Source organism: Pseudophryne corroboree, chromosome 6 (genome assembly GCF_028390025.1).
Source record: "Pseudophryne corroboree isolate aPseCor3 chromosome 6, aPseCor3.hap2, whole genome shotgun sequence".
NCBI classification, from domain to species: Eukaryota; Metazoa; Chordata; class Amphibia; order Anura; family Myobatrachidae; genus Pseudophryne; species Pseudophryne corroboree.
In genome coordinates, this window is record NC_086449.1 from 5,861,718 (window position 1) to 5,933,806 (window position 72,089).

The 72,089-nt window shown below is 47.2% G+C and overlaps 1 protein-coding gene across 1 annotated transcript; it reads right to left on the minus strand.

The window, feature by feature from the left end:
• Positions 1–2,820: 2,820 nt before the first annotated feature.
• On the minus strand, positions 2,821–44,011 carry TSC22D4 (TSC22 domain family member 4). The gene is made up of 4 exons (XM_063929471.1): positions 43,873–44,011; positions 7,044–7,472; positions 4,004–4,149; positions 2,821–2,869 (listed from the first exon to the last, which is right to left on the minus strand). Exons 1-4 carry the CDS (start codon positions 43,978–43,980, stop codon positions 2,821–2,823), a joined length of 732 nt encoding a protein of 243 aa, XP_063785541.1. The 5' UTR covers positions 43,981–44,011.
• Positions 44,012–72,089: the final 28,078 nt, after the last annotated feature.

Consider the following 72,089-nt stretch of genomic DNA (forward strand, 5'->3'; position numbering starts at 1 on the left):
TACAGGACAGGATGGAGGTGTAGCGACAGAGCTGTGTGTGTGAGGTCAGTACAGGAATAGTAGAGAGATATAGGACAGGATGGAGGTGTAGTGACAGAGCTGTGTGTGTGAGGTCAGTACAGGAATAGTAGAGAGATACAGGATAGGATGGAGGTGTAGTGACAGCTGTGTGTGAGGGGTCAGTACAGGAATAGTAGAGAGATATAGGACAGGATGGAGGTGTAGTGACAGAGCTGTGTGTCTGTGGGGTCAGTACAGGAATAGTAGAGAGATACAGGACAGGATGGAGGTGTAGTGACAGAGCTGTGTGTGTGTGGTCAGTACAGGAATAGTAGAGAGATATAGGACAGGATGGAGGTGTAGTGACAGAGCTGTGTGTGTGAGGTCAGTACAGGAATAGTAGAGAGATACAGGATAGGATGGAGGTGTAGTGACAGCTGTGTGTGAGGGGTCAGTACAGGAATAGTAGAGAGATATAGGACAGGATGGAGGTGTAGTGACAGACTGTGTGTGTGTGTGTGTGTGTGTGTGTGTGTGTGTGTGTGTGTGTGTGTGTGTGTGTGTGGGGTCAGTACAGGAATAGTAGAGAGATACAGGACAGGATGGAAGTGTAGTGACAGAGCTGTGTGTGGGGTCAGTGCAGGAATAGCAGAGAGATACAGGACAGGAAGGAGGTGTAATGACAGAGCTGTGTGTGTGGGGTCAGTACAGGAATAGTAGAGAGATACAGGACAGGATGGAGGTGTAGTGACAGCTGTGTGTGTAGGGTCAGTACAGGAATAGTAGAAAGATACAGGACAAGATGGAGGTGTAGTGACAGAGCTGTGTCTGTGTGGGGTCAGTACAGGAATAGTAGAGAGATACAGGACAGGATGGAGGTGTAGTGACAGCTGTGTGTGTGGGGTCAGTACAGGAATAGTAGAGAGATACAGGACAGGATGGAGGTGTAGTGACAACTGTGTGTGTGGGGTCAGTACAGGAATAGTAGAAAGATACAGGACAAGATGGAGGTGTAGTGACAGAGCTGTGTGTGTGAGAGGTCAGTACAGGAATAGTAGAGAGATACAGGACTGGATGGAGTTGTAGTAACAGAGCTGTGTGTGTGTGTGTGTGTGTGTGTGTGTGTGTGTGTGTGTGTGTGTGTGTGTGTGTGTGTGTGTGTGTGTGTATGTGGGGTTAGTACAGGAATAGTAGAGAGATACAGGACAGGATGGAGGTGTAGGGACAGAGCTGTGTGTGTGTGTGTGTGTGTGTGTGTGTGTGTGTGTGTGTGTGTGTGTGTGTGTGTGTGAGGTCAGTGCAGGAATAGAGAGATACAGGACAGGATGGAGGTGTAGTGACAGAGCTGTGTGTGTGTGGTCAGTACAGGAATAGTAGAGAGATACAGGACAGGATGGAGGTGTAGTGACAGAGCTGTGTGTGTGTGAGGTGTCAGTACAGGAATAGTAGAGAGATACAGGACAGGATGGAGGTGTAGTGACAGAGCGCTGTGTGAGGGGTCAGTAGAGGAATAGTAGAGAGATACAGGACAGGATGGAGGTGTAGTGACAGAGCTGTGTGTGTGTAAGGTCAGTACAGGAATAGTAGAGAGATACAGAGCAGGATGGAGGTGTAGTGACAGCTGTGTGTTTGTGGTCAGTACAGGAATAGTAGGGAGATACAGGACAGGATGGAGGTGTAGTGACAGCTGTGTGTGTGGGGTCAGTACAGGAATAGTAGAGAGATACAGGACAGGATGAAGGTGTAGTGACAGACTGTGTGTGTGTGGGGTCAGTACAGGAATAGTAGAGAGATACAGGACAGGATGGAGGTGTAGTGACAGAGCTGTGTTTGTGAGGTCAGTACAGGAATAGTAGAGAGATACAGGACAGGATGGAGGTGTAGTGACAGAGCTGTGTGTGTGTGTGGTCAGTGCAGGAATAGAGAGATACAGGACAGGATGGAGGTGTAGTGACAGAGCTGTGTGTGTGTGAGGTCAGTGCAGGAATAGAGAGATACAGGACAGGATGGAGGTGTAGTGACAGGACTGTGTGTGTGTGAGGTCAGTACAGGAATAGTAGAGAGATACAGGACAGGATGGAGGTGTAGTGACAGCTGTGTGTGTGGGGTCAGTACAGGAATAGAGAGATACAGGACAGGATGGAGGTGTAGTGACAGCTGTGTGTGTGGGGTCAGTACAGGAATAGTAGAGAGATACAGGACAGGATGGAGGTGTAGTGACAGAGCTGTGTGTGTGGGGTCAGTACAGGAAAAGTAGAGAGATACAGGACAGGATGGAGGTGTAGTGACAGAGCTGTGTGTGTGTGTGTGTGAGGTTAGTACAGGAATAGTAGAGAGATACAGGACAGGATGGAGGTGTAGTGACAGAGCTGTGTGTGTGAGGTCAGTACAGGAATAGTAGAGAGATACAGGACAGGATGGAGGTGTAGTGACAGCTGTGTGTGTAGGGTCAGTACAGGAATAGCAGAGAGATACAGGACAGGATGGAGGTGTAGTGACAGAGCTGTGTGTGTGGGGTCAGTACAGGAATAGTAGAGAGACACAGGACACGATGGAGGTGTAGTGACAGAGCTGTGTGTGTGTGTGGGGTCAGTACAGGAATAGTAGAGAGATACAGGACAGGATGGAGGTGTAGTGACAGAGCTGTGTTTGTGTGAGGAGAGTACAGGAGTAGCAGAGAGATACAGGACAGGATGGAGGTGTAGTGACAGATCTGTGTGTGTGTGGGGTCAGTACAGGAATAGCAGGGAGATACAGGACAGGATGGAGGTGTAGTGACAGAGCTGTGTGTGGGGGGTCAGTACAGGAATAGCAGAGAGACTAGTTACTCACCATAGCCTGTTCTATCTTGTTGTCTATGGCCTCCATACTGTTACACAGGAGCCAGTGAGGTTGGGGAGACAGAGAGATCAGAATGAGTGCCAGTAGTAATATAATTATTATTACTCTTTATATATAGCCCTGCCTTAGTAAGGAGATTATTACACGCAGTGTACAATTACATGATGCCCCTAGACACATGAGCTTACAGTCTCATCGATGTGGGGGAGGTTACTACATAGATGTTTCTGATGGGGGCAGGGCTCTCTTCTCTCTGTGTGTTTGGCAATACTCAGTCCTGTTTTATTGCTGCAAGTTTCCTGTTGCCCACTGTGGGGTGTGCTGGTGCTATATACATAGAAGTGCTGTGTACGGTGTTTCTATGAGCCTCAGGGTTTAGTGTCTGCCTGTGAAATTCCCACCTCACATTCCACAGGAACATTCCAGCGAGGAGCTTGTCTGAGAGCCGTCTCTTGTCCTGCACTGCACCCCTACCATCGCGTTTCACTGTGCTAAGGCGCATTTCACTGTGCTAAGGCGCGTTTCACTGTGCTAAGGCGCGTTTCACTGTACTAAGGCGTGTTTCACTGTGCTAAGGCGCGTTTCACTGTGATAAGGCGCATTTCACTGTGATAAGGCGCATTTCACTGTGTTAAGACGCGTATCACTGGGCCAAGGTGTATTTCACTGTGCTAAGGCGCATTTCACTGTGCTAAGTCGCATTTCACTGTACTAAGGTGCGTTTCACTGTGCTACGGTGTATTTCACTGTGCTAAGGCGCGTTTCACTGTGCTAAGGGTATGTTTGGTGGCAGTGACTGGTCTATTGCTTATATCTCTTTATTACAGCGGCCTTTGTACAGATAAAATTGCCCTTTCCCATTATGTATCCTATACGGCCCATCTCCACCACCTATAGAACGTGTAAAATTCACATTATCTTTAACGGGTTATAACCAAGTACTGGGAACAGCGTCCTAAATGCCCAGTCTACCCCATGGGCTCAGAGTGTGGCCCTTTATTTTCGTACCTACCCACCCAGGCCGTCCAATCAGTGGAGAGTATTACTGGTATGTGCTGAGCCAGCAGTTACCGCTATAAACAGGAACAATTGTGCAGAAGCCCTCCTGAGGTTAGAGGGATCTGGATTCATGGTTGTGACTGCGCGGCCCCCGGCCCCATACCTGCACTGTTCCATCTCGTCTCCCATGTTGAAAACCGTCTGAGCCAGCAAAAGTCGTTCATTGAATACATCGGAAACCGGGCGTCCGGGACGCGCGCCGCTCTGCGTAGTGTTGGGCGGTGACGCTGGAAGAGGCAGAGGAGATCGCTGCCAAGGAAAAAATACCAAAATACAATCATCAGAAGTGTATAATTTCCATTCAGACCCCGCACTGCTCTATTATTACTATTATTATGTGTAAATGTAATCCGGAACGTTATTGCCTTATCAACGGCAGTAGCTATTGGGGTTTACCCTTATCTATGCCCACTGAGCCTGCCCCTCCCCCTGCAGGGTGACACAGACAGAAGGGAGCTATGAGCCTGTCCCTCCCCCTGCAGGGTGACACAGACAGAAGGGAGATATGAGCCTGCCCCTCCCCCTGCAGGGTGACAGACAGAAGGGAGATATGAGCCTGCCCCTCCCCCTGCAGGGTGACACAGACAGAAGGGAGCTATGAGCCTGTCCCTCCCCCTGCAGGGTGACACAGACAGAAGGGAGCTGTGAGCCTGCCCTCCCCCCCCCCCCCCCCTGCAAGGTGACACAGACAGAAGGGAGATATGAGCCTGTCCCTCCTCCTGCAGGGTGACACAGACAGAAGGGAGATATGAGCCTGCCCCTCCCCGTGCAGGGTGACAGACAGAAGGGAGATATGAGCCTGCCCCTCCCCCTGCAGGGTGACACAGACAGAAGGGAGCTATGAGCCTGCCCCTCCCCCCGCAGGGTGACACAGACAGAAGAGAGCTATGAGCCTGCCCCTCCCCCTGCAGGGTGACACAGACAGAAGGGAGATATGAGCCTGTCCCTCCCCCTGCAGGGTGACACAGACAGAAGGGAGCTGTGAGCCTGCCCCCCCCCCCCCCCCCCCCTGCAGGGTGACACAGACAGAAGGGAGATATGAGCCTGTCCCTCCTTCTGCAGGGTGACACAGACAGAAGGGAGATATGAGCCTGTCCCTCCTCCTGCAGGGTGACACAGACAGAAGAGAGCTATGAGCCTGCCCCTCCCCCTGCAGGGTGACACAGACAGAAGGGAGCTGTGAGCCTGCCCCCCCCCCCCCCCCCCCTGCAGGGTGACACAGACAGGAGGGAGATATGAGCCTGTCCCTCCTCCTGCAGGGTGACACAGACAGAAGGGAGATATGAGCCTGTCCCTCCCCCTGCAGGGTGACACAGACAGAAGGGAGCTGTGAGCCTGCCCCCCCCCCCCCTGCAGGGTGACACAGACAGAAGGGAGATATGAGCCTGTCCCTCCTCCTGCAGGGTGACACAGACAGAAGAGAGCTATGAGCCTGCCCCTCCCCCTGCAGGGTGACACAGACAGAAGGGAGCTGTGAGCCTGCCCCCCCCCCCTGCAGGGTGACACAGACAGAAGGGAGATATGAGCCTGTCCCTGCTCCTGCAGGGTGACACAGACAGAAGGGAGATATGAGCCTGTCCCTCCCCCTGCAGGGTGACACAGACAGAAGGGAGCTATGAGCCTGCCCCTCCCCCTGCAGGGTGACACAGACAGAAGAGAGCTATGAGCCTGCCCCTCCCCCTGCAGGGTGACACAGACAGAAGGGAGATATGAGCCTGTCCCTCCTCCTGCAGGGTGACACAGACAGAAGGGAGATATGAGCCTGTCCCTCCCCCTGCAGGGTGACACAGACAGAAGGGAGCTGTGAGCCTGCCCCCCCCCCCCCCCCTGCAGGGTGACACAGACAGAAGGGAGCTATGAGCCTGCCCCTCCCCCTGCAGGGTGACACAGACAGAAGGGAGATATGAGCCTGTCCCTCCTCCTGCAGGGTGACACAGACAGAAGAGAGCTATGAGCCTGCCCCTCCCCCTGCAGGGTGACACAGACAGAAGGGAGATATGAGCCTGTCCCTCCCCCTGCAGGGTGACACAGACAGAAGGGAGCTGTGAGCCTGCCCCCCCCCCCCCCCCCCCTGCAGGGTGACACAGACAGAAGGGAGATATGAGCCTATCCCTCCTCCTGCAGGGTGACACAGACAGAAGGGAGATATGAGCCTGCCCCTCCTCCTGCAGGGTGACACAGACAGAAGGGAGATATGAGCCTGCCCCTCCCCCTGCAGGGTGACACAGACAGAAGGGAGATATGAGCCTGTCCCTCCCCCTGCAGGGTGACACAGACAGAAGGGAGATATGAGCCTGCCCCTCCTCCTGCAGGGTGACACAGACAGAAGGGAGATATGAGCCTGCCCCTCCCCCTGCAGGGTGACACAGACAGAAGGGAGATATGAGCCTGCCCCTCCCCCTGCAGGGTGACACAGACAGAAGGGAGATATGAGCCTGTCCCTCCCCCTGCAGGGTGACACAGACAGAAGGGAGCTGTGAGCCTGCCCCTCCCCCTGCAGGGTGACACAGACAGAAGGGAGATATGAGCCTATCCCTCCTCCTGCAGGGTGACACAGACAGAAGAGAGCTATGAGCCTGCCCCTCCCCCTGCAGGGTGACACAGACAGAAGGGAGCTGTGAGCCTGCCCCCCCCCCTCCCCCCCCCCCCCTGCAGGGTGACACAGACAGAAGGGAGATATGAGCCTGTCCCTCCTCCTGCAGGGTGACACAGACAGAAGGGAGATATGAGCCTGTCCCTCCCCCTGCAGGGTGACACAGACAGAAGGGAGCTGTGAGCCTGCCCCCCCCCCCCCCCCCCCTGCAGGGTGACACAGACAGAAGGGAGATATGAGCCTGTCCCTCCTCCTGCAGGGTGACACAGACAGAAGAGAGCTATGAGCCTGCCCCTCCCCCTGCAGGGTGACACAGACAGAAGGGAGCTGTGAGCCTGCCCCCCCCCCCCCTCCACCCCCCTGCAGGGTGACACAGACAGAAGGGAGATATGAGCCTGTCCCTCCTCCTGCAGGGTGACACAGACAGAAGGGAGCTATGAGCCTGTCCCTCCTCATGCAGGGTGACACAGACAGAAGGGAGATATGAGCCTGCCCCTCCCCCTGCAGGGTGACACTGAGGGACCACAGTATTATGTACATGAGGACTCACCAGAGCTGCGGCCTCTCTCTCTGTGGCGGTGCCCAGTAGAGGGACCCCTATGGACCTGGGGATGAGCTGGCCCTTTGCCCCGGCACCGGGTGAGAGCAGTAAGGGTGAGGTTGGGGTAGCTCGGGGGAGACCGGAATCCAGGGAGTGTCCTGCTCCAGCCCTGTGCTGGGCGCCCACCTCCTGGTGGTAAAACTCTACACATGTCCATCGCCCCTTCTGATACCTCCGTCCTCCCCCCAGCGGAGCCTGATCCAGTCGCACCAGCCGGAAGCGGGAAGTGGGGGGTGAACGAGGGCCATTGGGGGGTGTTGGGGATGGAGAGCGCTCCACAGAGATAGGGGACAGTGGTGAGGAAGGCTGGTAGTCAGTGGTCACACTGGTGATCTGGAATCCACTGCGCTTCTTCCCCAAGCTCATGGTAGAGTCTTCCTGCTGGGAGAGAGAGAGGATGTCACTACACCGCCATACCGCACCTCTATTCCTGTACACACAGCATGTCACTACACCGCCATACCGCACCTCTATTCCTGTACACACAGCACGTCACTACACCGCCATACCGCACCTCTATTCCTGTACACACAGCACGTCACTACACCGCCATACCGCACCTCTATTCCTGTACACACAGCATGTCACTACACCGCTATACCACACCTCTATTCCTGTACACACAGCATGTCACTACACCGCTATACCACACCTCTATTCCTGTACACACTCCATGTCTCTACACCGCCATACCGCACCTCTATTCCTGTACACACAGCATGTCACTACACCGCTATACCACACCTCTATTCCTGTACACACAGCATGTCACTACACCGCTATACAACACCTCTATTCCTGTACACACAGCATGTCACTACACCGCCATACCGCACCTCTATTCCTGTACACACAGCATGTCACTACACCGCCATACCGCACCTCTATTCCTGTACACACAGCACGTCACTACACCGCCATACCGCACCTCTATTCCTGTACACACAGCACGTCACTACACCGCCATACCGCACCTCTATTCCTGTACACACAGCATGTCACTACACCGCTATACCACACCTCTATTCCTGTACACACAGCATGTCACTACACCGCTATACCACACCTCTATTCCTGTACACACTCCATGTCTCTACACCGCCATACCGCACCTCTATTCCTGTACACACAGCATGTCACTACACCGCTATACCACACCTCTATTCCTGTACACACAGCATGTCACTACACCGCTATACAACACCTCTATTCCTGTACACACAGCATGTCACTACACCGCTATACCACACCTCTATTCCTGTACACACTCCATGTCACTACACCGCCATACCGCACCTCTATTCCTGTACACACAGCATGTCACTACACCGCTATACCACACCTCTATTCCTGTACACACAGCATGTCTCTACACCGCTATACCTCACCTCTATTCCTGTACACACAGCATGTCACTACACCGCACCTCTATTCCTGTACACACAGCATGTCACTACACCGCCATACCGCACCTCTATTACTGTACACACATGTCACTACACCGCTATACCCCACCTCTATTCCTGTACACACAGCGATGTCACTACACCGCTATACCCCACCTCTATTCCTGTACACACAGCATGTCACTACACCGCTATACCACACCTCTATTCCTTTACACACTCCATGTCAATACACCGCTATACCCCACCTCTATTCCTGTACACACAGCATGTCACTACACCGCTATACCACACCTCTATTCATGTACACACAGCATGTCACTACACCGCTATACCACACCTCTATTCCTGTACACACAGCATGTCACTACACCGCCATACCACACCTCTATTCATGTACACACAGCATATCACTACACCGCCATACCGCACCTCTATTCCTGTACACACAGCATGTCACTACACCGCCATACCGCACCTCTATTCCTGTACACACAGCATGTCACTACACCGCCATACCGCACCCCTATTCCTGTACACACAGCATGTCACTACACCGCTATACCGCACCTCTATTCCTGTACACACAGCATGTCACTACACCGCTATACACCACCTCTATTCCTGTACACACAGCACGTCACTACACCGCTATACCACACCTCTATTCCTGTACACACAGCATGTCACTACACCGCCATACCGCACCTCTATTCCTGTACACACAGTATGTCACTACACCGCCATACCGTACCTCTATTCCTGTACACACAGCATGTCACTACACCGCTATACCACACCTCTATTCCTGTACACACAGCATGTCACTACACCGCTATACCACACCTCTATTCCTGTACACACAGCATGTCACTACACCGCTATACCACACCTCTATTCCTGTACACACAGCATGTCACTACACCGCTATACCCCACCTCTATTCCTGTACACACAGCATGTCACTACACCGCTATACCACACCTCTATTCCTGTACATACAGCATATCACTACACCGCTATACCCCACCTCTATTCCTGTACACACAGCATATCACTACACCGCTATACCACACCTCTATTCCTGTACACTCAGCATTTCACTACACCGTTATACCCCACCTCTATTCCAGTACACACAGCACGTCGCTACACCGCTATACCTCACCTATATTCCTGTACACACAGCATGTCACTACACCGCTATACCACACCTCTATTCATGTACACACAGCGTGTCACTACACCGCTATACCGCACCTCTATTCCTGTACATACAGCATATCACTACACCGCTATACCACACCTCTATTCATGTACACACAGCGTGTCACTACACCGCTATACCACACCTCTATTCCTGTACATACAGCATATCACTACAACGCTATACCCCACCTCTATTCCTGTACACACAGCATGTCACTACACCGCTATACCACACCTCTATTCCTGTACACACAGCGATGTCTCTACACCGCCATACCGCACCTATATTCCTGTACACACAGCACGTCACTACACCGCTATACCACACCTCTATTCATGTACACACAGCGTGTCACTACACCGCTATACCGCACCTCTATTCCTGTACATACAGCATATCACTACACCGCTATAACGCACCTCTATTCCTGTACACACAGCATATCACTACACCGCTATACCCCACCTCTATTCCTGTACACACAGCGATGTCACTACACCGCTATACCGCACCTCTATTCCTGTACACACAGCATGACACTACACCGCCTTACCACACCTCTATTCCTGTACACACATGTCACTACACCGCTATACCGCACCTCTATTCATGTACACACAGCATATCACTACACCGCTATACCGCACCTCTATTCATGTACACACAGCGTGTCACTACACCGCTATACCACACCTCTATTCCTGTACATACAGCATATCACTACAACGCTATACCCCACCTCTATTCCTGTACACACAGCATGTCACTACACCGCTATACCACACCTCTATTCCTGTACACACAGCATGTCACTACACCGCTATACAACACCTCTATTCCTGTACACACAGCATGTCACTACACCGCTATACCACACCTCTATTCCTGTACACACTCCATGTCAAGACACCGCCATACCGCACCTCTATTCCTGTACACACAGCATGTCACTACACCGCTATACCACACCTCTATTCCTGTACACACAGCATGTCTCTACACCGCTATACCTCACCTCTATTCCTGTACACACAGCATGTCACTACACCGCACCTCTATTCCTGTACACACAGCATGTCACTACACCGCCATACCGCACCTCTATTACTGTACACACATGTCACTACACCGCTATACCCCACCTCTATTCCTGTACACACAGCGATGTCACTACACCGCTATACCCCACCTCTATTCCTGTACACACAGCATGTCACTACACCGCTATACCACACCTCTATTCCTTTACACACTCCATGTCAATACACCGCTATACCCCACCTCTATTCCTGTACACACAGCATGTCACTACACCGCTATACCACACCTCTATTCATGTACACACAGCATGTCACTACACCGCTATACCACACCTCTATTCCTGTACACACAGCATGTCACTACACCGCCATACCACACCTCTATTCATGTACACACAGCATATCACTACACCGCCATACCGCACCTCTATTCCTGTACACACAGCATGTCACTACACCGCCATACCGCACCTCTATTCCTGTACACACAGCATGTCACTACACCGCCATACCGCACCCCTATTCCTGTACACACAGCATGTCACTACACCGCTATACCGCACCTCTATTCCTGTACACACAGCATGTCACTACACCGCTATACACCACCTCTATTCCTGTACACACAGCACGTCACTACACCGCTATACCACACCTCTATTCCTGTACACACAGCATGTCACTACACCGCCATACCGCACCTCTATTCCTGTACACACAGTATGTCACTACACCGCCATACCGTACCTCTATTCCTGTACACACAGCATGTCACTACACCGCTATACCACACCTCTATTCCTGTACACACAGCATGTCACTACACCGCTATACCACACCTCTATTCCTGTACACACAGCATGTCACTACACCGCTATACCACACCTCTATTCCTGTACACACAGCATGTCACTACACCGCTATACCCCACCTCTATTCCTGTACACACAGCATGTCACTACACCGCTATACCACACCTCTATTCCTGTACATACAGCATATCACTACACCGCTATACCCCACCTCTATTCCTGTACACACAGCATATCACTACACCGCTATACCACACCTCTATTCCTGTACACTCAGCATTTCACTACACCGTTATACCCCACCTCTATTCCAGTACACACAGCACGTCGCTACACCGCTATACCTCACCTCTATTCCTGTACACACAGCATGTCACTACACCGCTATACCACACCTCTATTCATGTACACACAGCGTGTCACTACACCGCTATACCGCACCTCTATTCCTGTACATACAGCATATCACTACACCGCTATACCACACCTCTATTCATGTACACACAGCGTGTCACTACACCGCTATACCACACCTCTATTCCTGTACATACAGCATATCACTACAACGCTATACCCCACCTCTATTCCTGTACACACAGCATGTCACTACACCGCTATACCACACCTCTATTCCTGTACACACAGCGATGTCTCTACACCGCCATACCGCACCTATATTCCTGTACACACAGCACGTCACTACACCGCTATACCACACCTCTATTCATGTACACACAGCGTGTCACTACACCGCTATACCGCACCTCTATTCCTGTACATACAGCATATCACTACACCGCTATAACGCACCTCTATTCCTGTACACACAGCATATCACTACACCGCTATACCCCACCTCTATTCCTGTACACACAGCGATGTCACTACACCGCTATACCGCACCTCTATTCCTGTACACACAGCATGACACTACACCGCCTTACCACACCTCTATTCCTGTACACACATGTCACTACACCGCTATACCGCACCTCTATTCATGTACACACAGCATATCACTACACCGCTATACCGCACCTCTATTCATGTACACACAGCGTGTCACTACACCGCTATACCACACCTCTATTCCTGTACATACAGCATATCACTACAACGCTATACCCCACCTCTATTCCTGTACACACAGCATGTCACTACACCGCTATACCACACCTCTATTCCTGTACACACAGCGATGTCACTACACCGCCATACCGCACCTCTATTCCTGTACACACAGCATATCACTACACCGCTATACCACACCTCTATTCATGTACACACAGCGTGTCACTACACCGCTATACCGTACCTCTATTCCTGTACATACAGCATATCACTACACCGCTATAACGCACCTCTATTCCTGTACACACAGCATATCACTACACCGCTATACCCCACCTCTATTCCTGTACACACAGCGATGTCACTACACCGCTATACCCCACCTCTATTCCTGTACACACAGCGATGTCAGTACACCGCTATACCGCACCTCTATTCCTGTACACACAGCATGACACTACACCGCCTTACCACACCTCTATTCCTGTACACACATGTCACTACACCGCTATACCGCACCTCTATTCATGTACACACAGCATATCACTACACCGCTATACCGCACCTCTATTCATGTACACACAGCGTGTCACTACACCGCTATACCACACCTCTATTCCTGTACATACAGCATATCACTACAACGCTATACCCCACCTCTATTCCTGTACACACAGCATGTCACTACACCGCTATACCACACCTCTATTCCTGTACACACAGCGATGTCACTACACCGCCATACCGCACCTCTATTCCTGTACACACAGCATATCACTACACCGCTATACCACACCTCTATTCATGTACACACAGCGTGTCACTACACCGCTATACCGTACCTCTATTCCTGTACATACAGCATATCACTACACCGCTATAACGCACCTCTATTCCTGTACACACAGCATATCACTACACCGCTATACCCCACCTCTATTCCTGTACACACAGCGATGTCACTACACCGCTATACCCCACCTCTATTCCTGTACACACAGCGATGTCAGTACACCGCTATACCGCACCTCTATTCCTGTACACACAGCATGACACTACACCGCCTTACCACACCTCTATTCCTGTACACACATGTCACTACACCGCTATACCGCACCTCTATTCATGTACACACAGCATATCATTACACCGCTGTCCGCTATACCGCACCTCTATTCCTGTACACCCAGCATGTCACTACACCGCTATACCACACCTCTGCTCCTATACATCCAGCTCACACACACCTATGTCACTACACCACATCCTACACTTCTACTCCTGTACATCCAGCTCACACAGATGCTATGTCATTACACCGCCATCCTACACTACTACTCCTGTACATCCAGCTCACACACAGCTATGTCACTACTCCGCCATCCTACACTACTACTCCTGTACATCCAGCTCACACACAGCTATGTCACTACACCGCCATCCTACAATACTACTCCTGTACATCCAGCTGACTCCCAGCTATGTCACTACTCCGCCATCCTACACTACTACTCCTTTACACACAGCTCACACACAGCTATGTCACTACACCACCATCCTACACCGCCATCCTACACTACTACTCCTGTACATCCAGCTCACACACAGCTATGTCACTATACCGCCATCCTACACTATTACTCCTGTACATCCAGCTCACTCCCAGCTATGGCTCTCATTCCGAGTTGTTCGCTCGCTAGCTGCTTTTAGCAGCAGTGCAAACGCTAAGCCGCCGCCCTCTGGGAGTGTATCTTAGCATAGCAGAATAGCAAACGAAAGGATCGTAGTGCTGCTACAAAAAAAGATTGTGCAGTTTCTGAGCAGCTATGTCACTACACCGCATTCTACACTACTACTCCTCTACATCCAGCTCACACACAGCTATGTCTCTACACCGCCACCCTACACTACTACTCCTGTACACACAGCTCACACACAGCTATGTCACTACACCGCATCCTTCACTACTACTCCTGTACACACAGGTCACACACAACTATGTCACTACACCACCATCCTACACTACTACTCCTGTACATCCAGCTCACACACAGCTATGTCACTACACCGCCATCCTACACTACTACTCCTGTACACACAGCTCACACACAGCTATGTCACTACACTGCCATCCTACACTACTACTCCTGTACATCCAGCTCACACATAGCTATGTCACTGCACCACCATCCTACACTACTACTCCTGTAGACCCGGATCACACACTACTATGTCACTACACCGCCATCATACACTACTACTCCTGTACATCCAGCTCATACACAACTATGTTACTACACCACCGTCCTACACTACTACTCCAGTACATCCAGCTCACAAAATGTTACTACACCGCATTCTACACTGCTACTCCTGTACATCCAGCTCACACACAGCTATGTCACTACACCGCATCCTACACTACTACTCCTGTACACACAGGTCACACACAGCTATGTCACTACACCGCCATCCTACACTACTACTCCTGTACATCCAGCTCACACACAGCTATGTCACTACACCGCATTCTACACTGCTACTTCTCTACATCCAGCTCACACACAGCTATGTCACTACACTGCCACCCTACACTACTACTCCTGTACACACAGCTCACACACAGCTATGTCAGTACACCGCATCCTACTGTAATACTCCAGTACATCCAGCTCACACACAGCTATGTCACTACACCGCATCCTTCACTACTACTCCTGTACACACAGGTCACACACAACTATGTCTCTACACCACCACTTTACACTACTACTCCTGTACATCCAGCTCACACACAGCTATGTCACTACACCGCATTCTACACTGCTACTCCTGCACATTCAGCTCACACACAGCTATGTCACTACACTGCCACCCTACACTACTACTCCTGTACACACAGCTCACACACAGCTATGTCACTACACCGCATCCTACAGTACTACTCCTGTACATCCAGCTCACACACAGCTATGTCACTACACCGCCACCCTACACTACTACTCCTGTACATCCAGCTCACACACAGCTATGTCACTACACCGCATCCTACACTACTACTCCTGTACATCCAGCTCACACACAGCTATGTCACTACACCACCACACTACACTACTACTCCTGTACATCCAGTTCACACACAGCTATGTCACTACACCACCATCCTACGCTACTACTCCTACACATCCAGCTCACACACAGCTATGTCACTAAACCACCATCCTACGCTACTACTCCTATACATCCAGCTCAGACACAGCTATGTCACTACACCACCATCCTACATTACTACTCCTGTACATCCAGCTCACACACAGCTACAGTATGTCACTACACCACCATCCTACACTACTACTCCTGTACATCCAGCTCACACACAGCTATGTCACTACACCGCCAACCTACACTACTACTCCTGTACATCCAGCTCACACGCAGCTATGTCACTACACCACCATCCTACACTACTACTCCTGTACATCCAGCTCACACACAGCTATGTCACTACACCACCATCCTACACTACTACTCCTGTACATCCAGCTCACACACAGCTATGTCACTACACCACCATCCTACACTACTACTCCTGTACATCCAGCTCACACAAAGTATGTCACTACACCACCATCCTACACTACTACTCCTGTACATCCAGCTCACACACAGCTATGTCACTACACCGCCATCCTACACTACTACTCCTGTACATCCAGCTCACACACAGCTATGTCACTACACCGCCATCCTACACTACTACTCCTGTACATCCAGCTCACACACAGCTATGTCACTACACCGCCATCATACACTACTACTCCTGTGCATCCAGCTCACACACAGCTATGTCACTACACCGCCATCCTACACTACTACTCCTGTACATCCAGCTCACACACAGCTATGTCACTACACCACCATCCTACACTACTACTCCTGTACATCCAGCTCACACACAGCTATGTCACTACACCGCCATCCTACACTACTACTCCTGTACATCCAGCTCACACACAGCTATGTCACTACACCACATCCTACACTACTACTCCTGTACATCCAGCTCACACACAGCTATGTCACTACACCACCATCCTACACTACTACTCCTGTACATCCAGCTCACACACAGCTATGTCACTACACCGCCATCCTACACTACTACTCCTGTACATCCAGCTCACACACAGCTATTATTTATTATTATTTATTAGCAGTTTCTTATCAGTAGCGGATCTTGCCACGGACAAGCAGGACTTTTGCCCGGGGCGCCGCCTTCCGGAGGGCGTCGCACCATGGCAAGATCCGCTACTGCTGTGCCCCCCGCTGCCCGCTGTGTCGCCTTCGTGGAGAGGACCTTTGCTGTGCGGTGCACGATGACATCATCGCGCACCGCACAGCATTTCAGCGGCGCTACTGTACTGTACAGGGGGCGTAACTGACCACGCCCCCTGTATGAAGCCACGCCCCTACTTCCCGCCCGGGGCGCAAAAAGGGCTAGAACCGGCCCTGTTTCTTATATAGCGCAGCAAATTCCATTGCGCTTTACAATTGGAAATAACAATGATATAAGAATACTGGGTAATAACAGTCATAGAGGTAGGAAGGCCCTCCATACACAGGGATAGGTGCTATCTATTGCATAGTTGTCAGCCAGATTGTAAAGGTTCTTGGTGGGCTGTATGATATCACATCACAGCAATGATCAACCAGGTTAGAGAGGAAGGGAGAGTGAAGAATGAGAAGACATGTGAGGATATGTGTGGACTGTTCTGAGTGGATGCAATTTGATAGGAAGGTTTATGAAAGTTATGTGAGCGGTTCTGGAATTTGGTACGCTTGCTTTAAGAGGTGAGTTTTCAGGGAACGCTTGAAGGTTTGGAGACTAGAGGAAAGTCTTATTGTGCGTGGGAGGGCATTCCACAGAGTGGGTGCAGCCCAATGAAAGTCCTGTAATCGTGCATGGGAGCGAGTAATGAGTGTGGCATACTTGCCTACTCTCCCGGAATGGCCGTGAGGCTCCCGAAAATAGGGTGGCGCTCCCGCCTCCCCGGAAGAGTGGGCAAGTCTCCCAGCCGAGCGCCCACCATCTGCATCTCCTAACAAACCCTCAGCGGCGTAGGTCAAAGTGGGTGGTCTGGGGGTCAGCTGATGCGATTTGCGTCATCCCCGCCCCCTGCCTTGCAATGCCAATATTATAGGCGTTGCTAGATAGGGGGTGGGGCCATGATGATGTGATCATGCGGCCTCTCCCCCCAATCCCGCCCCTAATCATCATCCACTTCGCCACGCCCCTGCTGCTCCGGCCTGGTTGCCTCCTCCCGGAGGGGGCAGCCAGATTGTCGGTAAGTAATGAGTGTGGATGAGAGACGCAGATCTTGTGCAGAGCGGAGAGGTCGGGTAGGGAGATATTATGAGATAAGAGAAGTGATGTACGTTGGTGTAGTTTGGTTAATAGCCTTGTGTGTGAGTAACAGTATTTTATATTGAATGCGGTAGAGTACAGGTAACCAATGGAGGGACTGACAGAGCGGATCTGCAGACGATGAACGTCTAGCGAGGAAGATTAGCCTCGCAGCTGCATTCAGAATGGATTATAGTGGTGAGAGTCTCTTCTTAGTAAGACCAGTCAGGAGACTATTGCAATAATCAATGCGGGAGATAATGGGGGTCATTCCGAGTTGATCGCTCGCTAGCAGTTTTTAGCAGCCATGCAAACGTATAGTCGCCGCCCACGGGGGAGTGTATTTTCGCTTTGCAGAAGTGCGAACGCCTGTGCAGCCGAGCGCCTGCAAAAACATTTTGTGCAACACAAGACCAGCCCTGATGTTACTCTTTGTGTGCGATGATTCTAACGTTGGAGGGATGGCTTTTGACATCACACACCCGCCCAGCGTTCACCCAGCCACGCCTGCGTTTTCTCCGGCACGCCTGCGTTTTTCCAAACACTCCGTGAAAACGGTCAGTTGACACCCACAAACACCCTCATTCTGTCAATCACCTTGCGGCCGGCTGTGCGATTGGAATCGTCGCTAGAACCAGTGCAAAACCACAATGGACTTTGTACCTGTACGACGCGCGTGTGCATTGCGGTGCATACGATGCGCAGACTAGCCATTTTTTCCACCATCCTACACTACTACTCCTGTACATCCATCTCACACACAGCTATGTCACTACACCACCACACTACACTACTACTCCTGTACATCCAGCTTACACACAGCTATGTCACTACACCGCATCCTACACTGCTACTCCTGTACATCCATCTCACACACAGCTATGTCACTACACCACCACACTACACTACTACTCCTGTACATCCAGCTCACACACAGCTATGTCACTACACCGCATCCTACACTGCTACTCCTGTACATCCATCTCACACACAACTATGTCACTACACCACCACACTACACTACTACTCCTGTACATCCAGCTCACACACAGCTATGTCACTACACCGCATCCTACACTGCTACTCCTGTACATCCAGCTCACACACAGCTATGTCACTACACCACCATCATACACTACTACTCCTGTACATCCAGCTCACACACAGCTATGTCACTACACAGACATCCTACACTACTACTCCTGTACATCCAGCTCACACACAGCTATGTCACTACACAGACATCCTACACTACTACTCCTGTACATCCAGCTCACACACAGCTATGTCACTACACCACCACACTACACTACTACTCCTGTACATCCAGCTCACACACAGCTATGTCACTACACCACCACACTACACTACTACTCCTGTACATCCAGCTTACACACAGCTATGTTACTACACCGCCATCCTACACTACTACTCCTGTACATCCAGCTCACACACAGCTATGTCACTACACCACCACACTACACTACTACTCCTGTACATCCAGCTTACACACAGTATGTCACTACACCACCACACTACACTACTACTCCTGTACATCCAGCTCACACACAGCTATGTCACTACACCACCACACTACACTACTACTCCTGTACATCCAGCTTACACACAGCTATGTCACTACACCGCATCCTACACTACTACTCCTGTACATCCAGCTCACACACAGCTATGTCACTACACCACCACACTACACTACTACTCCTGTACATCCATCTCACACACAGCTATGTCACTACACCACCACACTACACTACTACTCCTGTACATCCAGCTTACACACAGCTATGTCACTACACCGCATCCTACACTACTACTCCTGTACATCCAGCTCACACACAGCTATGTCACTACTCCGCCATCATACACTACTACTCCTGTACATCCAGCTTACACACAGCTATGTCACTACACCGCATCCTACACTACTACTCCTGTACATCCAGCTCACACACAGCTATGTCACTACTCCGCCATCATACACTACTACTCCTGTACATCCAGCTTACACACAGCTATGTCACTACACCGCATCCTACACTACTACTCCTGTACATCCAGCTCACACACAGCTATGTCACTACTCCGCCATCATACACTACTACTCCTGTACATCCAGCTCACACACAGCTATGTCACTACACCACCATCATACACTACTACTCCTGTACATCCAGCTCACACACAGCTATGTAACTACACCGCCATCCTACACTACTACTCCTGTACATCCAGCTCACACACAGCTATGTCACTACACCACCACACTACACTACTACTCCTGTACATCCATCTCACACACAGCTATGTCACTACACCACCACACTACACTACTACTCCTGTACATCCAGCTTACACACAGCTATGTCACTACACCGCATCCTACACTACTACTCCTGTACATCCAGCTCACACACAGCTATGTCACTACTCCGCCATCATACACTACTACTCCTGTACATCCAGCTTACACACAGCTATGTCACTACACCGCATCCTACACTACTACTCCTGTACATCCAGCTCACACACAGCTATGTCACTACACAGACATCCTACACTACTACTCCTGTACACACAGCTCACACACAGCTATGTTACTACACCGCCATCCTACACTACTACTCCTGTACATCCAGCTCACACACAGCTATGTCACTACACCACCACACTACTACTCCTGTACATCCAGCTTACACACAGCTATGTCACTACACCGCATCCTACACTACTACTCCTGTACATCCAGCTCACACACAGCTATGTCACTACACCACCACACTACACTACTACTCCTGTACATCCATCTCACACACAGCTATGTCACTACACCACCACACTACACTACTACTCCTGTACATCCAGCTTACACACAGCTATGTCACTACACCGCATCCTACACTACTACTCCTGTACATCCAGCTCACACACAGCTATGTCACTACTCCGCCATCATACACTACTACTCCTGTACATCCAGCTTACACACAGCTATGTCACTACACCGCATCCTACACTACTACTCCTGTACATCCAGCTCACACACAGCTATGTCACTACTCCGCCATCATACACTACTACTCCTGTACATCCAGCTTACACACAGCTATGTCACTACACCGCATCCTACACTACTACTCCTGTACATCCAGCTCACACACAGCTATGTCACTACTCCGCCATCATACACTACTACTCCTGTACATCCAGCTCACACACAGCTATGTCACTACACCACCATCATACACTACTACTCCTGTACATCCAGCTCACACACAGCTATGTAACTACACCGCCACCCTACACTACTACTCCTGTACATCCAGCTCACACACAGCTATGTCACTACACCACCACACTACACTACTACTCCTGTACATCCAGCTTACACACAGCTATGTCACTACACCGCCACCCTACACTACTACTCCTGTACATCCAGCTCACACACAGCTATGTCACTACTCCGCCATCATACACTACTACTCCTGTACATCCAGCTCACACACAGCTATGTCACTACACCACCATCATACACTACTACTCCTGTACATCCAGCTCACACACAGCTATGTTACTACACCGCCATCCTACACTACTACTCCTGTACATCCAGCTCACACACAGCTATGTCACTACACAGTCATCCTACACTACTACTCCTGTACACACAGCTCACACACAGCTATGTCACTACACCGCCATCCTACACTACTACTCCTGTACACACAGCTCACACACAACTATGTCACTACACAGACATCCTACAGTACTACTCCTGTACATCCAGCTCACACACAGCTATGTCACTACACCGCCATCCTACACTACTACTCCTGTACATCCAGCTCACACACACCTGTGTCACTACACAGACATCCTACACTACTACTCCTGTACATCCAGCTCACACACAGCTATGTCACTACACAGACATCCTACACTACTACTCCTGTACACACAGCTCACACACATCTATGTCACTACACCACCATCCTACTATACTACTCCTGTACATCCAGCTCACACACAGCTATGTCATTACACCGCCATCCTACACTACTACTCCTGTACACACAGCTCACACACAGCTATGTCACTACACCGCCATCCTACACTACTACTCCTGTACACACAGCTCACACACAGCTATGTCACTACACCGCCACCCTACACTACTACTCCTGTACACACAGCACACACACATCTATGTCACTACACCACCATCCTACTATACTACTCCTGTACATCCAGCTCACACACAGCTATGTCACTACACAGACATCCTACACTACTACTCCTGTACATCCAGCTCACACACAGCTATGTCACTACACAGACATGCTACACTACTACTCCTGTACATCCAGCTCACACACAGCTATGTCACTACACCACCATCCTACTATACTACTCCTGTACATCCAGCTCACACACAGCTATGTCACTACACAGACATCCTACACTACTACTCCTATACACCCAGCGCACACACAGCTATGTCACTACACCGCCATCCTACACTACTACTCCTGTACATCCAGCTCACACACAGCTATGTCACTACACCGCCATCCTACACTACTACTCCTGTACATCCAGCTCACACACAGCTATGTCACTACACCGCCATCCTACACTACTACTCCTGTACATCCAGCTCACACACATCTATGTCACTACACCGCCATCCTACACTACTACTCTTGTACACACAGCTCACACACAGCTATGTCACTACACCGCCATCCTACACTACTACTCCTGTACACACAGCTCACACACATCTATGTCACTACACCACCATCCTACTATACTACTCCTGTACATCCAGCTCACACACAGCTATGTCACTACACAGACATCCTACACTACTACTCCTGTACATCCAGCTCACACACAGCTATGTCACTACACCGCCATCCTACACTACTACTCCTGTACACACAGCTCACACACATCTATGTCACTACACCACCATCCTACTATACTACTCCTGTACATCCAGCTCACACACAGCTATGTCACTACACAGACATCCTACACTACTACTCCTGTACATCCAGCTCACACACAGCTATGTCACTACACCGCATCCTACACTACTACTCCTGTGCACACAGCTCACACACAGCTATGTCACTACACCACATCCTACACTACTACTCCTGTGCACACAGCTCACACACAGCTATGTCACTACACCCCATCCTACACTACTACTCCTGTACACACAGCTCACACACATCTATGTCACTACACCACCATCCTGCACTACTACTCCTGTACATCCAGCTCACACACAGCTATGTCACTACACCACCATCCTACACTACTACTCCTGTACATCCAGCTCACACACAGCTATGTCACTACACCGCCACCACATCCTACACTACTACTCCTGTGCATGCAGCTCACACACAGCTATGTCGCTACACCACCATCCTACACTACTACTCCTGTACATCCAGCTCACACACAGCTATGTCACTACACCACCATCCTACACTACTACTCCTGTACATCCATCTCACACACAGCTATGTCACTACACCACCACACTACACTACTACTCCTGTACATCCAGCTTACACACAGCTATGTCACTACACCGCATCCTACACTACTACTCCTGTACATCCAGCTCACACACAGCTATGTCACTACTCCGCCATCATACACTACTACTCCTGTACATCCAGCTCACACACAGCTATGTCACTACACCACCATCATACACTACTACTCCTGTACATCCAGCTCACACACAGCTATGTAACTACACCGCCACCCTACACTACTACTCCTGTACATCCAGCTCACACACAGCTATGTCACTACACCACCACACTACACTACTACTCCTGTACATCCAGCTCACACACAGCTATGTCACTACACAGTCATCCTACACTACTACTCCTGTACACACAGCTCACACACAGCTATGTCACTACACAGTCATCCTACACTACTACTCCTGTACACACAGCTCACACACAGCTATGTCACTACACCGCCATCCTACACTACTACTCCTTTACACACAGCTCACACACAACTATGTCACTACACAGACATCCTACAGTACTACTCCTGTACATCCAGCTCACACACAGCTATGTCACTACACCGCCATCCTACACTACTACTCTTGTACACACAGCTCACACACAGCTATGTCACTACACCGCCATCCTACACTACTACTCCTGTACACACAGCTCACACACATCTATGTCACTACACCACCATCCTACTATACTACTCCTGTACATCCAGCTCACACACAGCTATGTCACTACACAGACATCCTACACTACTACTCCTGTACATCCAGCTCACACACAGCTATGTCACTACACCGCCATCCTACACTACTACTCCTGTACACACAGCTCACACACATCTATGTCACTACACCACCATCCTACTATCCTACTCCTGTACATCCAGCTCACACACAGCTATGTCACAACACAGACATCCTACACTACTACTCCTGTACATCCAGCTCACACACAGCTATGTCACTACACCGCATCCTACACTACTACTCCTGTGCACACAGCTCACACACAGCTATGTCACTACACCGCATCCTACACTACTACTCCTGTGCACACAGCTCACACACAGCTATGTCACTACACCCCATCCTACACTACTACTCCTGTACACACAGCTCACACACATCTATGTCACTACACCACCATCCTGCACTACTACTCCTGTACATCCAGCTCACACACAGCTATTTCACTACACCACCATCCTACACTACTACTCCTGTACATCCAGCTCACACACAGCTATGTCACTACACCGCCACCACATCCTACACTACTACTCCTGTGCATGCAGCTCACACACAGCTATGTCGCTACACCACCATCCTACACTACTACTCCTGTACATCCAGCTCACACACAGCTATGTCACTACACCACCATCCTGCACTACTACTCCTGTACATCCATCTCACACACAGCTATGTCACTACACCACCACACTACACTACTACTCCTGTACATCCAGCTTACACACAGCTATGTCACTACACCGCATCCTACACTACTACTCCTGTACATCCAGCTCACACACAGCTATGTCACTACTCCGCCATCATACACTACTACTCCTGTACATCCAGCTCACACACAGCTATGTCACTACACCCCCATCATACACTACTACTCCTGTACATCCAGCTCACACACAGCTATGTAACTACACCGCCACCCTACACTACTACTCCTGTACATCCAGCTCACACACAGCTATGTCACTACACCACCACACTACACTACTACTCCTGTACATCCAGCTTACACACAGCTATGTCACTACACCGCCACCCTACACTACTACTCCTGTACATCCAGCTCACACACAGCTATGTCACTACTCCGCCATCATACACTACTACTCCTGTACATCCAGCTCACACACAGCTATGTCACTACACCACCATCATACACTACTACTCCTGTACATCCAGCTCACACACAGCTATGTTACTACACCGCCATCCTACACTACTACTCCTGTACATCCAGCTCACACACAGCTATGTCACTACACAGTCATCCTACACTACTACTCCTGTACACACAGCTCACACACAGCTATGTCACTACACCGCCATCCTACACTACTACTCCTGTACACACAGCTCACACACAACTATGTCACTACACAGACATCCTACAGTACTACTCCTGTACATCCAGCTCACACACAGCTATGTCACTACACCGCCATCCTACACTACTACTCCTGTACATCCAGCTCACACACAGCTATGTCACTACACAGACATCCTACACTACTACTCCTGTACACACAGCTCACACACAGCTATGTCATTACACCGCCATCCTACACTACTACTCCTGTACACACAGCTCACACACAGCTATGTCACTACACCGCCACCCTACACTACTACTCCTGTACACACAGCACACACACATCTATGTCACTACACCACCATCCTACTATACTACTCCTGTACATCCAGCTCACACACAGCTATGTCACTACACAGATATCCTACACTACTACTCCTGTACATCCAGCTCACACACAGCTATGTCACTACACAGACATGCTACACTACTACTCCTGTACATCCAGCTCACACACAGCTATGTCACTACACCACCATCCTACTATACTACTCCTGTACATCCAGCTCACACACAGCTATGTCACTACACAGACATCCTACACTACTACTCCTATACATCCAGCTCACACACAGCTATGTCACTACACCGCCATCCTACACTACTACTCCTGTACATCCAGCTCACACACAGCTATGTCACTACACCGCCATCCTACACTACTACTCCTGTACATCCAGCTCACACACAGCTATGTCACTACACCGCCATCCTACACTACTACTCCTGTACATCCAGCTCACACACATCTATGTCACTACACCGCCATCCTACACTACTACTCTTGTACACACAGCTCACACACAGCTATGTCACTACACCGCCATCCTACACTACTACTCCTGTACACACAGCTCACACACATCTATGTCACTACACCACCATCCTACTATACTACTCCTGTACATCCAGCTCACACACAGCTATGTCACTACACAGACATCCTACACTACTACTCCTGTACATCCAGCTCACACACAGCTATGTCGCTACACCGCCATCCTACACTACTACTCCTGTACACACAGCTCACACACATCTATGTCACTACACCACCATCCTACTATACTACTCCTGTACATCCAGCTCACACACAGCTATGTCACTACACAGACATCCTACACTACTACTCCTGTACATCCAGCTCACACACAGCTATGTCACTACACCGCATCCTACACTACTACTCCTGTGCACACAGCTCACACACAGCTATGTCACTACACCGCATCCTACACTACTACTCCTGTGCACACAGCTCACACACAGCTATGTCACTACACCCCATCCTACACTACTACTCCTGTACACACAGCTCACACACATCTATGTCACTACACCACCATCCTGCACTACTACTTCTGTACATCCAGCTCACACACAGCTATGTCACTACACCACCATCCTACACTACTACTCCTGTACATCCAGCTCACACACAGCTATGTCACTACACCGCCACCACATCCTACACTACTACTCCTGTGCATGCAGCTCACACACAGCTATGTCGCTACACCACCATCCTACACTACTACTCCTGTACATCCATCTCACACACAGCTATGTCACTACACCACCACACTACACTACTACTTCTGTACATCCAGCTTACACACAGCTATGTCACTACACCGCCACCCTACACTACTACTCCTGTACATCCATCTCACACACAGCTATGTCACTACACCACCATCATACACTACTACTCCTGTACATCCAGCTCACACACAGCTATGTCACTACTCAGCCATCCTACACTACTACTCCTGTACATCCAGTTCACACACAGCTATGTCACTACACCACATCATACACTACTACTCCTGTACATCCAGCTCACACACACCTATGTCACTACACCACCATCCTACACTACTACTCCTGTACATCCAGCTCACACACAGCTATGTCACTACACCGCCATCATACAATACTACTCCTGTACATCCAGCTCACACACAGCTATGTCAACACACCGCCATCATACACTACTACTCCTGTACATCCAGCTCACACACAGCTATGTCACTACACCGCCATCATACACTCTTACTCCTGTACATCCAGCTCACACACACCTATGTCAATACACCACCATCCTACACTACTACTCCTGTACACTCAGCTAACACACAGCTATGCCACTACACCACAATCCTACACTACTACTCCTGTACATCTAGCACACACACACCTAATTCACTACTCCGCTATCCTACACTGTACTCCTGTACATCCAGCTCACACACAGCTATGTCACTACACCGCCATCCTACACTACTACTCCTGTACACACAGCTCACACACATCTATGTCACTACACCACCATCCTGCTATACTACTCCTGTACATCCAGCTCACACACAGCTATGTCACTACACAGACATCCTACACTACTACTCCTGTACATCCAGCTCACACACATCTATGTCACTACACCGCATCCTACACTACTACTCCTGTGCACACAGCTCACACACAGCTATGTCACTACACCGCATCCTACACTACTACTCCTGTGCACACAGCTCACACACAGCTATGTCACTACACCCCATCCTACACTACTACTCCTGTACACACAGCTCACACACATCTATGTCACTACACCACCATCCTGCACTACTACTCCTGTACATCCAGCTCACACACAGCTATGTCACTACACCACCATCCTACACTACTACTCCTGTACATCCAGCTCACACACAGCTATGTCACTACACCGCCACCACATCCTACACTACTACTCCTGTGCATGCAGCTCACACACAGCTATGTCGCTACACCACCATCCTACACTACTACTCCTGTACATCCAGCTCACACACAGCTATGTCACTACACCACCATCCTACACTACTACTCCTGTACATCCATCTCACACACAGCTATGTCACTACACCACCACACTACACTACTACTCCTGTACATCCAGCTTACACACAGCTATGTCACTACACCGCATCCTACACTACTACTCCTGTACATCCAGCTCACACACAGCTATGTCACTACTCCGCCATCATACACTACTACTCCTGTACATCCAGCTCACACACAGCTATGTCACTACACCACCATCATACACTACTACTCCTGTACATCCAGCTCACACACAGCTATGTAACTACACCGCCACCCTACACTACTACTCCTGTACATCCAGCTCACACACAGCTATGTCACTACACCACCACACTACACTACTACTCCTGTACATACAGCTTACACACAGCTATGTCACTACACCGCCACCCTACACTACTACTCCTGTACATCCAGCTCACACACAGCTATGTCACTACTCCGCCATCATACACTACTACTCCTGTACATCCAGCTCACACACAGCTATGTCACTACACCACCATCATACACTACTACTCCTGTACATCCAGCTCACACACAGCTATGTTACTACACCGCCATCCTACACTACTACTCCTGTACATCCAGCTCACACACAGCTATGTCACTACACAGTCATCCTACACTACTACTCCTGTACACACAGCTCACACACAGCTATGTCACTACACCGCCATCCTACACTACTACTCCTGTACACACAGCTCACACACAACTATGTCACTACACAGACATCCTACAGTACTACTCCTGTACATCCAGCTCACACACAGCTATGTCACTACACCGCCATCCTACACTACTACTCCTGTACATCCAGCTCACACACAGCTATGTCACTACACAGACATCCTACACTACTACTCCTGTACACACAGCTATGTCATTACACCGCCATCCTACACTACTACTCCTGTACACACAGCTCACACACAGCTATGTCACTACACCGCCACCCTACACTACTACTCCTGTACACACAGCACACACACATCTATGTCACTACACCACCATCCTACTATACTACTCCTGTACATCCAGCTCACACACAGCTATGTCACTACACAGACATCCTACACTACTACTCCTGTACATCCAGCTCACACACAGCTATGTCACTACACAGACATGCTACACTACTACTCCTGTACATCCAGCTCACACACAGCTATGTCACTACACCACCATCCTACTATACTACTCCTGTACATCCAGCTCACACACAGCTATGTCACTACACAGACATCCTACACTACTACTCCTATACATCCAGCTCACACACAGCTATGTCACTACACCGCCATCCTACACTACTACTCCTGTACATCCAGCTCACACACAGCTATGTCACTACACCGCCATCCTACACTACTACTCCTGTACATCCAGCTCACACACAGCTATGTCACTACACCGCCATCCTACACTACTACTCCTGTACATCCAGCTCACACACATCTATGTCACTACACCGCCATCCTACACTACTACTCTTGTACACACAGCTCACACACAGCTATGTCACTACACCGCCATCCTACACTACTACTCCTGTACACACAGCTCACACACATCTATGTCACTACACCACCATCCTACTATACTACTCCTGTACATCCAGCTCACACACAGCTATGTCACTACACAGACATCCTACACTACTACTCCTGTACATCCAGCTCACACACAGCTATGTCACTACACCGCATCCTACACTACTACTCCTGTACACACAGCTCACACACATCTATGTCACTACACCACCATCCTACTATACTACTCCTGTACATCCAGCTCACACACAGCTATGTCACTACACAGACATCCTACACTACTACTCCTGTACATCCAGCTCACACACAGCTATGTCACTACACCGCATCCTACACTACTACTCCTGTGCACACAGCTCACACACAGCTATGTCACTACACCGCATCCTACACTACTACTCCTGTGCACACAGCTCACACACAGCTATGTCACTACACCCCATCCTACACTACTACTCCTGTACACACAGCTCACACACATCTATGTCACTACACCACCATCCTGCACTACTACTCCTGTACATCCAGCTCACACACAGCTATGTCACTACACCACCATCCTACACTACTACTCCTGTACATCCAGCTCACACACAGCTATGTCACTACTCCGCCATCATACACTACTACTCCTGTACATCCAGCTCACACACAGCTATGTCACTACACCACCATCATACACTACTACTCCTGTACATCCAGCTCACACACAGCTATGTTACTACACCGCCATCCTACACTACTACTCCTGTACATCCAGCTCACACACAGCTATGTCACTACACAGTCATCCTACACTACTACTCCTGTACACACAGCTCACACACAGCTATGTCACTACACCGCCATCCTACACTACTACTCCTGTACACACAGCTCACACACAACTATGTCACTACACAGACATCCTACAGTACTACTCCTGTACATCCAGCTCACACACAGCTATGTCACTACACCGCCATCCTACACTACTACTCCTGTACATCCAGCTCACACACACCTGTGTCACTACACAGACATCCTACACTACTACTCCTGTACATCCAGCTCACACACAGCTATGTCACTACACAGACATCCTACACTACTACTCCTGTACACACAGCTCACACACATCTATGTCACTACACCACCATCCTACTATACTACTCCTGTACATCCAGCTCACACACAGCTATGTCATTACACCGCCATCCTACACTACTACTCCTGTACACACAGCTCACACACAGCTATGTCACTACACCGCCATCCTACACTACTACTCCTGTACACACAGCTCACACACAGCTATGTCACTACACCGCCACCCTACACTACTACTCCTGTACACACAGCACACACACATCTATGTCACTACACCACCATCCTACTATACTACTCCTGTACATCCAGCTCACACACAGCTATGTCACTACACAGACATCCTACACTACTACTCCTATACACCCAGCGCACACACAGCTATGTCACTACACCGCCATCCTACACTACTACTCCTGTACATCCAGCTCACACACAGCTATGTCACTACACCGCCATCCTACACTACTACTCCTGTACATCCAGCTCACACACAGCTATGTCACTACACCGCCATCCTACACTACTACTCCTGTACATCCAGCTCACACACATCTATGTCACTACACCGCCATCCTACACTACTACTCTTGTACACACAGCTCACACACAGCTATGTCACTACACCGCCATCCTACACTACTACTCCTGTACACACAGCTCACACACATCTATGTCACTACACCACCATCCTACTATACTACTCCTGTACATCCAGCTCACACACAGCTATGTCACTACACAGACATCCTACACTACTACTCCTGTACATCCAGCTCACACACAGCTATGTCACTACACCGCCATCCTACACTACTACTCCTGTACACACAGCTCACACACATCTATGTCACTACACCACCATCCTACTATACTACTCCTGTACATCCAGCTCACACACAGCTATGTCACTACACAGACATCCTACACTACTACTCCTGTACATCCAGCTCACACACAGCTATGTCACTACACCGCATCCTACACTACTACTCCTGTGCACACAGCTCACACACAGCTATGTCACTACACCACATCCTACACTACTACTCCTGTGCACACAGCTCACACACAGCTATGTCACTACACCCCATCCTACACTACTACTCCTGTACACACAGCTCACACACATCTATGTCACTACACCACCATCCTGCACTACTACTCCTGTACATCCAGCTCACACACAGCTATGTCACTACACCACCATCCTACACTACTACTCCTGTACATCCAGCTCACACACAGCTATGTCACTACACCGCCACCACATCCTACACTACTACTCCTGTGCATGCAGCTCACACACAGCTATGTCGCTACACCACCATCCTACACTACTACTCCTGTACATCCAGCTCACACACAGCTATGTCACTACACCACCATCCTACACTACTACTCCTGTACATCCATCTCACACACAGCTATGTCACTACACCACCACACTACACTACTACTCCTGTACATCCAGCTTACACACAGCTATGTCACTACACCGCATCCTACACTACTACTCCTGTACATCCAGCTCACACACAGCTATGTCACTACTCCGCCATCATACACTACTACTCCTGTACATCCAGCTCACACACAGCTATGTCACTACACCACCATCATACACTACTACTCCTGTACATCCAGCTCACACACAGCTATGTAACTACACCGCCACCCTACACTACTACTCCTGTACATCCAGCTCACACACAGCTATGTCACTACACCACCACACTACACTACTACTCCTGTACATCCAGCTTACACACAGCTATGTCACTACACCGCCACCCTACACTACTACTCCTGTACATCCAGCTCACACACAGCTATGTCACTACTCCGCCATCATACACTACTACTCCTGTACATCCAGCTCACACACAGCTATGTCACTACACCACCATCATACACTACTACTCCTGTACATCCAGCTCACACACAGCTATGTTACTACACCGCCATCCTACACTACTACTCCTGTACATCCAGCTCACACACAGCTATGTCACTACACAGTCATCCTACACTACTACTCCTGTACACACAGCTCACACACAGCTATGTCACTACACCGCCATCCTACACTACTACTCCTGTACACACAGCTCACACACAACTATGTCACTACACAGACATCCTACAGTACTACTCCTGTACATCCAGCTCACACACAGCTATGTCACTACACCGCCATCCTACACTACTACTCTTGTACACACAGCTCACACACAGCTATGTCACTACACCGCCACCCTACACTACTACTCCTGTACACACAGCTCACACACATCTATGTCACTACACCACCATCCTACTATACTACTCCTGTACATCCAGCTCACACACAGCTATGTCACTACACAGACATCCTACACTACTACTCCTGTACATCCAGCTCACACACAGCTATGTCACTACACCGCCATCCTACACTACTACTCCTGTACACACAGCTCACACACATCTATGTCACTACACCACCATCCTACTATCCTACTCCTGTACATCCAGCTCACACACAGCTATGTCACTACACAGACATCCTACACTACTACTCCTGTACATCCAGCTCACACACAGCTATGTCACTACACCGCATCCTACACTACTACTCCTGTGCACACAGCTCACACACAGCTATGTCACTACACCGCATCCTACACTACTACTCCTGTGCACACAGCTCACACACAGCTATGTCACTACACCCCATCCTACACTACTACTCCTGTACACACAGCTCACACACATCTATGTCACTACACCACCATCCTGCACTACTACTCCTGTACATCCAGCTCACACACAGCTATTTCACTACACCACCATCCTACACTACTACTCCTGTACATCCAGCTCACACACAGCTATGTCACTACACCGCCACCACATCCTACACTACTACTCCTGTGCATGCAGCTCACACACAGCTATGTCGCTACACCACCATCCTACACTACTACTCCTGTACATCCAGCTCACACACAGCTATGTCACTACACCACCATCCTACACTACTACTCCTGTACATCCATCTCACACACAGCTATGTCACTACACCACCACACTACACTACTACTCCTGTACATCCAGCTTACACACAGCTATGTCACTACACCGCATCCTACACTACTACTCCTGTACATCCAGCTCACACACAGCTATGTCACTACTCCGCCATCATACACTACTACTCCTGTACATCCAGCTCACACACAGCTATGTCACTACACCACCATCATACACTACTACTCCTGTACATCCAGCTCACACACAGCTATGTAACTACACCGCCACCCTACACTACTACTCCTGTACATCCAGCTCACACACAGCTATGTCACTACACCACCACACTACACTACTACTCCTGTACATCCAGCTCACACACAGCTATGTCACTACACAGACATCCTACACTACTACTCCTGTACACACAGCTCACACACAGCTATGTCATTACACCGCCATCCTACACTACTACTCCTGTACACACAGCTCACACACAGCTATGTCACTACACCGCCACCCTACACTACTACTCCTGTACACACAGCACACACACATCTATGTCACTACACCACCATCCTACTATACTACTCCTGTACATCCAGCTCACACACAGCTATGTCACTACACAGATATCCTACACTACTACTCCTGTACATCCAGCTCACACACAGCTATGTCACTACACAGACATGCTACACTACTACTCCTGTACATCCAGCTCACACACAGCTATGTCACTACACCACCATCCTACTATACTACTCCTGTACATCCAGCTCACACACAGCTATGTCACTACACAGACATCCTACACTACTACTCCTATACATCCAGCTCACACACAGCTATGTCACTACACCGCCATCCTACACTACTACTCCTGTACATCCAGCTCACACACAGCTATGTCACTACACCGCCATCCTACACTACTACTCCTGTACATCCAGCTCACACACAGCTATGTCACTACACCGCCATCCTACACTACTACTCCTGTACATCCAGCTCACACACATCTATGTCACTACACCGCCATCCTACACTACTACTCTTGTACACACAGCTCACACACAGCTATGTCACTACACCGCCATCCTACACTACTACTCCTGTACACACAGCTCACACACATCTATGTCACTACACCACCAGCCTACTATACTACTCCTGTACATCCAGCTCACACACAGCTATGTCACTACACAGACATCCTACACTACTACTCCTGTACATCCAGCTCACACACAGCTATGTCGCTACACCGCCATCCTACACTACTACTCCTGTACACACAGCTCACACACATCTATGTCACTACACCACCATCCTACTATACTACTCCTGTACATCCAGCTCACACACAGCTATGTCACTACACAGACATCCTACACTACTACTCCTGTACATCCAGCTCACACACAGCTATGTCACTACACCGCATCCTACACTACTACTCCTGTGCACACAGCTCACACACAGCTATGTCACTACACCGCATCCTACACTACTACTCCTGTGCACACAGCTCACACACAGCTATGTCACTACACCCCATCCTACACTACTACTCCTGTACACACAGCTCACACACATCTATGTCACTACACCACCATCCTGCACTACTACTTCTGTACATCCAGCTCACACACAGCTATGTCACTACACCACCATCCTACACTACTACTCCTGTACATCCAGCTCACACACAGCTATGTCACTACACCGCCACCACATCCTACACTACTACTCCTGTGCATGCAGCTCACACACAGCTATGTCGCTACACCACCATCCTACACTACTACTCCTGTACATCCATCTCACACACAGCTATGTCACTACACCACCACACTACACTACTACTTCTGTACATCCAGCTTACACACAGCTATGTCACTACACCGCCACCCTACACTACTACTCCTGTACATCCATCTCACACACAGCTATGTCACTACACCACCATCATACACTACTACTCCTGTACATCCAGCTCACACACAGCTATGTCACTACTCAGCCATCCTACACTACTACTCCTGTACATCCAGTTCACACACAGCTATGTCACTACACCACATCATACACTACTACTCCTGTACATCCAGCTCACACACACCTATGTCACTACACCACCATCCTACACTACTACTCCTGTACATCCAGCTCACACACAGCTATGTCACTACACCGCCATCATACAATACTACTCCTGTACATCCAGCTCACACACAGCTATGTCTACACAGCTATGTCACTACACCGCCATCATACACCGCTACTCCTGTACATTCAGCTCACACACAGCTATGTCACTACACCGCCATCATACACTACTACTCCTGTACATCCAGCTCACACACAGCTATGTCAACACACCGCCATCATACACTACTACTCCTGTACATCCAGCTCACACACAGCTATGTCACTACACCGCCATCATACACTCTTACTCCTGTACATCCAGCTCACACACACCTATGTCACTACACCACCATCCTACACTACTACTCCTGTACACTCAGCTAACACACAGCTATGCCACTACACCACAATCCTACACTACTACTCCTGTACATCCAGCACACACACACCTAATTCACTACTCCGCTATCCTACACTGTACTCCTGTACATCCAGCTCACACACAGCTATGTCACTACACCGCCATCCTACACTACTACTCCTGTACACACAGCTCACACACATCTATGTCACTACACCACCATCCTACTATACTACTCCTGTACATCCAGCTCACACACAGCTATGTCACTACACAGACATCCTACACTACTACTCCTGTACATCCAGCTCACACACATCTATGTCACTACACCGCATCCTACACTACTACTCCTGTGCACACAGCTCACACACAGCTATGTCACTACACCGCATCCTACACTACTACTCCTGTGCACACAGCTCACACACAGCTATGTCACTACACCCCATCCTACACTACTACTCCTGTACACACAGCTCACACACATCTATGTCACTACACCACCATCCTGCACTACTACTCCTGTACATCCAGCTCACACACAGCTATGTCACTACACCACCATCCTACACTACTACTCCTGTACATCCAGCTCACACACAGCTATGTCACTACACCGCCACCACATCCTACACTACTACTCCTGTGCATGCAGCTCACACACAGCTATGTCGCTACACCACCATCCTACACTACTACTCCTGTACATCCAGCTCACACACAGCTATGTCACTACACCATCCTACACTACTACTCCTGTACATCCATCTCACACACAGCTATGTCACTACACCACCACACTACACTACTACTCCTGTACATCCAGCTTACACACAGCTATGTCACTACACCGCATCCTACACTACTACTCCTGTACATCCAGCTCACACACAGCTATGTCACTACTCCGCCATCATACACTACTACTCCTGTACATCCAGCTCACACACAGCTATGTCACTACACCACCATCATACACTACTACTCCTGTACATCCAGCTCACACACAGCTATGTTACTACACCGCCATCCTACACTACTACTCCTGTACATCCAGCTCACACACAGCTATGTCACTACACAGTCATCCTACACTACTACTCCTGTACATCCAGCTCACACACAGCTATGTCACTACTCCGCCATCATACACTACTACTCCTGTACATCCAGCTCACACACAGCTATGTCACTACACCACCACACTACACTACTACTCCTGTACATCCAGCTCACACACAGCTATGTCACTACACCACCATCATACACTACTACTCCTGTACATCCAGCTCACACACAGCTATGTAACTACACCGCCACCCTACACTACTACTCCTGTACATCCAGCTCACACACAGCTATGTCACTACACCACCACACTACACTACTACTCCTGTACATACAGCTTACACACAGCTATGTCACTACACCGCCACCCTACACTACTACTCCTGTACATCCAGCTCACACACAGCTATGTCACTACTCCGCCATCATACACTACTACTCCTGTACATCCAGCTCACACACAGCTATGTCACTACACCACCATCATACACTACTACTCCTGTACATCCAGCTCACACACAGCTATGTTACTACACCGCCATCCTACACTACTACTCCTGTACATCCAGCTCACACACAGCTATGTCACTACACAGTCATCCTACACTACTACTCCTGTACACACAGCTCACACACAGCTATGTCACTACACCGCCATCCTACACTACTACTCCTGTACACACAGCTCACACACAACTATGTCACTACACAGACATCCTACAGTACTACTCCTGTACATCCAGCTCACACACAGCTATGTCACTACACCGCCATCCTACACTACTACTCCTGTACATCCAGCTCACACACAGCTATGTCACTACACAGACATCCTACACTACTACTCCTGTACACACAGCTATGTCATTACACCGCCATCCTACACTACTACTCCTGTACACACAGCTCACACACAGCTATGTCACTACACCGCCACCCTACACTACTACTCCTGTACACACAGCACACACACATCTATGTCACTACACCACCATCCTACTATACTACTCCTGTACATCCAGCTCACACACAGCTATGTCACTACACAGACATCCTACACTACTACTCCTGTACATCCAGCTCACACACAGCTATGTCACTACACAGACATGCTACACTACTACTCCTGTACATCCAGCTCACACACAGCTATGTCACTACACCACCATCCTACTATACTACTCCTGTACATCCAGCTCACACACAGCTATGTCACTACACAGACATCCTACACTACTACTCCTATACATCCAGCTCACACACAGCTATGTCACTACACCGCCATCCTACACTACTACTCCTGTACATCCAGCTCACACACAGCTATGTCACTACACCGCCATCCTACACTACTACTCCTGTACATCCAGCTCACACACAGCTATGTCACTACACCGCCATCCTACACTACTACTCCTGTACATCCAGCTCACACACATCTATGTCACTACACCGCCATCCTACACTACTACTCTTGTACACACAGCTCACACACAGCTATGTCACTACACCGCCATCCTACACTACTACTCCTGTACACACAGCTCACACACATCTATGTCACTACACCACCATCCTACTATACTACTCCTGTACATCCAGCTCACACACAGCTATGTCACTACACAGACATCCTACACTACTACTCCTGTACATCCAGCTCACACACAGCTATGTCGCTACACCGCCATCCTACACTACTACTCCTGTACACACAGCTCACACACATCTATGTCACTACACCACCATCCTACTATACTACTCCTGTACATCCAGCTCACACACAGCTATGTCACTACACAGACATCCTACACTACTACTCCTGTACATCCAGCTCACACACAGCTATGTCACTACACCGCATCCTACACTACTACTCCTGTGCACACAGCTCACACACAGCTATGTCACTACACCGCATCCTACACTACTACTCCTGTGCACACAGCTCACACACAGCTATGTCACTACACCCCATCCTACACTACTACTCCTGTACACACAGCTCACACACATCTATGTCACTACACCACCATCCTGCACTACTACTCCTGTACATCCAGCTCACACACAGCTATGTCACTACACCACCATCCTACACTACTACTCCTGTACATCCAGCTCACACACAGCTATGTCACTACACCGCCACCACATCCTACACTACTACTCCTGTGCATGCAGCTCACACACAGCTATGTCGCTACACCACCATCCTACACTACTACTCCTGTACATCCATCTCACACACAGCTATGTCACTACACCACCACACTACACTACTACTTCTGTACATCCAGCTTACACACAGCTATGTCACTACACCGCCACCCTACACTACTACTCCTGTACATCCATCTCACACACAGCTATGTCACTACACCACCATCATACACTACTACTCCTGTACATCCAGCTCACACACAGCTATGTCACTACTCAGCCATCCTACACTACTACTCCTGTACATCCAGTTCACACACAGCTATGTCACTACACCACATCATACACTACTACTCCTGTACATCCAGCTCACACACAGCTATGTCACTACACCACCATCCTACACTACTACTCCTGTACATCCAGCTCACACACAGCTATGTCACTACACCGCCATCATACAATACTACTCCTGTACATCCAGCTCACACACAGCTATGTCTACACAGCTATGTCACTACACCGCCATCATACACCGCTACTCCTGTACATTCAGCTCACACACAGCTATGTCACTACACCGCCATCATACACTACTACTCCTGTACATCCAGCTCACACACAGCTATGTCAACACACCGCCATCATACACTACTACTCCTGTACATCCAGCTCACACACAGCTATGTCACTACACCGCCATCATACACTCTTACTCCTGTACATCCAGCTCACACACACCTATGTCACTACACCACCATCCTACACTACTACTCCTGTACACTCAGCTAACACACAGCTATGCCACTACACCACAATCCTACACTACTACTCCTGTACATCCAGCACACACACACCTAATTCACTACTCCGCTATCCTACACTGTACTCCTGTACATCCAGCTCACACACACACCTATGTCACTACACCGCCATCCTACACTACTACTCCTGTACATCCAGCTCACACACAGCTATGTCACTACACCACCACACTACACTACTACTCCTGTACATCCAGCTCACACACAACTATGTCACTATACCACCATCCTACACTACTACTCCTGTACATTGATCTCCCACAGCTATGTCGCTACACCACCACACTACACTACTACTCTTGTACATCCATCTCACACACAGCTATGTCACTACACCACCACACTACACTACTACTCCTGTACATCCATCTCACACACAGCTATGTCACTACACCACCACATCCTACACTACTACTCCTGTACATCCAGCTCACACACAGCTATGTCACTACACCGCCATCATACACTACTACTCCTGTACATCCAGCTCACACACAGCTATGTCACTACACCGCCATCATACACTACTACTCCTACACATCCAGCTCACACACAGCTATGTCACTACACGGCCATCCTACACTACTACTCCTGTACATCCAGCTCACACACAGCTATGTCACTACACCGCATCCTACACTAATACTCCTGTACATCCAGCTCACACACAGCTATGTCACTACACCGCCACACTACACTACTACTCCTGTACATCCAGCTCACACACAGCTATGTCACTACACCACATCATACACTACTACTCCTTTACATCCAGCTCACACACAGCTATGTCACTACACCGCCACACTACACTACTACTCCTGTACATCCAGCTCACACACAGCTATGTCACTACACCACATCATACACTACTACTCCTTTACATCCAGCTCACACACAGTTATGTCACTACACCACATCCTACACTACTACTCCTGTACATCCAGCTCACACACAGCTATGTCACTACACCGCCATCTTACACTGCTACTCCTGTACATCCAGCTCACACACAGCTATGTCACTACACCGCCACACTACACTACTACTCCTGTACATCCAGCTCACACACAGCTATGTCACTACACCACCATCCTACACTACTACTCCTGTACATCCAGCTCACACACAGCTATGTCACTACACGACCATCATACACTACTACTCCTGTACATCCAGCTCACACACAGCTATTTCACTACACCGCCACACTACACTACTACTCCTGTACATCCAGCTCACACACAGCTATGTCACTACACCACATCATACACTACTACTCCTGTACATCCATCTCACACACAGCTATGTCTCTACACCGCCACCCTACACTACTACTCCTGTACATCCAGCTCACACACAGCTATGTCACTACACCACATCCTACACTACTACTCCTGTACATCCAGCTCACACACAGCTATGTCACTACACCACATCATACACTACTACTCCTTTACATCCAGCTCACACACAGCTATGTCACTACACCGCCACACTACACTACTACTCCTGTACATCCAGCTCACACACAGCTATGTCACTACACCGCCATCATACACTACTACTCCTGTACACACAGCTCACACACATCTATGTCACTACACCACCATCCTACTATACTACTCCTGTACATCCAGCTCACACACAGCTATGTCACTACACCGCCATCCTACACTACTACTCCTGTACACACAGCACACACACATCTATGTCACTACACCACCATCCTACTATACTACTCCTGTACATCCAGCTCACACACAGCTATGTCACTACACCACATCATACACTACTACTCCTGTACATCCAGCTCACACACAGCTATGTCACTACACTGCCATCATACACTACTACTCCTGTACATCCAGCTCACACACAGCTATGTCACTACACCACCATCATACACTACTACTCCTGTGCATCCAGCTCACACACAGCTATGTCACTACACCACCATCATACACTACTACTCCTGTACATCCATCTCACACATAGCTATGTCACTACACCGCCATCATACACTACTACTCCTGTACATCCAGCTCACACACAGCTATGTCACTACACCACCATCCTACACTACTACTCATGTACATCTAGATCACACACAGCTATGTCACTACACTGCCATCATACACTACTACTCCTGTACATCCAGCTCACACACAGCTATGTCACTACACCACCACCACACTACACTACTACTCCTACACATCCAGCTCACACACAGCTATGTCACTACACTGCCATCATACACTACTACTCCTGTACATCCAGCTCACACACAGCTATGTCACTACACCACCATCCTACACTACTACTCATGTACATCTAGATCACACACAGCTATGTCACTACACTGCCATCATACACTACTACTCCTGTACATCCAGCTCACACACAGCTATGTCACTACACCACCACCACACTACACTACTACTCCTGTACATCCAGCTCACACACAGCTATGTCACTACACCGCCATCATACAATACTACTCCTGTACACACAGCTATGTCACTACACCACCACACTACACTACTACTCCTGTACATCCAGCTCACACACAGCTATGTCACTACACTGCCATCATACACTACTACTCCTGTACATCCAGCTCACACACAGCTATGTCACTACACCGCCATCATACAATACTACTCCTGTACACACAGCTATGTCACTACACCACCACACTACACTACTACTCCTGTACATCTACAACATTATCATGCACTGCTACTCCAGTACATATGTCCCGTGTAAGGGACACCTCATTCCCAGGTGACACCTGCTGGCCTGGGAACAGAATCAGGGTACGTTGCCAGTCTGACAGTCCCGTACCTACAGGGTGACCTGCATGACGCACAGTGCAGGAAAAGTTACCCCTGTTTTGCAGCAATATCCCTCCTTTCTGTATGGTGCGTGCAGTCCTTTTATTGCTGCAGAAACACTGTATCTGTGCCGTATGGATCCCACAGGAGAGATAGAGAGGAGAGACAGACGTAGCACTTACCTGCTGTGCAGGAGAACTACAAGTGACAGGGAGCCAATTACATGCTCTGGTCCTGCCAGGCTCTCCCCAGGAAACTTCTGTCCTGTCAGATGATACTTTGTATCTCATGCCCCCTCATCCTCCTGCTGGGACTTCTCCCCCCCTTACTCACCCTGTTGACATGTCCGTGTCAGGAAGTCCTTCCTCTTCTGTCTCTCTCTCCCCCCAGCAGTGCTTCCTTCTCCTCTCTCCTCCCCTTTGCTGTGTCTTACCCCCTCCTTTCTGGCTGTCTCTATCACACACTTCTCTCTCCAGCCTGCTCGCTGTCTCTTCCTCACTCATCTCCCCGTCTTACTGTACACTCTCCCTTCCCAGCTCTCTCCATGTCCCTCTTCCCCCCTCTGACTCTCTCTTTCTTCCTTTCTCCACTTATTTGTCTGTCTCTGTCTTTCTTTCTTCCTGTATCTCTCTCTTTCTCTTCTCAGCTCTTTATCCCTTATTCCTATCTCTCTCTCTCTCTCTCTCTCTCTCTCTCTCTCTCTCTCTCTCTCTCTCTCTTTCTTTTTCTTTTTCTTTCTGCCTGTATCTCTCTCTCTTTCTTTCTTTCTTTCTTTCTTTCTTTCTTTCTTTCTTTCTTTCTTTCTTTCTTTCTTTCTTTCTTCCTTCCTGTATCTCTCTCTCTTTCTCAGCTCTTTATCCCTTATTCCTATCACCTCTCTCTCTTTCCATTGTCTGTCTCTTTCTTTCTTTCTTTCTTTCTTTCTTTCTTTCTTTCTTTCTTTCTTTCTTTCTTTCTTTCTTTCTTTATCTCTCCCTTTCTCTTCTCAGCTCTTTATCCCTTATTCCTATCTCCTCTCTCTCTCTCTCTCTCACTCTCTCTTTCTTTCTTTTTCTTTTTCTTTCTGCCTGTATCTCTCTCTCTCTCTTTCTTTCTGCCTGTATCTCTCTCTATCTCTCTTCTCAGCTCTTTATCCCTTATTCCTATCACCTCTCTCTCTCTTTCCATTGTCTGTCTCTTTCTTTCTTTCTTTCTTTCTTTATTTATTTATTTATTTATTAACAGTTTCTTATATAGCGCAGCAAATTCCGTTGCGCTTTACAATTTGAAATAACAATAACAAACTGGGTGATAACAGTCATAGAGGTAGGAAGGCCCTGCTCGCAAGCTTACAATCTATAGGGAAATAGGCATATGTACACAAGGAAAGGTGCTATCTATTGCATAGAATGAGAAGACATGTGAGGATATGTGTGGACTGTACAGAGTGGATGTCATTTGATAGGAAGGTTTATGAAAGTTATGTGGGCGGTTCAGGAATGTGATATGCTTGCCTGAAGAGGTGAGTTTTGAGGGAACGCTTAAAGGTTTGGAGACTAGAGGAGAGTCTTATTGTGCGTGGTAGGGCATTCCACAGGGTGGGTGCAGCCCGATGAAAGTCCTGCAGTCGTGAGTGGGAGCGAGTAATGAGTGTGGATTAGAGACACAGGTCTTGTGAAGAGCGCAGAGGTCGGGTTGGGAGATATTTTGTGATAAGCAAAGTGATGTACATTGGTGTAGTTTGGTTAATGGCCTTGTGTGTGAGTAAAAGTATTTTATATTGAATGCGGTAGAGTACAGGTAACCAATGGAGGGACTGACAGAGTGGATCTGCAGACGATGAACGTCTAGCGAGGAAGATTAGCCTCGCCGCTGCATTCAGAATGGATTGTAGTGGTGAGAGTCTCGTTTTGGGAAGACCAGTTAGGAGACTATTGCAATAATCAATGCGGGAGATAATGAGAGCGTGGATTAGAGTGTTAGCAGTGTCTTGTGTAAGGTATGGTCGTATTTTGGATATGTTTTTTAGATGCATGTAACATGATCTTGAGACAGATTGAATGTGGGGAACAAAGGACAGATCAGTCGAGGGTGACACCTAGGCAGCGAGCTTGTGGGGTAGGGTAGATAGTCGAGTTTTCAACAGTGATAGAGATATCAGGTTGGTACCTACTATTGGCCGGTGGAAATATAATTAACTCTGTCTTTGAAATATTAAGTTTGAGGTGGCGAGATGTCATCCAGGATGAGATGGCAGAAAGGCATTCAGTGACACGGTCCAGTACAGATAGGGACAAGTCAGGGGAGGATAGGTAGATTTGAGTATCATCTGCGTACAGATGATACTGAAAACCAAAAGAGCTGATTAGTTTACCAAGAGATGAGGTATAGATAGAGAAAAGCAGAGGACCCAAGACTGAGCCTTGCGGTACTCCAACTGAAAGAGGTAGAGAAGAGGAGGTAGATTCAGAGAAGCGAACACTTTCTTTTTATCTTTCTTTCTTTCTTTCTTTCTTTCTTTCTTTCTGTATGTATCTCTCTCTTTCTCTTCTCAGCTCTTTATCCCTTATTCCTATCTCTCTCTCTCTCTCTCTCTCTCTCTCTCTCTCTCTCTCTCTTTCTTTTTCTTTCTTCCTGCCTGTAACTCTCTCTCTCTCTCTCTCTCTCTCTCTCTCTCTCTCTCTCTCTCTCTCTCTCTTTCTCTTTCTTTCTTTCTGCCTGTATCTCTCTCTCTCTCTCTCTCTCTTTCTCTTTCTTTCTTTCTGCCTGTATCTCTCTCTCTCTCTCTCTCTCTCTCTCTCTCTCTCTCTCTCTCTCTTTCTTTCTGCCTGTATCTCTCTTTCTCTCTCTTTCTTTCTTTCTTTCTTTCTTTCTTTCTTTCTGTATGTATCTCTCTCTTTCTCTTCTCAGCTCTTTATCCCTTATTCCTATCTCTCTCTCTCTCTCTCTTTCTTTTTCTTTCTTCCTGCCTGTAACTCTCTCTCTCTCTCTCTCTCTCTCTCTCTCTCTCTCTCTCTCTCTCTCTTCTCTTTCTTTCTTTCTGCCTGTCTCTCTCTCTCTCTCTCTCTCTCTCTCTCTCTCTCTCTCTCTCTTTCTCTTTCTTTCTTTCTGCCTGTATCTCTCTCTCTCTCTCTCTCTCTCTCTCTCTCTCTCTCTCTCTTTCTTTCTTTCTGCCTGTATCTCTCTTTCTCTCTCTTTCTTTCTTTCTTTCTTTCTTTCTTTCTTTCTTTCTTTCTGTATGTATGTATCTCTCTCTTTCTCTTCTCAGCTCTTTATCCCTTATTCCTATCTCTCTCTCTCTCTCTCTCTCTCTCTCTCTCTCTCTCTCTTTCTTTTTCTTTCTTCCTGCCTGTAACTCTCTCTCTCTCTCTCTTTCTTTTTCTTTCTTTCTGCCTGTATCTCTCTCTCTCTCTCTCTCTCTCTCTCTCTCTCTCTCTCTTTCTTTCTGCCTGTATCTCTCTTTCTCTCTCTCTCTTTCTTTCTTTCTTTCTTTCTTTCTTCCTGTATCTCTCTCTTTCTCTTCTCAGCTCTTTATCCCTTATTCCTATCACCTCTCTCTCTCTCTTTCCATTGTCTGTCTCTCTCTCGCCTCTCCATTGCCTGCCTAGGTGTCACATGTGGTCTGTCTCTCCTCGTCAGTGTCCCCCTGATGCTGTCACTCTTCCTCTTCTTCCCTGTAAATCTGCTCTCTCTGTCCCTCTCTCCCCTCTGTTTTCTGTCTGGGTTCACTACGGGTGGCCGGCGGTCGGGCTCCCGGCGACCAGCATCCCGGCGCCGGGAGCCCGACCGCCGGCTTACCGACAGCTTGGCGAGCGCAAATGAGCCCCTTGCGGGCTCGCTGCGCTCGCCACGCTACGGGCACGGTGGCGCGCTACGCGCGCCACACTATTTTATTCTCCCTCTATGGGGGTCGTGGACCCCCACGAGGGAAAATAAGTGTCGGTAAGCCGGCGGTCGGGCTCCCGGCGCCGGTATACTGAGCGCCGGGAGCCCGACCGCCGGCAAACAGAAGACCACCCTTTCTGTCTCTCTCCCTCTCTCTCCCTGTATCTCTCCCACCCATCACTCCCCACCTGCAATGTCTGTCTCTATCCCTTGTGCTCTGTCTCTTCTCTTCCGTGTCCCTCTGTATATGTTGGCAGATGCTCAGCGCTTTGCCTATTAACCTCTTCCCACTAATCCTGACACACACATGGTATAGTGCTAACACTCTGATGGCTAGAACGCTCAGTGCCATGGGCAGTGGAGACTGGTGGCAGTGTCTATTTAGTAGTACGGTAGGAGCAGGAGAGCAAGGTAACAGACTGCCAGTCCCTGACCTTCGTCCCATACAGTCAGCTCATATAGGCGTGACATAGGGTGCATGATAAGCCACGGTCACAGCTTACACACGCACTCACCTTATATATACAGTATATATATATACAGTACTGTGCAAAAGTTTTAGACAGGTGTGGAAAAAATGCTGCACAGTAAGAATGCTTTCAAAACTAGAAGTGTTAATAGTTTATTTTTATAGAGACATGGAAATCATATCAATATTTGGGGTGACCGCCCTCTGCCTTCAAAACAGCATCAATTCTTCTAGGTACACTTGCACAAAGTCAGGGATTTTGTAGGATTACGGTCAGGTGTACGATTAACCAGTCATACCAAACAGGTGATAATGATCATCATTTTCATATGTAGTTTGAAACACAAATCGGTAACTGAAACAGAAGCAGCTATGTGGGAGGCTTAAAACTGGGTGAGGAACAGCCAAACTCTGCTACAAAGGTGAGGTTGCGGAAGACCGTTTCATGTCACAGGTCATACACCATGGCAAGACTGAGCGCAGCAGCAAGACACAAGGTAGGTATACTGCATCAGTAAGGTCTCTCCCAGGCAAAGATCTCAAAGCAGACTGAGGATTCAAGTTGTGCCGGTCAAGTTCTTTTGAAGAAACAGCAACGTGGAGGACTGTAGACGCGGCGGTCGGCCAAGGAATCTTAGTGCATCAGATGACAGACACATCATGCTTACTTCACTTCCAAATCAGAAGATGTCCAGCAGTGCCATCAGATCATAACTGGCAGAAACCAGTGGAACCCAGGTCCTCCCATCTACTGTTCGGAGAAGTCTGGCCAGAAGTGGTCTTCATGGAAGAATTGCAGCCAAAAAGCCATATCTTCAAAGTGGAAACTTCTGACCTGAGTAGAGAGTGTTCTTTCTCTGGGTCCAGCTTACTATCTCCTGGACCTCTATATTTTTTTATTTTTCAGAGAGGTCCCTCGGCACCAGCCCCCGCTCCAACAATTGCCCGGGGTGAGTTCCCCACTGAGTCCTTCCACCAAGTTCTGGACATGCTACCCTCCAGGTGCTGTGCACACTGCCTGCACGGCGCCATCTTAGTATCCCAGCTGCTGGGTCTCGGCCGTAGACACACCACCACTCTGCTGGACTTTGCAGCAACTTCCGCCGGCTAGCCTTCTACGCCCTGCCTGCTGTACTTCACCACCCGCTGCCACCCATCTGCTGGACCCGGCCACGCTTCTGCCCGCTGCTGTAGCTTTGGGACTGAGCGGTCTCACCTACTTAGCTCTCTGCAGGCCCCCTATGGGATCTTCTGAGATTGTCTTAAATGGCCGCCCCTCACCGGCTGCCTGCCCATCTCCACTGATGTTGCAAATGCCTATCCAGCCGCACAGGCCTGGGGAGAGCCTAAATGGAGCAGACGTCCAGCTGCCCACTGTGAACCAGCCGGCTGCCCCAGCACAGGGCTAAAAAGCAGAATCTGCAATCCTTACTGAATTAGGCCCTTAGTTCCTTGTACTGCTTAAAAATGGCTGCCTCGCCTCCTGGTGGTATGAAAAATACATGGACATGATGGTTATGTAAGGACCCTGGTATCAAGCTTTAGTAAGCAGCGGCTTCCCCATTTTGTTTCATCTCTTCTAAGGTCGTCTGTTCCAGCCAGGGTAACCTATGTAGCACACCCAAAATGACTTCCTCACCTGGTTCTTTTTGTGGGTGGGATATACAGCACATGAAAGTTATTACCAAAATGTCTGCACCGACTCTGCATTATGTTTATTGTATCCATTGTAGTCGTTGTTAGTTTGTTCTCTTCTTTTTTTGTAACACTAAAACTCCGTGCTATGTTTTTTTAACTTTGCAAAGCGACCATGGGCCAGATGTGTGAAAGTGCGCTGTGGTTCCCGCTGACCACAGCGCACCTTAAGGCAGCACTTTGCGCTGCATCCATATGTATGAACGGCGTGTTAACGCCGTATTGACTGGCCGCCGCGCGCCCCCGCCACTTACCGCTACCCCGCTGTAGTGAACGGGAGACGAAGAGCAGAGGCAATGTATGATTGCCTCTGCTGTCCCTTTTCGTCTCCTGAAGCCGCCGGTCCGGAACGCCTCCCCCGGGCAGGCGATGTGAGGTTAAAGCTTGCTTGTTTTTTGTTTTTTTTTTTGTGTTCTTGAATTCTTCCCCCGAAAACTTTATTGTTCGTGGACAAAAACAATATTCACCTCACAGCAGTGTTCGTCCACAAGTTACTGTACTTAAGTGTCTGCTGTCAGGTACTTGTAATTGCCTCTGACACACCATTATATTTGTGTGTGTTATTATACCTACATTTTTGCTTCTGTGTGTATGTGTATATTAATGTCAGTTGTAAAGTTATTACTCCCGCTACCAGCGCCCCACTCGCCAGAGTCCCGCCCGCGCCTATTGCTCCCTGAGGCAGCCCTTCCTCACACATCCGGCGCCGGCGAGCATCCAGCCTATTTGCGCATGCGCCTCAAGCCGCCAGCGCGAGCAGGGAGAAGGGGAAAAGGGCGCGCATGCGCAGATAGACACCGGGAGCGAGACCAGCCCAGCCGATGTGGAAAGTGCCCTATCGCAGGACAGGTAGGATAACGCACTCACACATCGGCGGGGGCCTTAATCATACATTGTGGCGGCGGCTGCGGGCGTATCACCACGATAATGTGGTGATACGCCCCTGGACACATAACGTCCGTTAGGACGTTTTTAATACATTACCCCCTTTGAGTCCTGCAAGAGAAATTCTTATTAACTATGCACGAACACATAGGGACTGGGATGCAGACTGCAGGTTCTCTGGACTGATGAGTGAAAATGTGAAATATTTGGCTGTAACAGAAGGCAGTGAGCGTCTGCAGGAACACTGACACATGGTGGAAGTTTATGGTGGAGGCTCCTTGCAAGGTTGGGGCTGCATTTCAGCAAATGGAGTTGGGGATTTGGTCAGGATTAATGGTGTTCTCAATGCTGAGAAATACAGACAGGCTCTTATCCATCATGCAATACCATCAAGGAGGCATCTGATTGGCTCCAAATTAATTCTACAGCAGGACAACGACCCCAAACATGTAGCCAATGTCATTAAGAACTATCATCAGCGTAAAGAAGAACAAGGAGTCCTGGAAGTGATTATATAGCCCCCACAGAGCCCTGATCTCAACATCGTGGAGTCTGTGTGGGATTACATGAAGAGACAGAAGGATCTGAGCAAGCTACATCCACAGAAGATCTGTGGTTAGTTCTCCAAGATGTTTGGAACAACTTTCCTGTGGAGTTCCTTCAAAAACCGTGTGCAAGTGTACCTAGAAGAAATGATGCCGGGAGACCGGAGGTCAGGATGGTGGCGGTCAGAATTGCTGGCAGCCACTACATTCCAACACTCTCACATTTTTTGAGAGACAGTGTAGGGACTCACCAGAATGGGAATACCGTGATGAGGTTGGTGAGCTTTGATAAATAATTGCAATATTTTCAAAACTAACATTCTCTGTTTTAAAATGAAATACAGGGTTCAGTGAGTGCTGTGTATGTATGATTTTCTTATTTAAATGTTGTGGTGACATACCACCGGCACCGCAGCAGCTGGTGTGCTGTGGATTGAACACGATTGTTTATATAATTGCTTCTTCTTCTTTTCCTCGCCACAAGGAGTCTGCAGCACGTTACAAAGAACATAAAGAGAAACAGTATGAAGAAAATAGTGACTTACAGTGCAGAGCGCTGCAGGACACGGACGTGGTGTCTACACAGAGCATCAGTTGCAGACGCGGATAATCGTGCAATGAGCAAATATCGGTGCACTACACAAATAAACAGTAGACAGTGCGTACGAGCCAAGTCTGTTTTTTGTGGTCGTACCTAGGTATCTGCGAAAAAAATGTGAAAAACTCATGTCGACCTTTTGTCAAGTCAACCTAGTACATGTCGACCTAGTGTTCCCGTCGACCTAGAAACCATGTCGACCTACTTACTGTTGACCAATAGTGGTCGTCCTAGACAGTATCGACCTAGAGACCGGATCCCGCAAACACAGTAGCGATTGCATTTAGCAATGTTAAAAAGGAGTGGTGGAGGCGGGTCAGTGTGATGGGTCGGCAATTCCTGTGATGCTGGGCGTGAAGTGGGAGTGCCGTGGGCTTTGCATTCGCAGTATATGCAAAACAGATTGCAGAAATTGCTTCAACAGAAAAGAGAAAAGCAGAAGATTCTTATTTCAGAGAGACATAGGGGGTCATTCCGAGTTGATCGCTCGCTAGCAGTTTTTAGCAGCCGTGCAAACGCTATGCCGCCGCCCACTGGGAGTGTATTTTAGCTTAGCAGAAGTGCGAACGAATGTAACGCAGAGCGGCTACAAAGTTTTTTTGTGCAGTTTTAGAGTAGCTCAATACCTACTCAGCGCTTGCGATCACTTCAGACTGTTCAGTTCCTGTTTTGACGTTACAAACACGCCCTGCGTTCACCCAGCCACGCCTGTGTTTTTTCAAACACTCCCTGAAAATGGTCAGTTGACACCCAGAAACACCCTCTTCCTGTCAATCACTCTGCGGCCAGCAGTGCGACTGAAATGCTTCGCTAGACCCTGTGTGAAACTACATCGGCCGTTGTAATAGTACATCGCACGTGCGCATTGCGCCGCATACACAAGCGCAGAAGTGCCTTTTTTTGTCTCATTGCTGCACAGCGAACTAATGCAGCTAGCGATCAACTCGGAATGACCACCATTGTATGTCCAAATACAGGTAGTGATAATATAAACATTTTTATTAAGTATTTATATTTAAAAATTAGGGCGTTCCATCAGTAATGATATATTTATAAGCAAAAGCAAAGATGTAAGCTGTTATACAGACATTTATAAGTGAAGCATGAAACAATGAGTATACGCTGATACCTGTCACACCGCTCTGTATAATAATACTGAGTATACGCTGATACCGGTCACACCGCTCTGTATAATAATACTGAGTATACGCTGATACTGGTCACACCGCTCTGTATAATAATACTGAGTATACGCTGATACTGGTCACACCGCTCTGTATTATAATACTGAGTATACGCTGATACCGGTCACACCGCTCTGTATAATAATACTGAGTATACGCTGATACCGGTCACACCGCTCTGTATAATAACACTGAGTATACGCTGATACCAGTCACACCGCTCTGTATAATAACACTGAGTATACGCTGATACCAGTCACACCGCTCTGTATAATAATACTGAGTATACGCTGATACCGGTCACACCGCTCTGTATAATAATACTGAGTATACGCTGATACCGGTCACACCACTCTGTATAATAATACTGAGTATACGCTGATACTGGTCACACCGCTCTGTATAATAATACTGAGTATACGCTGATACCGGTCACACCGCTCTGTATAGTAATACTGAGTATACGCTGATACCGGTCATACCGCACTGTATAATAATACTGAGTATACGCTGATACCGATCACACCGCTCTGTATAATAATACTGAGTATACGCTAATACCGGTCACACCTCTCTGTATAATAACACTGAGTATACACTGATACCGGTCACACCGCTCTGTATAATAATACTGAGTATACGCTGATACCGGTCATACCGCTCTGTATAATAATACTGAGTATACGCTGATACCGGTCACACCGCTCAGTATAGTAATACTGAGTATACACTGATACCGGTCACACCGCTCTGTATTATAATACTGAGTATACGCTGATACCGGTCACACCGCTCTGTATAATAATACTGAGTATACGCTGATACCGGTCACACCGCTCTGTATAATAACACTGAGTATACGCTGATACCAGTCACACCGCTCTGTATAATAACACTGAGTATACGCTGATACCGGTCACACCGCTCTGTATAATAATACTGAGTATACGCTGATACCGGTCACACCGCTCTGTATAATAATACTGAGTATACGCTGATACCGGTCAAACCCCTCTGTATAATTACACTGAGTATACGCTGATAACGGTCACACCGCTCTGTATTATAACACTGAGTATACGCTGATACCGGTCACATCGCTCTGTATAATAACACTGAGTATACGCTGATACCAGTCACACCGCTCTGTATAATAATACTGAGTATACGCTGATACCGGTCACACCGCTCTGTATAATAATACTGAGTATACACTGATACTGGTCACACCGCTCTGTATAATAATACTGAGTATACGCTGATACCGGTCACACCACACTGTATAATAATACTGAGTATACGCTGATACCGGTCACACCACTCTGTATAATAATACTGAGTATACACTGATACTGGTCACACCGCTCTGTATAATAATACTGAGTATACGCTGATACCGGTCACACCGCTCTGTATAATAATACTGAGTATACGCTGATACCGGTCACACCGCTCTGTATAATAATACTGAGTATACGCTGATACCGGTCACACCTCTCTGTATAATAATACTGAGTATACACTGATACCGGTCACACCACACTGTATGATAATACTGAGTATACGCTGATACCGGTCACACCGCTCTGTATAATAATACTGAGTATACGCTGATACCGGTCACACCACACTGTATGATAATACTGAGTATACGCTGATACCGGTCACACCGCACTGTATAATAATACTGAGTATACGCTGATACCGGTCACACCACACTGTATGATAATACTGAGTATACGCTGATACCGGTCACACCGCTCTGTATAATAATACTGAGTATACGCTGATACCGGTCACACCGCTCTGTATAATAATACTGAGTATACGCTGATACCGATCACACCGCTCTGTATGATAATACTGAGTATACGCTGATACCGGTCACACCGCTCTGTATAATAATACTGAATATACGCTGATACCGGTCACAATGCTCTGTATAATAACACTGAGTATACGGTGATACCGGTCACACCGCTCTGTATAATAACACTGAGTATACGCTGATACCGGTCACACCGCTCTGTATAATAACACTGAGTATACGCTGATACCGATCACACCGCTCTGTATGATAATACTGAGTATACGCTGATACCGGTCACACCGCTCTGTATAATAATACTGAGTATACGCTGATACCGGTCACACCACTCTGTATAATAATACTGAGTATACACTGATACCGGTCACACCACACTGTATGATAATACTGAGTATACGCTGATACCGGTCACACCGATCTGTAAAATAATACTGAGTATACGCTGATACCGGTCACACCGCACTGTATAATAATACTGAGTATACGCTGATACCGGTCACACCACACTGTATAATAATACTGAGTATACGCTGATACCGGTCACACCGCTCTGTATAATAATACTGAGTATATGCTGATACCGGTCACACCGCTCTGTATAATAATACTGAGTATACGCTGATACCGGTCACACCGCTCTGTATAATAATACTGAGTATACGCTGATACCGGTCACACCGCTCTGTATAATAATACTGAGTATACGCTGATACCGGTCACACCGCTCTGTATAATAACACTGAGTATACGCTGATACTGGTCACACCGCTCTGTATAATAACACTGAGTATACGCTGATACCGGTCACACCGCTCTGTATAATAATACTGAGTATACGCTGATACCGGTCTCACCGCTCTGTATAATAACACTGAGTATACGCTGATACCAGTCACACCACACTGTATAATAATACTGAGTATACGCTGATACCGGTCACACCGCTCTGTATAATAACACTGAGTATACGCTGATACCGATCATACCGCTCTGTATAATAATACTGAGTATACGCTGATACCGGTCACACCGCACTGTATAATAATACTGAGTATACGCTGATACCGGTCACACCGCTCTGTATAATAATACTGAGTATACGCTGATACCGGTCACACCACACTGTATAATAATACTGAGTATACGCTGATACCGGTCACACCGCTCTGTATAATAATACTGAGTATACGCTGATACCGGTCACACCGCTCTGTATAATAATACTGAGTATACGCTGATACCGGTCACACCGCTCTGTATAATAATACTGAGTATACGCTGATACCGGTCACACCGCACTGTATAATAATACTGAGTATACGCTGATACCGGTCACCCCGCACTGTATAATAATACTGAGTATACGCTGATACCGGTCACACCGCTCTGTATAATAATACTGAGTATACGCTGATACCGGTCACACCGCTCTGTATAATAACACTGAGTATACACTGATACCGGTCACACCGCTCTGTATAATAATACTGAGTATACGCTGATACCGGTCACACCGCTCTGTATAATAATACTGAGTATACGCTGATACCGGTCACACCGCTCTGTATAATAACACTGAGTATACGCTGATACCGGTCACACCACACTGTATAATAATACTGAGTATACGCTGATACCGGTCACACCGCTCTGTATAATAACACTGAGTATACACTGATACCGGTCACACCGCTCTGTATAATAATACTGAGTATACGCTGATACCAGTCACACCACACTGTATAATAATACTGAATATACGCTGATACCGGTCACACCACACTGTATAATAATACTGAGTATACGCTGATACCGGTCACACCGCTCTGTATAATAACACTGAGTATACACTGATACCGGTCACACCGCTCTGTATAATAATACTGAGTATACGCTGATACCGGTCACACCACTCTGTATAATAACACTGAGTATACGCTGATACCGGTCACACCGCTCTGTATAATAATACTGAGTATACGCTGATACCGGTCACACCGCTCTGTATAATAACACTGAGTATACGCTGATACCAGTCACACCGCTCTGTATAATAATACTGAGTATACGCTGATACCGGTCACACCGCTCTGTATAATAATACTGAGTATACGCTGATACCGGTCACACCGCTCTGTATAATAATACTGAGTATACGCTGATACCAGTCACACCACACTGTATAATAATACTGAATATACGCTGATACCGGTCACACCACACTGTATAATAATACTGAGTATACGCTGATACCGGTCACACTGCTCTGTATAATAATACTGAGTATACGCTGATACCGGTCACACCGCTCTGTATAATAATACTGAGTATACGCTGATACCGGTCACACCGCTCTGTATAATAACACTGAGTATACGCTGATACTGGTCACACCGCTCTGTATAATAACACTGAGTATACGCTGATACCGGTCACACCGCTCTGTATAATAATACTGAGTATACGCTGATACCGGTCTCACCGCTCTGTATAATAACACTGAGTATACGCTGATACCAGTCACACCACACTGTATAATAATACTGAGTATACGCTGATACCGGTCACACCGCTCTGTATAATAACACTGAGTATACGCTGATACCGATCATACCGCTCTGTATAATAATACTGAGTATACGCTGATACCGGTCACACCGCACTGTATAATAATACTGAGTATACGCTGATACCGGTCACACCGCTCTGTATAATAATACTGAGTATACGCTGATACCAGTCACACCGCTCTGTATAATAACACTGAGTATACGCTGATACCAGTCACACCGCTCTGTATAATAATACTGAGTATACGCTGATACCGGTCACACCGCTCTGTATAATAATACTGAGTATACGCTGATACCGGTCACACCACTCTGTATAATAATACTGAGTATACGCTGATACTGGTCACACCGCTCTGTATAATAATACTGAGTATACGCTGATACCGGTCACACCGCTCTGTATAGTAATACTGAGTATACGCTGATACCGGTCATACCGCACTGTATAATAATACTGAGTATACGCTGATACCGATCACACCGCTCTGTATAATAATACTGAGTATACGCTAATACCGGTCACACCTCTCTGTATAATAACACTGAGTATACGCTGATACTGGTCACACCGCTCTGTATAATAACACTGAGTATACGCTGATACCGGTCACACCGCTCTGTATAATAATACTGAGTATACGCTGATACCGGTCACAATGCTCTGTATAATAATACTGAGTATACACTGATACTGGTCACACCGCTCTGTATAATAATACTGAGTATACGCTGATACCGGTCACACCACACTGTATAATAATACTGAGTATACGCTGATACCGGTCACACCACTCTGTATAATAATACTGAGTATACACTGATACTGGTCACACCGCTCTGTATAATAATACTGAGTATACGCTGATACCGGTCACACCGCTCTGTATAATAATACTGAGTATACGCTGATACCGGTCACACCGCTCTGTATAATAATACTGAGTATACGCTGATACCGGTCACACCTCTCTGTATAATAATACTGAGTATACACTGATACCGGTCACACCACACTGTATGATAATACTGAGTATACGCTGATACCGGTCACACCGCTCTGTATAATAATACTGAGTATACGCTGATACCGGTCACACCACACTGTATGATAATACTGAGTATACGCTGATACCGGTCACACCGCACTGTATAATAATACTGAGTATACGCTGATACCGGTCACACCACACTGTATGATAATACTGAGTATACGCTGATACCGGTCACACCGCTCTGTATAATAATACTGAGTATACGCTGATACCGGTCACACCGCTCTGTATAATAATACTGAGTATACGCTGATACCGATCACACCGCTCTGTATGATAATACTGAGTATACGCTGATACCGGTCACACCGCTCTGTATAATAATACTGAATATACGCTGATACCGGTCACAATGCTCTGTATAATAACACTGAGTATACGGTGATACCGGTCACACCGCTCTGTATAATAACACTGAGTATACGCTGATACCGGTCACACCGCTCTGTATAATAACACTGAGTATACGCTGATACCGATCACACCGCTCTGTATGATAATACTGAGTATACGCTGATACCGGTCACACCGCTCTGTATAATAATACTGAGTATACGCTGATACCGGTCACACCACTCTGTATAATAATACTGAGTATACACTGATACCGGTCACACCACACTGTATGATAATACTGAGTATACGCTGATACCGGTCACACCGATCTGTAAAATAATACTGAGTATACGCTGATACCGGTCACACCGCACTGTATAATAATACTGAGTATACGCTGATACCGGTCACACCACACTGTATAATAATACTGAGTATACGCTGATTCCGGTCACACCGCTCTGTATAATAATACTGAGTATATGCTGATACCGGTCACACCGCTCTGTATAATAATACTGAGTATACGCTGATACCGGTCACACCGCTCTGTATAATAATACTGAGTATACGCTGATACCGGTCACACCGCTCTGTATAATAATACTGAGTATACGCTGATACCGGTCACACCGCTCTGTATAATAACACTGAGTATACGCTGATACTGGTCACACCGCTCTGTATAATAACACTGAGTATACGCTGATACCGGTCACACCGCTCTGTATAATAATACTGAGTATACGCTGATACCGGTCTCACCGCTCTGTATAATAACACTGAGTATACGCTGATACCAGTCACACCACACTGTATAATAATACTGAGTATACGCTGATACCGGTCACACCGCTCTGTATAATAACACTGAGTATACGCTGATACCGATCATACCGCTCTGTATAATAATACTGAGTATACGCTGATACCGGTCACACCGCACTGTATAATAATACTGAGTATACGCTGATACCGGTCACACCGCTCTGTATAATAATACTGAGTATACGCTGATACCGGTCACACCACACTGTATAATAATACTGAGTATACGCTGATACCGGTCACACCGCTCTGTATAATAATACTGAGTATACGCTGATACTGGTCACACCGCTCTGTATAATAATACTGAGTATACGCTGATACCGGTCACACCGCTCTGTATAATAATACTGAGTATACGCTGATACCGGTCACACCGCACTGTATAATAATACTGAGTATACGCTGATACCGGTCACCCCGCACTGTATAATAATACTGAGTATACGCTGATACCGGTCACACCGCTCTGTATAATAATACTGAGTATACGCTGATACCGGTCACACCGCTCTGTATAATAACACTGAGTATACACTGATACCGGTCACACCGCTCTGTATAATAATACTGAGTATACGCTGATACCGGTCACACCGCTCTGTATAATAATACTGAGTATACGCTGATACCGATCATACCGCTCTGTATAATAATACTGAGTATACGCTGATACCGGTCACACCGCACTGTATAATAATACTGAGTATACGCTGATACCGGTCACACCGCTCTGTATAATAATACTGAGTATACGCTGATACCAGTCACACCGCTCTGTATAATAACACTGAGTATACGCTGATACCAGTCACACCGCTCTGTATAATAATACTGAGTATACGCTGATACCGGTCACACCGCTCTGTATAATAATACTGAGTATACGCTGATACCGGTCACACCACTCTGTATAATAATACTGAGTATACGCTGATACTGGTCACACCGCTCTGTATAATAATACTGAGTATACGCTGATACCGGTCACACCGCTCTGTATAGTAATACTGAGTATACGCTGATACCGGTCATACCGCACTGTATAATAATACTGAGTATACGCTGATACCGATCACACCGCTCTGTATAATAATACTGAGTATACGCTAATACCGGTCACACCTCTCTGTATAATAACACTGAGTATACGCTGATACTGGTCACACCGCTCTGTATAATAACACTGAGTATACGCTGATACCGGTCACACCGCTCTGTATAATAATACTGAGTATACGCTGATACCGGTCACAATGCTCTGTATAATAATACTGAGTATACACTGATACTGGTCACACCGCTCTGTATAATAATACTGAGTATACGCTGATACCGGTCACACCACACTGTATAATAATACTGAGTATACGCTGATACCGGTCACACCACTCTGTATAATAATACTGAGTATACACTGATACTGGTCACACCGCTCTGTATAATAATACTGAGTATACGCTGATACCGGTCACACCGCTCTGTATAATAATACTGAGTATACGCTGATACCGGTCACACCGCTCTGTATAATAATACTGAGTATACGCTGATACCGGTCACACCTCTCTGTATAATAATACTGAGTATACACTGATACCGGTCACACCACACTGTATGATAATACTGAGTATACGCTGATACCGGTCACACCGCTCTGTATAATAATACTGAGTATACGCTGATACCGGTCACACCACACTGTATGATAATACTGAGTATACGCTGATACCGGTCACACCGCACTGTATAATAATACTGAGTATACGCTGATACCGGTCACACCACACTGTATGATAATACTGAGTATACGCTGATACCGGTCACACCGCTCTGTATAATAATACTGAGTATACGCTGATACCGGTCACACCGCTCTGTATAATAATACTGAGTATACGCTGATACCGATCACACCGCTCTGTATGATAATACTGAGTATACGCTGATACCGGTCACACCGCTCTGTATAATAATACTGAATATACGCTGATACCGGTCACAATGCTCTGTATAATAACACTGAGTATACGGTGATACCGGTCACACCGCTCTGTATAATAACACTGAGTATACGCTGATACCGGTCACACCGCTCTGTATAATAACACTGAGTATACGCTGATACCGATCACACCGCTCTGTATGATAATACTGAGTATACGCTGATACCGGTCACACCGCTCTGTATAATAATACTGAGTATACGCTGATACCGGTCACACCACTCTGTATAATAATACTGAGTATACACTGATACCGGTCACACCACACTGTATGATAATACTGAGTATACGCTGATACCGGTCACACCGATCTGTAAAATAATACTGAGTATACGCTGATACCGGTCACACCGCACTGTATAATAATACTGAGTATACGCTGATACCGGTCACACCACACTGTATAATAATACTGAGTATACGCTGATACCGGTCACACCGCTCTGTATAATAATACTGAGTATATGCTGATACCGGTCACACCGCTCTGTATAATAATACTGAGTATACGCTGATACCGGTCACACCGCTCTGTATAATAATACTGAGTATACGCTGATACCGGTCACACCGCTCTGTATAATAATACTGAGTATACGCTGATACCGGTCACACCGCTCTGTATAATAACACTGAGTATACGCTGATACTGGTCACACCGCTCTGTATAATAACACTGAGTATACGCTGATACCGGTCACACCGCTCTGTATAATAATACTGAGTATACGCTGATACCGGTCTCACCGCTCTGTATAATAACACTGAGTATACGCTGATACCAGTCACACCACACTGTATAATAATACTGAGTATACGCTGATACCGGTCACACCGCTCTGTATAATAACACTGAGTATACGCTGATACCGATCATACCGCTCTGTATAATAATACTGAGTATACGCTGATACCGGTCACACCGCACTGTATAATAATACTGAGTATACGCTGATACCGGTCACACCGCTCTGTATAATAATACTGAGTATACGCTGATACCGGTCACACCACACTGTATAATAATACTGAGTATACGCTGATACCGGTCACACCGCTCTGTATAATAATACTGAGTATACGCTGATACTGGTCACACCGCTCTGTATAATAATACTGAGTATACGCTGATACCGGTCACACCGCTCTGTATAATAATACTGAGTATACGCTGATACCGGTCACACCGCACTGTATAATAATACTGAGTATACGCTGATACCGGTCACCCCGCACTGTATAATAATACTGAGTATACGCTGATACCGGTCACACCGCTCTGTATAATAATACTGAGTATACGCTGATACCGGTCACACCGCTCTGTATAATAACACTGAGTATACACTGATACCGGTCACACCGCTCTGTATAATAATACTGAGTATACGCTGATACCGGTCACACCGCTCTGTATAATAATACTGAGTATACGCTGATACCGGTCACACCGCTCTGTATAATAACACTGAGTATACGCTGATACCGGTCACACCACACTGTATAATAATACTGAGTATACGCTGATACCGGTCACACCGCTCTGTATAATAACACTGAGTATACACTGATACCGGTCACACCGCTCTGTATAATAATACTGAGTATACGCTGATACCAGTCACACCACACTGTATAATAATACTGAATATACGCTGATACCGGTCACACCACACTGTATAATAATACTGAGTATACGCTGATACCGGTCACACCGCTCTGTATAATAACACTGAGTATACACTGATACCGGTCACACCGCTCTGTATAATAATACTGAGTATACGCTGATACCGGTCACACCACTCTGTATAATAACACTGAGTATACGCTGATACCGGTCACACCGCTCTGTATAATAATACTGAGTATACGCTGATACCGGTCACACCGCTCTGTATAATAACACTGAGTATACGCTGATACCAGTCACACCGCTCTGTATAATAATACTGAGTATACGCTGATACCGGTCACACCGCTCTGTATAATAATACTGAGTATACGCTGATACCGGTCACACCGCTCTGTATAATAATACTGAGTATACGCTGATACCGGTCACACCACACTGTATAATAATACTGAATATACGCTGATACCGGTCACACCACACTGTATAATAATACTGAGTATACGCTGATACCGGTCACACTGCTCTGTATAATAATACTGAGTATACGCTGATACCGGTCACACCGCTCTGTATAATAATACTGAGTATACGCTGATACCGGTCACACCGCTCTGTATAATAACACTGAGTATACGCTGATACTGGTCACACCGCTCTGTATAATAACACTGAGTATACGCTGATACCGGTCACACCGCTCTGTATAATAATACTGAGTATACGCTGATACCGGTCTCACCGCTCTGTATAATAACACTGAGTATACGCTGATACCAGTCACACCACACTGTATAATAATACTGAGTATACGCTGATACCGGTCACACCGCTCTGTATAATAACACTGAGTATACGCTGATACCGATCATACCGCTCTGTATAATAATACTGAGTATACGCTGATACCGGTCACACCGCACTGTATAATAATACTGAGTATACGCTGATACCGGTCACACCGCTCTGTATAATAATACTGAGTATACGCTGATACCAGTCACACCGCTCTGTATAATAACACTGAGTATACGCTGATACCAGTCACACCGCTCTGTATAATAATACTGAGTATACGCTGATACCGGTCACACCGCTCTGTATAATAATACTGAGTATACGCTGATACCGGTCACACCACTCTGTATAATAATACTGAGTATACGCTGATACTGGTCACACCGCTCTGTATAATAATACTGAGTATACGCTGATACCGGTCACACCGCTCTGTATAGTAATACTGAGTATACGCTGATACCGGTCATACCGCACTGTATAATAATACTGAGTATACGCTGATACCGATCACACCGCTCTGTATAATAATACTGAGTATACGCTAATACCGGTCACACCTCTCTGTATAATAACACTGAGTATACACTGATACCGGTCACACCGCTCTGTATAATAATACTGAGTATACGCTGATACCGGTCATACCGCTCTGTATAATAATACTGAGTATACGCTGATACCGGTCACACCGCTCAGTATAGTAATACTGAGTATACGCTGATACCGGTCACACCGCTCTGTATTATAATACTGAGTATACGCTGATACCGGTCACACCGCTCTGTATAATAACACTGAGTATACGCTGATACCAGTCACACCGCTCTGTATAATAACACTGAGTATACGCTGATACCGGTCACACCGCTCTGTATAATAACACTGAGTATACACTGATACCGGTCACACCGCTCTGTATAATAATACTGAGTATACGCTGATACCGGTCACACCGCTCTGTATAATAATACTGAGTATACGCTGATACCGGTCACACCGCTCTGTATAATAATACTGAGTATACGCTGATACCAGTCACACCACACTGTATAATAATACTGAATATACGCTGATACCGGTCACACCACACTGTATAATAATACTGAGTATACGCTGATACCGGTCACACTGCTCTGTATAATAATACTGAGTATACGCTGATACCGGTCACACCGCTCTGTATAATAATACTGAGTATACGCTGATACCGGTCACACCGCTCTGTATAATAACACTGAGTATACGCTGATACTGGTCACACCGCTCTGTATAATAACACTGAGTATACGCTGATACCGGTCACACCGCTCTGTATAATAATACTGAGTATACGCTGATACCGGTCTCACCGCTCTGTATAATAACACTGAGTATACGCTGATACCAGTCACACCACACTGTATAATAATACTGAGTATACGCTGATACCGGTCACACCGCTCTGTATAATAACACTGAGTATACGCTGATACCGATCATACCGCTCTGTATAATAATACTGAGTATACGCTGATACCGGTCACACCGCACTGTATAATAATACTGAGTATACGCTGATACCGGTCACACCGCTCTGTATAATAATACTGAGTATACGCTGATACCGGTCACACCACACTGTATAATAATACTGAGTATACGCTGATACCGGTCACACCGCTCTGTATAATAATACTGAGTATACGCTGATACTGGTCACACCGCTCTGTATAATAATACTGAGTATACGCTGATACCGGTCACACCGCTCTGTATAATAATACTGAGTATACGCTGATACCGGTCACACCGCACTGTATAATAATACTGAGTATACGCTGATACCGGTCACCCCGCACTGTATAATAATACTGAGTATACGCTGATACCGGTCACACCGCTCTGTATAATAATACTGAGTATACGCTGATACCGGTCACACCGCTCTGTATAATAACACTGAGTATACACTGATACCGGTCACACCGCTCTGTATAATAATACTGAGTATACGCTGATACCGGTCACACCGCTCTGTATAATAATACTGAGTATACGCTGATACCGGTCACACCGCTCTGTATAATAACACTGAGTATACGCTGATACCGGTCACACCACACTGTATAATAATACTGAGTATACGCTGATACCGGTCACACCGCTCTGTATAATAACACTGAGTATACACTGATACCGGTCACACCGCTCTGTATAATAATACTGAGTATACGCTGATACCAGTCACACCACACTGTATAATAATACTGAATATACGCTGATACCGGTCACACCACACTGTATAATAATACTGAGTATACGCTGATACCGGTCACACCGCTCTGTATAATAACACTGAGTATACACTGATACCGGTCACACCGCTCTGTATAATAATACTGAGTATACGCTGATACCGGTCACACCACTCTGTATAATAACACTGAGTATACGCTGATACCGGTCACACCGCTCTGTATAATAATACTGAGTATACGCTGATACCGGTCACACCGCTCTGTATAATAACACTGAGTATACGCTGATACCAGTCACACCGCTCTGTATAATAATACTGAGTATACGCTGATACCGGTCACACCGCTCTGTATAATAATACTGAGTATACGCTGATACCGGTCACACCGCTCTGTATAATAACACTGAGTATACGCTGATACCAGTCACACCGCTCTGTATAATAACACTGAGTATACGCTGATACCAGTCACACCGCTCTGTATAATAATACTGAGTATACGCTGATACCGATCACACCGCACTGTATAATAACACTGAGTATACGCTGATACCGGTCACACCACACTGTATGATAATACTGAGTATACGCTGATACCGGTCACACCACACTGTATGATAATACTGAGTATACGCTGATACCGGTCACACCGCACTGTATAATAATACTGAGTATACGCTGATACCGGTCACACCGCACTGTATAATAATACTGAGTATACGCTGATACCGGTCACACCGCTCTGTATAATAATACTGAGTATACGCTGATACCGGTCACACCACACTGTATAATAATACTGAATATACGCTGATACCGGTCACACCACACTGTATAATAATACTGAGTATACGCTGATACCGGTCACACTGCTCTGTATAATAATACTGAGTATACGCTGATACCGGTCACACCGCTCTGTATAATAATACTGAGTATACGCTGATACCGGTCACACCGCTCTGTATAATAACACTGAGTATACGCTGATACTGGTCACACCGCTCTGTATAATAACACTGAGTATACGCTGATACCGGTCACACCGCTCTGTATAATAATACTGAGTATACGCTGATACCGGTCTCACCGCTCTGCATAATAACACTGAGTATACGCTGATACCAGTCACACCACACTGTATAATAATACTGAGTATACGCTGATACCGGTCACACCGCTCTGTATAATAACACTGAGTATACGCTGATACCGATCATACCGCTCTGTATAATAATACTGAGTATACGCTGATACCGGTCACACCGCACTGTATAATAATACTGAGTATACGCTGATACCGGTCACACCGCTCTGTATAATAATACTGAGTATACGCTGATACCGGTCACACCACACTGTATAATAATACTGAGTATACGCTGATACCGGTCACACCGCTCTGTATAATAATACTGAGTATACGCTGATACTGGTCACACCGCTCTGTATAATAATACTGAGTATACGCTGATACCGGTCACACCGCTCTGTATAATAATACTGAGTATACGCTGATACCGGTCACACCGCACTGTATAATAATACTGAGTATACGCTGATACCGGTCACCCCGCACTGTATAATAATACTGAGTATACGCTGATACCGGTCACACCGCTCTGTATAATAATACTGAGTATACGCTGATACCGGTCACACCGCTCTGTATAATAACACTGAGTATACACTGATACCGGTCACACCGCTCTGTATAATAATACTGAGTATACGCTGATACCGGTCACACCGCTCTGTATAATAATACTGAGTATACGCTGATACCGGTCACACCGCTCTGTATAATAACACTGAGTATACGCTGATACCGGTCACACCACACTGTATAATAATACTGAGTATACGCTGATACCGGTCACACCGCTCTGTATAATAACACTGAGTATACACTGATACCGGTCACACCGCTCTGTATAATAATACTGAGTATACGCTGATACCAGTCACACCACACTGTATAATAATACTGAATATACGCTGATACCGGTCACACCGCTCTGTATAATAATACTGAGTATACGCTGATACCGGTCACACCGCTCTGTATAATAATACTGAGTATACGCTGATACCGGTCACACCACTCTGTATAATAATACTGAGTATACGCTGATACTGGTCACACCGCTCTGTATAGTAATACTGAGTATATGCTGATACCGGTCATACCGCACTGTATAATAATACTGAGTATACGCTGATACCGATCACACCGCTCTGTATAATAACACTGAGTATACGCTGATACCGGTCACACCTCTCTGTATAATAACACTGAGTATACGCTGATACCGGTCACACCGCTCTGTATAATAATACTGAGTATACGCTGATACCGGTCATACCGCTCTGTATAATAATACTGAGTATACGCTGATACCGGTCACACCGCTCAGTATAGTAATACTGAGTATACGCTGATACCGGTCACACCGCTCTGTATTATAACACTGAGTATACGCTGATACCGGTCACACCGCTCTGTATAATAATACTGAGTATACGCTGATACCGGTCACACCGCTCTGTATAATAACACTGAGTATACGCTGATACCAGTCACACCGCTCTGTATAATAACACTGAGTATACGCTGATACCGGTCACACCGCTCTGTATAAAAATACTGAGTATACGCTGATACTGGTCACACCGCTCTGTATAATAATACTGAGTATACGCTGATACCGGTCACACCCCACTGTATAATAATACTGAGTATACGCTGATACCGGTCACACCCCTCTGTATAATAACACTGAGTATACGCTGATACCGGTCACACCGCTCTGTATTATAACACTGAGTATACGTTGATACCGGTCACATCGCTCTGTATAATAACACTGAGTATACGCTGATACCGGTCACTCCGCTCTGTATAATAATACTGAGTATACGCTGATACCGGTCACACCACTCTGTATAATAATACTGAGTATACGCTGATACCGGTCACACCGCTCTGTATAATAATACTGAGTATACGCTGATACCGGTCACATCGCTCTGTATAATAACACTGAGTATACGCTGATACCGGTCACACCGCTCTGTATAATAACACTGAGTATATACGCTGATACCAGTCACACCGCTCTGTATAATAATACTGAGTATACGCTGATACCGGTCACACCGCTCTGTATAATAATACTGAGTATACGCTGATACTGGTCACACCGCTCTGTATAATAATACTGAGTATACGCTGATACCGGTCACACCCCACTGTATAATAATACTGAGTATACGCTGATACCGGTCACACCGCTCTGTATAATAATACTGAGTATACGCTGATACCGGTCACACCGCTCTGTATAATAACACTGAGTATATACGCTGATACCAGTCACACCGCTCTGTATAATAATACTGAGTATACGCTGATACCGGTCACACCGCTCTGTATAATAATACTGAGTATACGCTGATACTGGTCACACCGCTCTGTATAATAATACTGAGTATACGCTGATACCGGTCACACCCCACTGTATGATAATACTGAGTATACGCTGATACCGGTCACACCCCACTGTATGATAATACTGAGTATACGCTGATACCGGTCACACCGCACTGTATAATAATACTGAGTATACGCTGATACCAGTCACACCACACTGTATAATAATACTGAGTATACGCTGATACCGGTCACACCACTCTGTATAATAACACTGAGTATACGCTGATACCGGTCACACCGCTCTGTATAATAATACTGAGTATACGCTGATACCGGTCACACCGCTCTGTATAATAACACTGAGTATACGCTGATACCGGTCACACCGCTCTGTATAATAATACTGAGTATACACTGATACCGGTCACACCGCACTGTACAATAATACTGAGTATACGCTGATACCGGTCACACCACTCTGTATAATAACACTGAGTATACGCTGATACCGGTCACACCGCTCTGTATAATAATACTGAGTATACGCTGATACCGGTCACACCGCTCTGTATAATAACACTGAGTATACGCTGATACCGGTCACACCGCTCTGTATAATAATACTGAGTATACGCTGATACCGGTCACACCGCTCTGTATAATAATACTGAGTATACGCTGATACCGGTCACACCGCTCTGTATAATAATACTGAGTATACGCTGATACCGGTCACACCACTCTGTATAATAACACTAAGTATACGCTGATACCGGTCACACCACTCTGTATGATAATACTGAGTATACGCTGATACCGGTCACACCGCTCAGTATAATAACACTGAGTATACGCTGATACCGGTCACACCGCTCTGTATAATAACACTGAGTATACGCTGATACCGGTCACACCGCTCAGTATAATAACACTGAGTATACGCTGATACCGGTCACACCGCTCTGTATAATAACACTGAGTATACGCTGATACCGGTCACACCGCTCAGTATAATAACACTGAGTATACGCTGATACCGGTCACACCGCTCTGTATAATAATACTGAGTATACGCTGATACCGGTCACACCGCTCTGTATAATAATACTGAGTATACGCTGATACTGGTCACACCGCTCTGTATAATAATACTGAGTATACGCTGATACCGGTCACACCGCTCTGTATAATAACACTGAGTATACGCTGATACCGGTCACACTGCTCTGTATAATAATACTGAGTATACGCTGATACCGGTCACACCGCTCTGTATAATAATACTGAGTATACGCTGATACCGGTCACACCGCTCTGTATAATAACACTGAGTATACGCTGATACCGGTCACACCGCTCAGTATAATAACACTGAGTATATGCTGATACCGATCACACCACTCTGTATAATAACACTAAGTATACGCTGATACCGGTCACACCGCTCTGTATGATAATACTGAGTATACGCTGATACCGGTCACACCGCTCTGTATAATAATACTGAGTATACGCTGATATCGGTCACACCGCTCTGTATAATAACACTGAGTATACACTGATACCGGTCACACCGCTCTGTATAATAATACTGAGTATACGCTGATACCGGTCACACCGCTCTGTATAATAATACTGAGTATACGCTGATACCGGTCACACCGCTCTGTATAATAACACTGAGTATACGCTGATACCGGTCACACCGCTCAGTATAATAACACTGAGCATACGCTGATACCGGTCACACCGCTCTGTATAATAATACTGAGTATACGCTGATACCGGTCACACCACACTGTATAATAATACTGAGTATACGCTGATACCGGTCACACCGCTCTGTATAATAATACTGAGTATACGCTGATACTGGTCACACCGCTCTGTATAATAATACTGAGTATACGCTGATACCGGTCACACCGCTCTGTATAATAATACTGAGTATACGCTGATACCGGTCACACCGCACTGTATAATAATACTGAGTATACGCTGATACCGGTCACCCCGCACTGTATAATAATACTGAGTATACGCTGATACCGGTCACACCGCTCTGTATAATAATACTGAGTATACGCTGATACCGGTCACACCGCTCTGTATAATAACACTGAGTATACACTGATACCGGTCACACCGCTCTGTATAATAATACTGAGTATACGCTGATACCGGTCACACCGCTCTGTATAATAATACTGAGTATACGCTGATACCGGTCACACCGCTCTGTATAATAACACTGAGTATACGCTGATACCGGTCACACCACACTGTATAATAATACTGAGTATACGCTGATACCGGTCACACCGCTCTGTATAATAACACTGAGTATACACTGATACCGGTCACACCGCTCTGTATAATAATACTGAGTATACGCTGATACCAGTCACACCACACTGTATAATAATA

Bases quoted from the DNA above. Each gene is read 5' to 3' on its own strand.
- TSC22D4 (XM_063929471.1), bottom strand. From the start codon at position 43,980: ATGAGATACAAAGTATCATCTGACAGGACAGAAGTTTCCTGGGGAGAG. The intron at 7,473-43,872 runs GTAAGTGCTACG...CTCTCCCAGCAG, and splicing joins GTAGTTCTCCTGCACAGCAG to GAAGACTCTACCATGAGCTT. The intron at 4,150-7,043 runs GTGAGTCCTCAT...TTTCCTTGGCAG, and splicing joins AGAGAGAGGCCGCAGCTCTG to CGATCTCCTCTGCCTCTTCC.